This window comes from Quercus lobata, chromosome 7 (genome assembly GCF_001633185.2).
Source record: "Quercus lobata isolate SW786 chromosome 7, ValleyOak3.0 Primary Assembly, whole genome shotgun sequence".
NCBI classification, from domain to species: Eukaryota; Viridiplantae; Streptophyta; class Magnoliopsida; order Fagales; family Fagaceae; genus Quercus; species Quercus lobata.
Window position 1 is genome coordinate 18,816,143 of NC_044910.1, and position 55,985 is coordinate 18,872,127.

Consider the following 55,985-nt stretch of genomic DNA (forward strand, 5'->3'; position numbering starts at 1 on the left):
TGACTCATCTCGCGACAAACTCATGACTCACAAAAATTTTCGCGACTCGCTCAGTTGCGAAACGTTTAGAAACAGCTTTTTAAAGGGCTTTTCGTGGGAAACCTGTTTTAAACCTCTTACATCCTCTTTTAAACCCCTCTTTCAATATTTTTACATCAAAACCCAATCAATTTTAATGATTTTTTCATTCCTTAAAAACTCTAAGGTAATTTTAAACTCTTTTCATTGTTTTAAATTCTTAAATTATGTTTTGGAGAGTTTTGTGCTCTTGGTTAAGATTTTCATCATAGGGGTTGGGAAAATTAAATTTTTGCCAAATTTTTGTATGGTATTGGTTTCTTTTGATGATTTGCATTGGATGTTGGCCCATTGTGGCAAAAAGAACATGTATTAAGGATGAATTTCATGATGTTCATGCATTGTTTTACATTGTTGTTCATAGTGTGCATGCTAGATGTTTGATAAAATGTCTCTTAGGAATTTTCTCACTTGTTTGGACTTCGATGAGTACCAAACTTTGGGATTTCCCATGTTTCCTCACTAGGATCATGTTTGGTTCATTGGTTGTGTATTTAACACACCTTGTCCCACATGTGCATTTTCAATGCTTTGGTTATGCATTGCACATTGCCACCTCTTGTACACACTTTTCCTACCCTTGTCATGCATTGATTTATACCTTGTTCATCCTAGCATGACATATTTACCTTATGCTTTGTAGCATTTTGTTTTGTCTTTTGTTTGAGCTTCATTTCTCATTTATCTTGCACCCCTTATGCATCATTATCATTATTCGTACCTTCATCTCTTGCCTTCTTTTCTCCTTGACCATTTGTCTTTTCGTGCCAAAAAGGGAGAGAGTATACTCTAGAGTAGTATATCGGAGAGTTGTGTCACTTCTATATGACTTTTGTGCACATCCTTAGGGGGAGAAATTCTATTTCTCGTGCACATTTATAGGGGGAGAAATATTCCATAGGGGAGATGCATATACCAAGGGGGAGAAGATATTGTGTTAATAAGAAAACTTTGTTTTGTTTGTGTTTCTTTATGTTTGTGTTTCTTGCTTGCTTTATGGTACTTTGAGTTATGTTTAGTATCTATGCTTTGTTGTTCTCATTGCATCGTGTTTGTATATTGGACATGCATACATCCTTATACTATTATGCTTCATTGAATTCATGTTCAGATGATTATTTGCTTTGCTATATGATCATTGTAGTCATTTCCATATGACTGTCATGTGTTTGATCAAGTTGATCATATGTTTACTTGATCACTTTTTACTTGTTACATTATACTTGTCCTTTTATTACTTACTTTACCTTGAGGGTCTAATGTGTTTTGTGCAAGTGTTTCAGGTTACAAGTATACATGTTCCAAGTGCATCATAGCTTCTCATCATTTTGAAGGGGAGAAACTTTAAGCACTTTTTGTTTATATTGTGCATTTTCTTTAGTATATCACTTTTGTACCGTTGCTTTATAGCGTAGTACTTGTTGATTAATATTTTGCATTTTCCTTAAGTACATCACTCTTGTGCCCTTTGTTGGATTTTTATCCTTGATGCATTTACCTAGTGTCTATGTATCGGTTGAGTGTTAGACATGCAAATGATACTTTGCATTGAGCTTATTAGCTTGCATGTCTGGATGTTCATTCCTTGTGTGAATGAGCATTGTAGTCACTATTTATAGTGATTGTTTGTTTTTGGTCAAGTCATGGTTTATTGCTTAAGTCCATTTTTCTTAATCGCATTATGCTTGCTCCATATGCATTACAAGTTTTATGCCTACAATAATCATACTGTGTTGTTGTGTTTTAGGAGATACTTGTTCTTATGGTTCAAGAGCTTTATAGATTCTAGAGTGAGGTGTGAGTGAGTTTTGTTCAACTGTTCCCAACTCACATGTTAAGTCTAGAGTTTGTTTTAGGGTTTTGTCATGGAATAGCCAAAAGGGGAGATTGTAAGGTTGAATTTAATCAACCATTTTTTTGGCTTTATTCCGTGCCAATTTGCTTGTATTTTAGCACTTAGAAACCCTGTGTTTAGGTGGGAATCATGTAAGGGTAGTGTGTGAGAAAGTGTGAAGAAATGCTTAAAACTGTGCAGTGAAACAGGAACTCGCAGCTGGATCTTGCGGATGGCTCGTGGCTTGCAAGTCGCAAGAAGGTGCACACGAGTGAAGCATGTAAAGAAGCTGAACTGTCATGCCAGTTATAGCACTACAGGATAAAAAGTCCAGATTGGCCATTCAATTAGCTCGCGGCTTGGACTCACGACTCAGTCAAGTCGCGAGGCCAAGTCACCAGTCCACTCTATTATGGAAAAACTGACTCTTCGCATTCCTTTCTCATTCTAGTATAAATACTCCTTATTCCCACAAAATATTGAGAGCTTCTAGAGAGAATTTTGAGAGAGAAACCCTAGAGAAAAACAAAATTGACTCATCCACAATCTTTACATAATGACTCTTCAAATTTCTTAACTCTCACCCTCTCCATTGTTACATCCTTTAGAGGTACATTAGCCAAAACCTTTTCTCACCATACCCATATCTGTAAGAAGGCTATTTGGTGCTTGGGAAGCAGTTAGGAAGGGACCAATTGATATTGGTTGATGCTATGGGTTATAACAGAATCCGGTAAGCTAAAAAAGACAAAAGTTCGGCGTAACCTCGTTAGAGAAAGAAGTTTAGAGGGCTTAGGTACACTAGGTAGATTAGGTTTGGAGGGTCTTCTGTTGTTCATGTATCCCAACTTCATTCTTTAGTGGATTATTTACCACTTGGAGGACGGTGGAGAGGTTTTACGCCGAAAGTTTCGGTTTCCTCTTCGATAACACATCGTTATGTTGTCTTTGTGCTTGCATCTCTCTTCCCTTAATCTTTGCCGTTTAATTTCTTCTGTGGATGTGATTTTATTTAGTTTAGATTGTTTATCAATTCTGTTATAAGTTTATGTTCATTTTCCGCACATATATTGTTTGATATTAAGCTTGAACTTTCACAATTGATGCACGGATCTAAGTACGTGACTAAGACACCAACTTGAGGAAGATGTTGCCTGCAAAGTTCTTCAGTTCATCCAAGGATGAAGATCAAGAAGCTCCTTGGTTACAAAACCCTTGGGGCAAAGACGCAGTAGCTTCTACAATGAATATGATGAACTAGGGCAATTGTCACTGGTCACAATTTTCATGCACAATGACTTTGCATCAAGTTGCATAACCTTGCATCATCTTTGACAGCTCTTAAAATAATCCTTATATATATCTAGGGTTGTGAGAAAAGAAACCCTACATAAATACACTTGGATATGTGTGAAAACAGATATGAAAATTTGAATTTTGTAATTCTCGATAGATATAGCATCTGTCGAGCATTAGGCATTAAACCTCGTAGATGTCATCTGTCGAGTTTTAATAAACAACACTTCTTCACTTGTTACAGATTTGTATGGCTTCAATACTAAACTTGAACTCTTATACCTTGAAGTACTAAGCCATCCTAGATCTACCCAAATACAAGTAAAGTGTGTTTTATCAAAGGATTAGCCAATTTACATAACATATGTCTCTAACAATATCCACATATATCCTAACAATCTCCCCCTTTGGCAATCTGTGACAAAACTACAACAAACAAATGAAGTATAAGAGAAGCCATAAAACACTAAACTCATAATCACTTGTTAAATACAATAAAATCTAATCCTAACACAAACTCTTGAAAAACTTTGCAAGAAGAGAGTTCATGGCATGAAAGATTTTGACAGCTTGTCTTTATGAAACACTTTAAACAAAACTTATCAAGGCATCTTAGTGTGAAACAGAAATAAAAGATTGCATACATAAAGAAACATGTGTATAAAGATAGAAAAGAAACAACACATGGAGAGATAAGTGAATAACAACATACATCATCACATATAAATAAGAAATAAGTACAATGTATGTCATAAAAGACTAATGTAACAAAAGATAAAGAAAAGAAAAGTACAAATAATCCTCACCACATCCCTAAAAAATATAAACACTCCCCTATCAAAAATGTCCTATGCTAACACTTCCCTTAAATACATGACTACTCTCATCATCCCAAAACTACTCCCCCCTTTTTGTCACGAATGACAAAGGATAAGTCACTAAGAGGTCGTCATCTCATCATTATTGGAAGAGCTAGCCTCCTTATCCTCATCCTCATCATCATCATCACCACCATCAGCAGCATCCTCATCCTCAGAAGCCTCCGGAGAAGGTGAAAGAGATGAAGAAGTGGTGAAGCTACCCATACGAGCTTGTCGTCATGCGATACGACTAACATGGGTGTTCACTTAACACAACTCATCACTAAGAGTGTCAAAGCAAGCATCCATGCACTGTAGTTGCGCCATGATGGCCTCGAGAGTCACACCACTCACTGAAGAAGAAGGAGCGGAGGTGGATGGAATGGTAGGGGCTGGAGAATCTATCGTCTCGGTCCGCGGCCACTTCGGTCGAAGCTAGGCCTCACTCTGCCGAATAGAAGTTACACTAATGGTACCCATGACAGTATAGAAGGGAGAATCAGGAATATGGATAGAAAAGTGGCGAAGGATCCACGTGATAGTCGAAGGAAAGATAAGCTTATCACGGGTCGCTGTATCCCTATAGATATCTACGAGAGAAAGAATGAATGAGAGGGAAAGTCTATAGAGAGGTCCTCTAAGAGGGATAGCAAAAACTGAGTATTAGGCTTTGTAATGGAGTTATAATGAGACAATGGAGTAAGAATAAATGTCATCACCATGTTTAGGAACCTCAGACCTTTTGCAAAGCCCGAGCATAGGGTGTTTTGGCGCTCACCCCATATGAAGGGTGTTTCACAGAAATGAGACAGAAGTGCATCTTTGGACACAGTCCTCAGATGTTGACAACCGAGGTATTCAAGATGTGTTATCCACGGGACGTGTAGTATCTCGGATATAAGATCCAGAGTGACTACAATACGTGTACCTTAGAATGTTGTGACAAACTTAGGTACAGAGGTATCAATACCATGCATGTTGGAGTAAAACTCTTGAATGAACACGGTGGGACATCTCAAGGGTATCTCACAAAGAGATTCCCATCCCTGAGTATGAATGACATCGGGTAGAGAAGTGTCGGCGAAGTCCGACAGAATCACATAGCGTTCCGGATGAACGCCACATTTAGAAAAGTTCTCCGAAAAGTCCTAATGGGCCTTCTCATCACAGAACCTAACGTGAAAAGGGGGAACAGGAGAATCAAAAGAAGATGTCTCGAAATGAAGAGGGTTCTGAGATGGAGTAGATTTGCGTTTAGGTGCCATGCGCAGTCTATGAGAGAGAGAGAAAACATAAAACATTCACAACTCAGAATAGATAGAAAGAAAAGAAAGGGTATGTACGCATGAAAAGAATGCATGAACATGTGACTTGCAAAAAAAAATTGCAGCATGGGTTCAACCCAATCCAAACCTATCAGCACACAATTTTCAACAACCAAACACACATCTAAATGTATGAAACATTGTGAAAATGCAAATGGAATGCAATGTATGATCATATAGCATTAAATAAATAACACCCAACCCAAAAATTTCACAAAAAACTCAAAAGTTTTCAAAAACCCCAAAATTTTCACAAAACCCAAAAAACCTAGGTCTAATGTGTGAAATGCATGAAGAATGCAGGATTAGAGAATCATACCAAGTGATTTGAGACTAGATTAGGCCAAAAATCACGTGTGTAGGAGGTTTTGAGTGAGAAAAGGGTGTTTGGAGAGTGAAAAAACCTTTTTTGTCGAGAGAGATTGAGAGAAATGAAATTTGATTTCACGTTGAAGGTACTTAAACAAAATGCAGTTCGATGGATCGAGGATCTATTGAGAACTAAATCTCGACAGATATGAATCTGTCAACAGCGAAATTACCTCGATGGATTAAAAAGCTATCGAGAAGTTATCGGCCAGATAGAAACTTTCTCGATGGATCGAGAATCTATCGAGAGGCTATAGAGACAAATTCCAGATAGCTCGATGGATCGAAATTGTGATAAGATTTGTCGAGAAAAGAAGTCCAAAGGGCTCGATAGATAGGAATTTGTCGAGGATCTGTCAAGAAGTTGTCGAGCTTGGTAAAAAGCAATTTTTCAAAGAGAGGAAAAACACACAGAGATGAATGCAAACAAGCAAGCTACTCAAATATAGATCCAATCAATATGTTAAGCTCTCAAAAACATCTCTCAACAAGAAAAACATAGCATTCATAGATCCAAAACACACACACACACTAAACAAGTCTAACCAATTTTATATTTGAAAAACAAGTTAAGACAGTTTAGTGAGTATACATTAACACATGTATCCCTTGTAATGACCAAATCACATTGTACCTACACATGCATCAAAAGTAGCAAAGAATTTTTGCGTGTTGTGTGTGAAAACATAGCAAGTGTACATAAGTGTCTCATATTATGACGATTTAAGATATGAGAAAATCAATTTAACTCACACATAATCATAACTGCTTGATGGGGACTATCACCTTCGAGGTACATCCTATAACTCCCATATCTCTTAGAAACACGCTTGCAACCATATTTAAAAACATTTTGATTCTTTTTGCTTTTAACTTTCTTTGCATATTTTCTTTTGAAGCATGTCATGCATGGGCATATAAGAGAGAGAAGAAATACCCAATTATGTAAGCTTAAAACATCACAATTTTGCTATGTTGAAGCACATAGATGTTATTCGTGATTGGGCGGCTTTAGTAGTGAGATGGTTATTTATGCATTTTTCTTAGGACTTTTTAGTCCTTCCCGTTAAAAAGAGTGATATGAGTGTTAAGTATAAGAGATTACTTAATCATACTCATCACAAACACAAGCCACAAAACTTACTTGCTTAGTTGCGCATTGAGATGCTCATCTAAGCTACAAAAGATACAAAATTTAGAAGACTTTATTTCAATGGTCATCCAAGGTACACAAGTACCAAAGTACACAAAACACACATTGTTTTTGTATTTTTCTGATTTTTATTTTTTTTTCAATTTTTATTTTTTATTTTTTATGAGAAACAAAATAAATCAAAAACTGAAAACAAATAAAACAAAAACATGTTAAACAAAGCAAAGCATAAAACTAGATGCAAATACATGAGGAAGGAGGAGGAGGAGGAGGAGAGATCACTCCATAGAGATCACACCAATGTTTTGGTGTAGGAATTCAAACCGTTTGCTATCAAGAGGCTTAGTGAACAAATCAGCCTTCTGATCATCAGTGTGGATGAACTTAAGAGTAAGTGTGCCATTTTCAACAAGCTCCCGAATGAAGCGGTGTCGAATCTCTATATGTTTCATTCGAGAATGTTGAATAGAATTTTTAGAGATGTTAATGACACTGGTATTGTCACAATAGATGGTAAGATGTTCTTGACAAATACCATAATCAAGGAGGAGTTTTTGCATCCACAGAAGTTGGGTGCAGTAGCTATCGACAGTGATGTATTTAGACTTAGCAGTGGATAATGAGACGGAATTATGTTTTTTACTCATCCAAGAGACAAGAATATTACCCACATAAAAACAACCCCCTGAAGTACTTTTTGTATCATCAACATTCCCAACCTAGTCTACATCAGAATACTCAGCTAACTAATATCAGGTGGATTTAACACACATCGAAATCGGCAATGGATTTAACATACTTTTTGATTCTTTTCAAAGCAATCATACGAGACACTTTGGGATTAGCTTGATATCTAGCTCACACTCCCACACTATAACTAATATAAGGTCTACTAGCAGTAAGGTAAAGAAGACTTAGCAGTGGATAATGAGACGGAATTATGTTTTTTACTCATCCAAGAGACAAGAATATTACCCACATAAAAACAACCCCCTGAAGTACTTTTTGTATCATCAACATTCCCAACCTAGTCTACATCAGAATACTCAGCTAACTAATATCAGGTGGATTTAACACACATCGAAATCGGCAATGGATTTAACATACTTTTTGATTCTTTTCAAAGCAATCATACGAGACACTTTGGGATTAGCTTGATATCTAGCTCACACTCCCACACTATAACTAATATCAGGTCTACTAGCAGTAAGGTAAAGAAGACTACCTATCATGCTTCTATATATAGAAGAATCAACACTTTTACCTGACAAATCAACAGTGAGTTTATCATTTGGGCTCATGGGGGTTCTAATAGAACTAGCAGATTTCAATCCAAACTTTTTCACAAGATTTTTAGCATATTTAGATTGAGATATGAATATACCTGACTCTTGCTGAGAGATCTACAATCCAAGGAAGTGATTCAACTCTCCAATCATGCTCATCTCGAACTCGACTTGCATGAGGTTGGAAAAATTATGAGCAAGTTCATCATTTGTAGACCCGAAGATGATATCATCAACATAGACTTGAGCAACTATCAACTTGCCATCTTCCCTTTTGATAAAAAGTGTTTGATCAGCTTGTCCTCTTGTGAAGCCATGTGAGACCATATATTGTGTAAGCCGGTCATACCAAGCTCTAAGTGCTTGCTTTAATCCATAGAGTGCCTTCTTGAGGTACAACACATGATCTAGAAAGTATGGATCAATGAATCCTTTAGGCTGAGCCACATAGACATCTTCTTTAAGGAACTTGTTCAAGAATGTAATCTTTACATCCATTTGGTAAAGCTTGAACTTCAAGTGACACGCCAAGGCTAGAAGAACCCTAATGGATTCCATACGAGCTACAGGAGCAAATGTCTCATCGCATTCTACTCCTTCCATTAATAGTATCCTTAAGCCACAAGACGAGTCTTGTTGCAGATTACATTTCCCTCCTCATCAGTTTTATTGCAGAATATCCACTTTGTGCCGATAATGTGCTTTCCTTCTGGTCTGGGGACTAGATTCCAAACATCATTCCTTTGAAACTGAAGTAGTTCATCATGCATGGCCTCAAGCTAGCTTTCATCTTGAAGAGCATCCTCAACCTTGGGGGGTTCAACCTATGACAAATAGCAAGAATAAGACACAAAGTTAGCAACACATTTATCAACTATACTCTTTTTTAGTGTAAGTTCATTCATATTTCCCATAATCACTTCAGGAAGGTGATTCAGCTTGATCCTTGAGGAAGGTCCTTTCTCTTCATGAGATTCAGAATCAGGTGAAGTAGGTATGTCGGCTGAGACTTCTACAACACTTGGAGTACTTGGAGAGACGGGTTCTTGATCAATTATTTCTTGAACAACCTTAGGCTCTAAAGGAAGAATTTCCTTTGGTATTTCCTCACCAATTTTCTCAGAACCAGAATCTAAAGTTTCATCAATAACAACATTGACTGTTTCCATCACTTTCTTAGTTCTTTTGTTGTATACCCGATAAGCTTTGCCAGTGGAGGAGTATCCCAAAAATATTCCTTCATTGCGTCGGGAATCAAATTTTTCCACATTCTCTCTATCCTTAAGGATGAAGCAAGTATTTCCAAAGATTCTGAAATACTTCACATTTGGCTTTCTTCCCTTCCACAACTCATAAGGAGTCTTCTTGGTACCGGGTCTGAAATACACCCTATTAACCGTATGACATGCAGTGTTGACGGCTTCTCCTCATAAATTTCTAGCCACATCCTTTTTGTGCAACATGGCTCTAGCCATTTCCTGAATGACTCTATTCTTTCTTTCTATTACACCATTTTGCTGAGGAGTAATAGGAGTAGAGAATTCTTGAGATATACTTGATCTAGTGCAAAAGGATTCCATGTATGAATTCTCTAATTCTTTACCATGATCACTGCAAATTTGATCAATCTTTAAGTTCTTATCATTTTGTAATCTTGTACTCAAGGCTTCAATGTGCCCAAGATCATCTGACTTGGATCTTAGAAGAATGACCCAAGTATACCTGGTGAAATCATCTACCACAACTATGATGTATATCTTTCCTCCAAGAGACTCAATTCTAGTTGGACCCATAAGATCTAGATGTAGTAGCTCCAAAGGTCTAGATGTAGCTGATGTCTGAGTGCCTAGATTTTTTGCTTTTGCCTGTTTCCCAAGTTGACATGGTCCACACACAACATTGTTCACTCTGCTGAGCTTTGGTATCCCTAAAATTGATTCATGCTTAGACACAATTAACAGATGTTTGTAGCTAGCATGTCCCATCCTTTGGTGCCATAGGTCTTCATTTGGCAAACAGATGCTATTGCACACAATATCGACATCAGGTACCAATCTATAGCAGTTGTTCAGAGTGTGAACACTACTTATAAGTTTCTTCCCAGACTCATTCAACACAAGGCATTTCCTTTTTGAGAATAGCACCATAAAGTCTTGATCACATATCTGACTTAGACTCAACAAGTTCACCCTCAGACCTTTTACATACAACACATTTGAAATGTTAGGTAGTCCAGGTAGAGAGATGGTTCCCTTCCCTTTTATCTGTGATTTACTCCCATCACCAAAGGTGATATTTCCACCTTTCTTGGACTTGAAAACCTTAAAGAGAAAACAATCTCTAGTCATGTGTCGTAAGCATCCACGGTCAAGTTACCATAAACATGTGTCCATTACCTTAAATGCAGACTTCATCATAAAGCACACCTTATGGTTACATGAAAAATCAGCAAGAATGGTGTTCTTTCTTATCTACCATTTATGAACAAAGCATTTAACTTTCACTTTTCTCAAAGGAACTCCTCTGCGCATTTTCATTCTGAGACAGTTTAATTTCTTCTTTGTCATACTAAGACCTTTTTCAATAATCATCATGATAGCTTTCAAATAACTTTTGGACTTGCATTTTCTGAAACACTCAATCAAATAGAGATTAGAAAAACAAGATGTATTTGAAATAAAAGATATTTTCATGCTGTTTGCAGCCATGACAACAGGGGTAAATGGATCACACAGTAAAGATTAACCCTAATCAGAGTGTGCCCGCTCGATACCATAGGCCAAGAATGTATTGACCCCTTTGGTAACTTAATCAATTAATTTAGCCAAGTGAAATTAATTAGATTCAATTCCATACAATAAGCGTGGTAGCACAAAAAATCACCAACTAAGTTAAATGCAGTGGAAAATAAATTTGACACAGATGATTTGTTTACAAATGGGTAAAACCATCAAGGCAAAATCCCATCAAGTGAATTTAAGGTCACCACTCCCGAGAATCCACTATTATCAAAACAAGTGGTTACAAGTAAAAGGAATCTCAATACCTAATACCAACCTACAATTGAACCCTTACCCCAATACCCAAGTAGACTTGTGATGTAGTGACAATCTCTTCTTTCAATGCACGGCTCCCAGTATGTGACTAACCAATTGATGCATGGATCCAGGTACATGACTAACAAACCAACTTGAGGAAGATGTTGGCTGCAAAGTTTTTCAGTTCATCCAACGATAAAGATCAAGAAGCTCCTTGGTTACAAAACCCCTGGCGTAAAGATCCAGTAGCTTCTACAATGAATATGATGAACTAGGGCAATTGTCACTAGTCACAATTTTCATGCACAATGACTTTGCATAAAGTTGCATAACCTTGCATCATCTCTGACGGCCCTTAAAATAATCCTTATATATGTCTAGGGTTGTGAGAAAAGAAACCCTACACAAATACACTTGGATATGTGTGAAAACAGATCTGGAAATCTGAATTTCATAATTCTCGATAGATACAGCATCTGTCGAGCTGCTGTCGAGCATCAAGCATTAAACCTTGATAGATGTCATCTATCAAGCTATCTGTCAAGTTTTAATGAACAACACTTCTTCACTTGTTACTTGAACAGATTTGCATGGCTTCAATACTAAACTTGAACTCTTGTTCCTTGAAGTACTAAACCATCCTAGATCTACCAAAATACAAGTAAAGTGCATTTTTTCAAAGGATTAGCCAATTTACATAACATATGTCTCTAACAATATCCATATACATCCTAACACTCACCGTCTCGCACCCTACTAGTCAGCCACCTTTTCACGGCCTCACTCAGCCACCCCCTTCACAACTCGCTCAGCTACCCTCTCATGGCCTCACGGCCTTGCTCCACCTCGTTTTCCCTTTTTTTATTATTTTTTTTTTGGGTTCAATTTGTCTCAATCATATGAGTTTGTGTTTGTGTTTTGTGACTTTGAAAGGGAAAATCATAGATCTAAAATTTGTGTTTGTGATTTTGGGCCTGAAAATCATAAATCAAAATTTGTGTTTTTGATTTTGGGCTGGGCTGGGCTGGGCATGAAGGGATGGGGCGGGTTTGGGGTGGAAAAAAAAAACCCTTTATTAAATAGGCGGGGTCCGGGTCACAGTAGCAGGCCCTTCAGTCGGGTTCGGGCATAAAAAAAACCCGCCCCGAACTCAACCCGTTGCCATTCCTAACCCTTGTTGGATAATCATGATGGGAGCCAAGGAGCCTCCCTGTTCATTAGTATCTTCAAGGGATGATCAACTCTCACTCACTACTCCAGCTTACCCTTCTTAATTATGCCCCATTCCATTGAACCAACTTGCTTCTTCTCTGCTTCATCTCTTTCACTATGGCTTGAGACTAGAGAACCTTTAGTTTGGACTTCATAACATCTTTTAGAGAATTTGGCTATAGAATGGCCAAAATCGATGCATCTTGTGCAATGTTTTGGAGCCTAATCATATTCCACCTTAATTATGACCTAATCTCCATTTTGACATTGCAAATTAAAATCTAATATCAACTCTTTAGATGCATCTATCTCCACACACTCGAGCAAAACTTATCTTCTTTCTAGTGGTTGTTAGCTTATCACAATGAAATGGCTTGCCAATGGCACTAGCCACGTGACTCATCCCAGCTCAATTCCAATACTCTATGTCTGTTTGGTTAGCTTATTTTTTGCCAACTTATTTTACTATTTAGCTTATTTTTGCTACTATTTATAGGTTTCACTGCACTTTTTGGTACTATTCATGGGTCCCACTGTATTATTTCAACTAATATTTACCTTAATCTACAGTACTTTCAGTAAAAAGTTTACAGTTTCAACAAAATAAGCGGATTCCAAACAGATCCTCCATGTATGCAATTTCGCTCACAGTAGTATCTTCTGAAGTTCCTCCTTAGACAAAGACGGGTTGGGGTGACAATTCTTAAGAATTAAAAGCTTTTTTGCCATGATCCAATATTGATAAGAGAGGTTCTTGGCTTTCAAACTTATCCATTCTTTGTAGAAATAACTTCCAAGTTCCAACTGACCATCCTCTTCCCAAAGTCTCTTAGAAATGAGATTCATAACTATGTAAGGAATTTTTTTTGTCAAGAAAACAATTGTTACTGTGTAATAGGTTTGTAGGCTTTAGACCCACTTCACTTGTCTTGCTTAGCACACGTACTTGTACAACATACTTGCCTACTATATAAAGATAGTCTAGTTTATGTTTTTACTTGAGAAATATAATATATTTATTCAGTACTTCTAATATGATATCAGAACCACTGCTCTAACTTTTTAGTGTGCTCTTTGTAGTCTTGTCTTCCTAGGTGTCTTCAACTACCTCCATCATCATCACTGCCACCATCATCAACCACACCAAAGTCTCTGCCTTTTGTTGCCACCATCAATAATGCTTCAATATTGTCGCCTCCAATCCCATTGGAATTGTCTACCACCAGTCTATGTGTTGGGACAAGAATCAGTGTCATCAGATGTCTCACATGCCGCTAAAGTTTTTGGTTGTTGTCCACATGTTGCCACGCGGTCATCTTTGCTTGTTGATGTCATCAGTGACATCACCTTATCTGATGTTAGCTCTACGTCAACCTTAGCTAACATCATCATTTCCAAATCACCACACCACATCATCCTTGCCATGTCAGCACATTATTGGTTGACTTTTGACCTGTTCACTGTTGACTTTCTACTAGCTTGTTGATCGTTGACTTTTTGGCCTTTGACCGTGGACTTTTGGTGTTGACTTTTTGACCTAAAATCAAAATTTTTGAAAGGGTCTACCTTGCTTAGTTTTTTATGTAGATTCTGTATTTTAAATCGCTCAATTGACCTATTTTTGCAATTTAGATGCCCTTTTCCTAGTTTTTCATGTAGATTTCACTTTTGCAATCTATTTTGACTTATTTTTCTTCTAAATGAAGAACATGGATATTTCTTCTTCTCATTGAAATAATCTCCACAACCAGTCCAATAAAAGCTATTGCAATTATTGCAAACATCTAGGCCACAGTATTGAGACTTATTATCATCGTTGACAATCCAACAAATGATTTTGCAATTTTTACAAATGTCTAGACCACCCTATTGAGACTTGCTATTGTGGCAACAAATCAGCTGCTCCCATTACTACTATTGCTAACACTGAAACTGTCCACCAATGGCTCCCATCTTAGTGAAGTCCAAGTCTTCTAGATTCATTATCACCATCACCATAGTTGACTTGCAAAACATCATTGCTAATACCATTTGTATGGTTGGTAATGCATCTTTTTCTTCTTCTCTCTCAGTTTTACTTGGTATGTCTCCCTCTTTCTAGCTTATGGATTTTGCTTGTTGCAATCTGTTGATGTTCACTTTTGACAAAAGGGCCCAATGGCAGAAGAAACCCAACAATATGAACAAGATGAGGAGAAAATAGTAAAGTAAAGACCAGCATGCCAGAATGGCAGGAATAATGGTCAATAGGCCCACACAAAATTAATAAGTGGCAAAGAATGAGCAAATGGGCCGAGGAAGCCCGAGGATTGAAGGTAGTAAACCCATGGGAATAGTAAGAGGTAGAGAAGAGAAGCAAATGGGCTGGAGAAGCCCAAAAAATGAATTAGTAAATTTGTAGCGTTGGCATAAAGGCCAATAAGCCCGAAAGGTAATAAGAAGTAAGGATGTGGTAATTGGGCCGAGGAAGCCCAAATGATTTAGCAAAAACCCATGGGAGTGAAAGAGGTAAGGAAGAAGAAAATGGGCCGAGGAAGCCTGAGGAATGAAATGGGCCAAGGATGCCCAAGGAATGAAATGGGCCGAGGAAGCCTAAGGGATGGAATGGGTTGGCCCAGCAGGAATGCAAGCCAGTAAAGCCCAAAAGAAGAAAGAATGTAGAAAATGGACTGGTAGGAGCTTCAGCCCGTAAGCCCAGAGATAACAACGAAGTAAAAGAGAAGTATTATCGTAGCAGGAGCAGTGCAATGGCATGGTAGGATCATTAGCTAGCCCACAGACATGAGAAAGAAGGGGATATGGGATAGGTAGGAGGGAGATGGCCCGCACCCAAGCAATTTCCAGTCCAAAGAAGAGGTGAAATGTAGAAAACCAAAGTCCAAAGACCCATGTATCTTTCATGCCGCAAGAGCTAACCAAGTGCCAGAATGTATAGCAGAATTGGACAAATGTGGAGGCAATGGCAAATGTGAGAAGGCCAGAAAAGCAATGGCTTCAGAGTGGAAGTGGAGCATGCACACAGGGCCCAAGCACCACCTACCTGTACCCAGCCAATGCAGGGGAGATAAGCCATGGGTCAAGGGTATGAAAGGATGTGGTCTAGTGGTGGGGAGAAGGGGGAGCCTATTTTGGGGTTCCTGCTCAAACTCTTTTGGGGAGAAATGTCCTGCTGGGATGACATTTCATCCAAGAGAAGTAAGCATGAGCTGGAATCACTAGATGCATGCCATAAAGGTAGGCGAGGGAGAGGTTTAACCCTTATCTAGATAAGAGTATTGAAAATAAAGGGAGGTAAAAGACAAAACAAAAACCATTTTTGTCTAGGAATGAGGCATGGTGCAGCCAACAAATGTAATGGTAGTGTCTAGGCTGCTGGTAGACTAGTGGGCAGTCTTGGAAGGATGCCCACAATGAGCCAAAAGCAGTTAAGTGGTAAAAATGGTAAATCTTGTCATGGCAGGCAGTATAAAAAGTCATAAATATGAACAGTAAAGGAGGGGGGGGGGGGGGGGAGGAACAACGACAAAGAAAAGAGGTAGAAAAAAAAAAAGCAAAGTAAACAAAGAAAAAAGGAAAGGAAAAGTACAGAAATCCCAAAGAAAGGAAGAAACTTGAGTGATAGGAATAGAGGCATGCATCAATAGGCTACTCATTTCTCTCCCTCTCAATAGACCCACTCTCTGATAAGCTAAGAATTCAAGTTTTAGTCATCTAGGTCCTTTTTTCCAAGTGTGTAATCTCTACAACATGAGTTCCCTTTAAGGTTATCCACATTGGAAATCGACTCCCTTTTTGGGCTTGTGTACATTGAATAGCTAAGCCAAGTCCTTTGGCAAAGGCATCCTATTTTGGTTGATAAATGACTAACTCATTATCCTATTGCTAGATTGTTTGTTGTAATTTTGTTATTAGCGATTGTATTTCTCTATTCTCCCTTGCTGTGTTATTTATGTATTATTGTTGATTAGTGGAAATATTCTAGTTATCTTGCCGTACCGTGCTTCCTACTACAATATTTGTAACAGTCGTTCCTGCCATGAGCATGTGGTACATCTAAGGCTCTTGCCAGGGTGTGTCTATATGGGGATGACCCAACTTACGCACAACCAGGTCTAAGGTATGTTTCAATTAGGCTGGTCCCAACTCTCCTACCTCAGAACCATGGGCCGTGATACAGCAGGAAAAATCATGCCCAAAACACAAAAAAGGCCCTCCACACAATCACATGACACCTCATCTATCCTTATCTTCTAAACTCGAACCTACACCACACCCTCTTAATATTCATACAACTGATGGTTCCACAATGCATGGTCATAATATAGGTTTCGTCTCAATCTCCAATCATTCGATTCCTAGGGTCTTTCATGTTCCTAACCTTTCTTACCATTTATTTTCTATGGGATAATTAGCTGAATTAGGTTATCGCCTTACTTTTGATTATTCTAGGTGTACTGTGCAGGATCCGAGGACGAAGTAGGAGCTTGGGGCCGGTCCTAGAGTTGGGCATATGTTTTCCATGGACAATCTTCATCTTCCACCTATTGCTCCCTGTTTTCATTGATTTTGCTACTACTGTGGTTTATTCTATACCTTCTCTCGTATTTTGGCATGCTCGACTTGGTCACGCCATTGTTTTAAAAATCAGATTGCGGCAAAAACCGTTTTCACCTCCTGTTCTTGGTTCAACTTGGTTTTTGACCGGTTTTGAGGGTTTTTACCAAACCAAACTAGTGCCCAGTTCTTGGTTGAACCAGTCAGACGAGCTGGTCCGATTCAATTTTTAAAACCATGGGTCACGCATCTTCCTCTTGGTTACAACACTTAGTTTCTAGAGGTTTGTTAGGTTCAATATCTAAAGAAAATTTTGATTGTGTTTCATGTCAATTAAGAAAGCAACCATCTTTGCCTTTCCATAATAGTAAATCAATGTCTACTGATATCTTTGACCTCATTCATTATAATGTCTAGGATCCCGATATTTTGTTGTCTTTTTTGATGATTATTCTTGATATAGTTGGATTTTTCATACGAGAAATTGTTCTAAACTATTACAAATATATTATAACTTTGCAAAAATGGTTGAAACTCAATTTTCCAAACGCATCAAAAAATTTTCAATTTGAGAATGCTCTTGAATGCACTCAACATGCTTTCCAAGCTATTTTGCATTTATATGGAACTATTCATCACCTAACTCATCTAAGCATCTCTCAGAAAAATGGTAGGGCCAAACGAACTTTCGTCATATTCTTGACACTACTCGTGCTCTCCTTTTCTCTACTAAAATTCCTGCCCCTTTTTAAAGTGAAGCTACTCTTCACGTTGTTCATGCTATTAATTGCATTCTCAGCACTGTCATTCAAAATCAAACTCCATATGAGCGTCTTTTTGGGTCATCTTTTGACTATCACCACCTTCGCTCCTTCGACATTGCCTGTTTCATTCTTCTTCAACCTCATGAATATAACAAACTTGAGCCTCAATCTAGGCTTTGTGCTTCCTTGGCTATGGTGAAAATCAAAAGGGGTATCAATGTTATGATCCTATCTCTCATCATCTTCGTATCTCTCAAAATGTTGACTTTTGGGAACATCACTCCTTTTTTGAGCTCTCTCACTTTCGGTCCTCCACGTCTACCTCCTCTATCTTAGAACTCTTTCTAGACAAGCCGCATATTCCTTCCATAGTCTAGACTTCACTGACCACCCACTAGTTATTTTTTATGCCTCTCCTGGTCATCATCTAATGAACAGGTGGAAGACGAATAAGTCAAAGACGAGTTACCCCACTTTATGCCTGGGTCCCCTACTCCTACTTTGCTTAGAGATCATGCACAAGATATTCTACCTCGTCACTTAACTTGGATAAGATTCATTCCTACACATTTACTTGATTATCATTGTTACACTGCCCTTGCTGCATTATACGAGCCTCCCACTTATCATGAGACCTCCACTGACCCTAGAAGGATCACAAGACTCATAACTAAGTAATGTAGTGCTTTTAATGGTGCAATTGACATTGATGGAGGTAGTGAGATGGGTTTATAGTATAAGTTTGAAGTACAAATGAGTACTACTTCTAACTAAGGTACATAAAGTCATAAAGTTTTGCTCAATTTTGTGGAAGTAGCATTATTTAGTCATTTCTCAAGCTCACCAAGAAACAATGATTCATACTTTAATATATGATTTTTTACTTTTCTAATATCAAAAAATATAATTTTTGATAGTGTAAATATATATATCTGCTCAACCAATTTAGATTTGCATACTTGCAAAAAGAAGCAAAAAAAAAAAAAAAAAAAGGAGTTGAAGGACTCACTAGTGGCAAGCCTTGTGTAGACACTCAATTTTGCACCCATAATTTAATCAAGGAAGATGACTAGAGTGATCATTCATATATCCAAAATTCATGATTGCATTACATGCATTAATTCATTTATTGCATATCATAAAAATGATCTCGAGGTTCTAACGGTTGCGATTGTATGCATTTTGTTTAGGTGAACTAACCACACATGATTAATTTAAATTAATTCTGTTTGGCTAGACAATTAAAATTAGTTAAATAATTTTGTGATTGGTTGTTAGTTAGTATCAAAAATAGGCTTGATTGCATGGGAATAAAGAGGATAATCAGATAACAACAAAATTGTGGATAATCAAGACCTTTGGGAGTGTTTATCTACAAGATAATCATTGCTGTAGAGACCTGAATCGTTAGAAAAGGAGTCTAATTTTTAGAATATGGGTCAAAAACGCGTCTAAGTGCAAATCCCGACTTAAAAAACCTCAAAAAAGGAGTCCAAAGTGGACCAAAACTCAAATGCGGGACCGGCACCCAAAAGGGCCATTTGTCACTTTTGGAGTGCCAATTGGCACAAACACAGGCCACGGCCCGAGGGCACCTGGATTGAGATAAAACTTATCCTTTTTGATTTTTTAGAGATAATGACGCATCCTAGTTCGTAATCTGATCATTCAGCTAATTGTTCGAACATCCCAGCCTCTATAAATAGAGGAGGCCTTTCAAAATTCAGGAGACTTTTTCACGCTTTCTGACCTCCCTCTTTCTGGCTCTTCTCTTCTTTTCTTTTCCCTCTTACATTAAAGAAATTCTAGAGGCTCTTGCCTTAGGGATTTCTTTACTGTAAGCAAAATATTTTTGGCTTCAAAGAGAATTGAATAAATTTCTTTGAATCCTAAAATATCCTTTCACAAAGAAGAGCACACTCATGCAAGAGGTAGTCTATTTCTTTCCCTTTATTTTTCTGTTCCTTTTATTATTATTTTTTATGATGCATGAATAGGTTTTGGATGTTTTTATTATTTCTGATTAAGCAAGACTTAGGTACAGTACTTAGGTGTTGTTCCTTAAGATTCCCTTTTAAGATTCTATCATGTGGATTTTTTCTCATGGGATGAAAGTGTATATTTTAATTAAGTAGCCACATGACTGAATTTTAAGTGGAGAACCTAAGGAACAGCACCTAAGGTACTGTACCTAAGTTTTGTCTTTTCTGATTCTATATATAATTGCCATGTTTTGTTTAAAAGTTTTTTTTATATGTTCTAGTTGATTTGTTGTTATGATTTTTCTTTTGAATCTCAAAATCTGCTATCAAAGATTTTTTTTGAAACACACAAAACAGATCTGAATTTTCAGATCTAATTTTTTTTTTTTTTAACTCTAAAAAACTAATCTGTATTTTCATTAAATATAGATTTGATTTTTTTAGAGAAAGTTTTCTTTGACACAAAATTGCAGATTTTGGAATTTAAAAGAAGAAATTAAAAATTAGGTTGAAGTCTTTTCTTTTTCATAATATGTGATGCATGTAAAATAAAATTATCTAATGAGTGTGAATCCTCTGTCAAAAAGTTTTTCATTTTATGTTCAAAAACAGATCTAATTTTTTTTCATATAAACCAAAAATTATTTTTTTAACCATTCAAAACAGATTTGATTTTTCTAAGTAAAATCACATTTTTTAACTTTACACCAAAAATGGATCTGAGACTTTTTACAAAAATCTTGTTCCTTTCTTTGTATAAAAACAGATCTAATTTTTTTACAAATGTAATTTTTTTTTTTATTTACACAAAAACAGATCTGATTTTTATTTACAAATCTCAATTTTTCTAATTCATAAAACAGATCTGAATTTTTTTTCTAAAAAAAAGAGGTTACATTCATAATATAAATTTATTTGAGTTAGTGTTAGTCAAGTGTTTGTCATGTATATGCAACATATCATTCACATCATGCAAAAAAGGGTATATTGGTCATTAAAGTCTAGAAGACCAGACTCTGTCTAGGCGGAATGGGTGCCTAATACCTTCCCATTCCGTAACCTTTTGGATAGGTAGATCTATGCCCTGTCTTTCTTTTTATTTTTGGGTAGATTGTACCTATGACAAAAAGTCATGTATTCTCTTAGTAGATTGTAACTAGGACTCAAAGCCTTGTAAGATTCAATCTATTAAGATTGTATTTATTTCTATTCAATCAATGACAATGAAGAATTTTGATCATGTAATTTGTATTAATTTTTTCTTATTTTTTTTTTGTATAAAAAATAAGTGGCGACTCTACACCACTTATCCAAAAAGAGAGGTGCCCTTTAAAGCACTCAAATCTCTTTTTTGAGAGCACCCTAAATTTTGCAGTCTCTCACACCTTGCTGGAGAGTTTTCGATGCCTAAAAGTTTGTAGTGGCATGAGAGAGAGAGAGAGAGAGAGAGAGAGAGAGAGAGAGAGAGAGAGTATTTACGTGTACCTTTTGTTTGATGTAAAGCTCTCTTTATGTAGGACTTACACGAGATCTATAATGCTGAGGGCATTGTATTTCAGTTGACACCTCTTGATATTTTGAACAAGGGTTCAAATTTCCTCCTCACCAACAATAGAAAAGAGAAGAAGGTCCCTAATTAAAATCTCATTAGTAGTCTTCCATCAGCTTAATATATCCCCTATCGGGTCAATTTAACTTGGTGGGAATTCCATCAAATTCATTGTTTCCTTGTAAGTCAAAGGTGATTAATCTTATCTATATTAATTTTAATTTTTCAAAAGTGAAAATATATTGGTAACTTACAACTATAGTTTCTAACCTCAAATGTTGAATTTTTTGTTTCTCCAAATGTAGTTGCATCTCATAATAATATCAACCAACCAAATCGATGCATAATTATGTGGAGAAAGCCAAATTTATCAGCTTCCAGTTTGCTTTTCGATGAAAATGGATTATATTTATACTTTCTCAATGTTATTATCCTTGAAATGCCCAACAAATTTTACAATGAGCTTTTTTATTAGTATATAATGACACATAAATCTACTGATGTCATTTATCATAGTTCTACTATATCAACTGCAGGAAATTTGAAAGATTTAAAAATTGCGATTGTCACAAAAGTACCATTTATTTCTGAAAAATATGGATCAATTATGAACTCAATCAACCAACTTATTAAGTTTTCAGAAGTTTAGTAATTTTGCTAAATATTTTAATGATTACCATCGATTCTTTTAAAATATTTAATCCTCAAAAGCTTTTTAATAATTAATTTGTCACAATAAGCTACATGTTAACCAGTGAGCGTCTTTCTTTAGACGTTCAAATCTATGTTCAACCTCTTAACAATGGTATTATGGCAAGTTTATATAGATTGAATTTCTACACTAGCATATTTTAAACTATGTTTTTTGTTAGCACGTGAAAAAAAGGTAAAACTTAAGGTGTATTTAATAATTGGGTTTTTTTTTTTTTTATATTATTTGAAAAAAAAAATCAAATTATCCACAAATATTAAGAAAAACACATATAGTCACAATGAATTATAGGCGCAACCCAATAAATTATTGAGAAAAAAAAAAAAACTTTATAACGTTTATGCATGTTTCAAAAAAATATTTGAATTGCTAAAATAATATTATCAAATTTATTAATTTGTAACAAATACAATATTGACCAACTACATATGTGACCAGTAACATGGCTTGTCCATTCCATGTGATAAAATGGGAAAAAGAATATGACTACAGAAAGAAATATGTATGATAATGAGAATCTTGACAAAAATAATATCATAAAAATTATTTAATAACCCAAGTTTAACATCACTAAAATTGACAATTCACGTGCATATTAGTATTTTTTTTTTTTTTTTTGATGAACGTGCATATTAGTATGTTAGCTGGTCATACGTATTAGTATTTTATAACTGTAAGATGGCAAAATTTGCCAAACAGTATAATATTAGGAAAATTTTAGGCAGATGGCATGCGTTCAAAGTTTATTAATTAGTTGGACTGTTTTTTGGAAATCGAGTACAGCAAAATCGACTTTTAGCCAAAATCCCAACCAAAGTCGAGTTTATTATACTCAACTTCCTTTTTTATCCATCTCAGAGCATTTTCGGTAGGAAGTCGAGTATATTAAACTCGATTTTGGTGATTTTGGTTGGAAGTCGATTTTGCTATACTCGATTTCCAAAAAACTGTCCAATTAACTAATAAACTTTGAACGCATGTCATCCACTTAAATTTTTTTTAGAATCACTCTGTTCGGCAAATTTTGCCCTGTAAGATCCTTATCCTATTTTACATAAGATCCTTATCCTATTTTACATTATCATACATGACAAAAGCTTGTTAGCTGGCAGCCATTCCCTTAGTCTTTGTCTTGTATGAAAGGATTTTGAATTTTAGAATCAAGTAAATAAAATGTCAAAAATGGGCATTATAAGCTTTTGAATCTGGAAGGATATGAAAGAAAAGTCAGCGTGAACGTCAGGACAGTGGGTTCTGGTGCTATTCTACGAATTTAGGCGGTGTTTGGTAGGTAAGTTCAAACACATTTTTGAGCATTTTAAACAACATTACACATTTTTTCACCCATATGTATATCAAAAACACTCAAACAACATTACTCAAACTCCTCTGTCTTTACTTATTAGGATGTTACAATTACTTTTTTTTTTTTTTTAATAACTTTCATGACAGATCAATTAAATCTTATATACTAAAATTTGTAATATATATCCCTAAAATCATTCGTCTTTTACTGTCAAATTTAAGAAATATTAAACGGTCAAACTTGTTTTCTTATTAGCAATAGTTATGGTAAGAAAGTACGGACTCATTTTGATAGTTTATACCTATATATGTATATTTAAAAGCTGAATTGTAACATTTAATATTACTAAATTCTCTTATTGTGTCACATCATTCACCAATTTCCTATCTCTCTCTCTTATTTTAAACTTTTCATCTTCTTATTAATTTACACTTCTTAAACCTTTCCTACTCATTTTATTTGTTGATCCAATAGAACAGCACATTGACATTTGAATCCATGAGAATTAAATTCATGGTACGCGTGTCTAACTTTCTTCAATTTTCTTTTACTACTTTTTCATTGTTTCAGGACTCGTTTAGTAATATTGTTCTAGTAACGTTGTTTAAGTATTGTGGAAATACATGTAGGTGAAAAAATGCTGTAAAAATACGTATTGTGTTATTTAAACAACGAAAACTGTTGTTCATTACCAAACAGTTCTCAATTTTGAAAATATACCTTTTAGTGTTTGTAGTAAGTAGTAACCTCTTTATGTTTCAAACTAACGCACACGTGCCTATGTGTGCGCGTATACAAGTGGTAGTCAGTGGTTGCACATGATCTATACAAGATAAAAGAAGATATCATCTTGTTATTGATTTTGTTTTGAGTTATGAATTTTGATAGTTAGTACTTTTTATTGATGACATTCTCAAAACTTAATCCTGAACTACTGCTTCAATTCTATCATTGTTGAGTGATATATTCCCATAGCTTTAATATTTTCACTGCGTTCAATAATAGTATGTTACTAAAACTGAAAGCACTTATTTGACTCGCATCCTTATTGAGCATTATTTTGTTGTTACAATATGACTGAATATGAAGGCAATTTGTAAACAGGAAATGGCGAGAACCCCGATTGACTTGATGGGCCTTCTTCTCTTGTGTTTCTTGGTAGCCTCCACAGAAGCAGAGTATGTGAAATATAAAGACCCAAAACAGCCATTGAATGTTCGAATAGAGGATTTAATGAGGAGGATGACTTTGGAGGAAAAGATTGGGCAGATGGTGCAGATTGACCGCAGTGTTGCATCGGCAGAAGTCATGAAGAAGTACTTGATTGGTAAGTATAGTAAACTTCACCTATCTTTATTAGTATTTTTCTGCTAGGACTTAAGAGGAAAGAAGGTTAAAAGGTGTAGCATTATTTATCTCTGTTTTGGGCAGGGAGTGTATTAAGTGGGGGAGGGAGTGTTCCAGCTAAGGAGGCTTCTGCGAAAACCTGGATTAACATGGTAAATGAATTCCAAAAGGGTTCTTTATCAACTCGACTTGGAATCCCAATGATTTATGGAATTGATGCTGTTCATGGCCAAAACAATGTCTATAAGGCAACAATTTTCCCCCACAATATTGGAATTGGAGCTACCAGGCATGTAGAATAACTTGGACGTTAATATTTTTTATATTTATATATATATATATATATATATAGATATTTGCTTCTCCTAGTCCAGTGTTGAAAACATATTCTTCCTGCAACAGGTATTGGTAAAAATATTCTATGTAAATCAATGATGCCATTCCGATGCCATAAAGTTTCATCCAGCAATCATTTTATTTTAGTAAATGTTCAAATTGCTCCCAAGATATAGTAATTTTTATTGGAAATTTTTAATTGTCTGAAGTTACCTGTGTTGAGTAATTAAGGGATGGAATAAATTGTTCAATCATGTGCAAAACCAACAATTTAATAAAATTAAAGAAAATCTGTGAGATTTGAAATTTTATGAGTTAAAAGGCTAGCTGCTTTACTAGATGCCAAAGAGGCAAAACTCTATCAAAAATAAAAATAAATAAATAATAAGGAGAAGGAAAATTCATAATAGCTTAAACATGGGGGGAAAGTAAGAATATTGTTCAATCCTGTGGAAAGCAATATAAATTCATTCTCATTTCAAATTTGATTTTTTTTTTTTTTTTTTTTTTTTTTTTTTTTTTTGCCTCTTTATCTACTGGCTATTAGTCTAAAGGTTTGAATATCAAAATCCAACAAAGAACAAGGGTGCAGTGCAGTAGTATATATCTTAATCAAATATGTGATTCTGTTTCTGCCTGCCATTTACGATCAAACTTGTTTCTGATCAACCAGAGACCCTGAACTTGTGAAAAGGATTGGAGCTGCCACTGCACTTGAAGTTAGAGCTACAGGAATTCCATATGTCTTTGCTCCTTGTATAGCGGTAACTAAGTTGGTCAAACTAATGATTGCTATCGGAATAACAGACTATTTTTTAACTGAAGTTGTGAGTTGTTTAACTACTCTACCTGTGCAGGTTTGTAGAGATCCTAGATGGGGTCGTTGCTATGAAAGCTACAGTGAAGACCCCAAGATTGTTCAAGCAATGACTGAGATTGTACCAGGATTACAAGGTGACATTCCCACTAACTCTGCCAAGGGTGTCCCATTTGTTGCTGGAAGGTAAAAATCTTACCAAAAAAATTAAGTTACCTCAAATGTTTTTATCCCAGCCCATATAACATGAACTAGTAATAAACTTGTTTTAGATAATTTAATGCAGTATATAATAAGGAGAATTGGATCTAATTTCTAAAGTTTACATAACTAGAAGTTAACTGATAGATTATAGGTTTCGAACTTGGCTGTAATATTCTCATGTTATTAGACAATGTGTTATTTTTATTTAATAGAATGGCATGTGCTTTCAAAATTTTAGCTTAAAGTGCTAGTCCATAATCATATGCTTTGGTCTACATTACACCATAGACCTATCCAGAATCCTTGTCATGTTTTGTCAGTAGCTAACATCCACTCTTATCCTTGCATTGTTAGTCACCTCTTGTTTGTCTTCAATTAGACCTTTGACTTTTGTCAAGAGCTCTAACTGGTATATTCCTTTATTTGTTTTTAAAATGAACGAAATTTTAATAAAAGCTGTTTTCTAGGTGATGAAGTATATAATGCTTATAACAACTTTGGACCTTTGTGCAGAGAAAAGGTTGCGGCTTGTGCTAAGCATTATGTGGGTGATGGTGGAACAACTAAAGGCATCAATGAAAACAACACAGTGATAGACAGACATGGATTGCTTAGCACACACATGCCTGGCTATTATAACTCCATCATCAAGGGTGTTGCAAGCATTATGATCTCCTACTCCAGCTGGAATGGAATAAAGATGCATGCTAACCGTGATCTTGTGACTGGCTTCCTCAAGAACACACTCCGTTTCAGGGTAAAAAGAGATTCATGAATGTATCTTGATTTTTTCAATTGCTGACAATTGAAAAGAACAACTGGGAGCAACATATGAATATTGTAATTTGTTTCAGGGTTTTGTCATCACAGATTGGCAGGGTATAGACCAAATCACCACTCCACATCATGCTAACTACTCATATTCTATTGAAGCAGGAATTCAGGCTGGCATTGACATGGTTAGTCAATGACCTTAATTTTACTGCTTAAACAGACTCACATCAATGCCTAACTAGTTTAATCTTCTAATATTTGTGATGGACACATACAGGTCATGGTTCCATACAACTATACAGAATTCATTCATGGTCTAACCTCCCAGGTTAAGAATAAGATCATTCCCATGAGTCGAATTGATGATGCAGTGAAGAGAATTTTGAGGGTTAAGTTTGTGATGGGTCTATTTGAGAACCCATTAGCTGATTTCAGCCTGGTCAACCAGCTTGGAAGTCAGGTTAGTAACTCACAACTTTGATTTGTCCTGTACCCCTCACAAAACAACTGAAACATTCTTACATCATTTTATGGATTTTCGCCTCTTTTAAAGGAGCATAGAGAATTGGCTAGGGAAGCTGTTAGGAAATCACTAGTGCTGTTAAAGAATGGCGAATCTGCAGATACGCCATTGCTGCCCCTTCCGAAGAAGGCATCAAAAATACTTGTTGCTGGCAGCCATGCTGACAATTTAGGTTATCAGTGTGGAGGTTGGACAATTGAGTGGCAAGGACTTAGCGGCAACAACCTCACTAAAGGTACAATGAATTCAGCTCACCGCCTTTTTATGATGGTCTGTTATCGGCTGTGATACATTGATTAAGAATTCGCATGAACATTAATCCTCATGAGCAGGTACCACAATCCTCACTGCCATAAAAAATACAGTTGATCCCAAAACAAAAGTAGTCTACAAGAAGAACCCGCATGCTAATTATGTTAAGTCAAACAAATTCGACTATGCCATTGTTGTAGTAGGAGAACACCCGTATGCAGAGGGAGCAGGTGACAGCTTGAATTTGACAATCCCTGACCCAGGTCCAAGCACATTTACCAGTGTCTGTGGAGCTGTGAAATGTGTTGTTGTCATTATCTCTGGCCGTCCTGTTATGATCCAACCATATATAACATTCATGGATGCCCTTGTTGCCGCGTGGCTTCCAGGAACTGAAGGACAAGGAGTTGCCGATGTTTTATTTGGTGACTATGGTTTCAGTGGCAAGCTTTCACGCACGTGGTTCAGGACTGTTGATCAGCTGCCAATGAATGCTGGGGATCCACATTATGATCCCCTCTTCCCACTTGGGTTTGGCCTCACTACAAATCCTACTAAATAAGTTACTGTTTCTATTTCTCTATTCATGGGATTTTAATTAGTACCCACTTTCACCAAAATAATAATAACAAAAGTTACAAAGATTGCGGCTTCAGTTTCATATTCTTTAATCTTGAGGCACCACCCATTACTCCACAAAAGTCTGGGCGTTGGCTAGGTAGACATGGCAAAACGGGCGGGTTGGGTCGGGTCAATCGGGTCACTGGTCAAAACGGGTCACTTTAAGCGGGTTGAAAATGGGTTCGAGTCAATCGGGTTGCGGGTCGGGTCGGATTGGGTCGGGTTGACCCGTATTTTTCACATGATATTTTTTATTTTTTTATTTTTTAATTTTTTTTATAAAGAAAACAATATGTATTTGCCATTTGGATAGTAATGCAACATATTACTTGATGTAAAATGCATTATTTTGAATTCACTACTTATATTAAGAATAAACTCAGTTAAACTTATTAATACTTATTCAATAATTTTAAAATTATACAAATCCTAACATTGCTATCTAAAACAAAACAACACAAAGATACAAGTATACAAGTTTTATTTTTATACAATATCAACATTCCAAAAAAAAAAATTACAAATGACTTATTGGATAACTCATTTGATAAAAAATAAAAACATATAAGAAAGTTACAATTTTAAAAATTAATTTTATAATCTTTTATTAATTGTGGTTGACACTCTATTTCAATTTGAGATATACATTAAAGTTTGATTGCTTACTTATTTATACCTAGTCTCTTTTATGAAGATCATATCATTGTTAAGCAGCACACACTCTAGGAAATATCATAATTTATTTTGAAAAGCCGTTTATTTTGAACATAAATTGTTAAAAAATAGATCTAAGTATTTATAATTTATGCTAATTTGATACTTTGGCTTTATTATTTTCACACTTGTGAATGTGTCTCACACATATCTACAATTTTAAATCTATTTTTAACTTTACTGTAACTAGATTATCTTGACATGTACTTTGCTATTTGATATCTAAAAATCTTTACTCATTACAGAATGCTCAACCATTTATTTTTCAATTAATTTGCATGCAGTTATATAAATGTATCAATTGTTTCCTTAAAACTCACAATAAACAATTAAACCAATATTGTCTTAATTTCACTATTTTTTTTTACCAAAAAAAAAAAAGATTTTAAAAAATGGTTCTGGTTCGAGTCGGGTCACGGGTCGGGTTGACCCGCAAAAAACACGGGTCGGGTCACGGGTCAACTCGTTTTTGCTTCGGGTCAAAAAAATCGGGTTCGGGTCGGGTCGGGTCAGAAAATTCTGACCTGTTTTGCCATGTCTATGGCTAGGTATGAGAATGTTAGTATGAATATTAAATATATAACTGTGCCTGTGGATGAATTAAACAAAGGACCAGAATTGCGTGATTGCCAGTTTGGCACTATAATTCTTGGCACCGTATATTCAATTTATTCTCCTAATTTTCTCAGCACTTTGCACTCAATTTTGTCTCTACCATCAAATAACGAAAAATTAACACACTTATAAAGTGTAGGAACACGATTTTAGTGGACCCGACCCTTGTAGGTCAGATCTTGGCCCAAAAGGTCCCACACAATGAATTTTTGTAGAGTATGGGCTAAAGAACTTGGATTCAGTTAGCTTAAACGGTTTGCTGCATGGGTTCAGGGGATACAGAGACAAGAACAAAAGGAGGTAGCAGTGAAGAAAGATCCTTCTTAAATGATTAGGTCTCCAACTTGATTAATGGACACAGATTCATGCAAATAAAATTTCTCTACCGTGTTTCCTTCTCTCTTTTTTCTCTCTCTTTCGTCCCCCTCTCTTGGGGGACCTTTACATATTATATAGACCCTCTCTTATCATCTGGGCTTTACACTTGTTGATCATCTAAACCCCTACTTGAGCACCTGTCCCATCAGACACCCTTATCAGTTCTTTGTGAGTTACAGTGGCCAATGTAGCACTGTTCAGGGGTCTTCTCTTCATTAATGCGGCCAGGAGAGTAGTTGTGGTGCATTTAATGTGTTGGAGGCAGCTTTAGTTGAGATATTTTGGGTTTCCTTTCTTTTCACGTGCTTGGAGGGAGGACTACAGTAGCCAGGACACACCCTTGACTCGGATTTTGGAATGTTCGAGGAGGAATTACTCCTCGGACGTGTTCTCTTTGCCCTAGTGGGCCTAAATAAGGACTCTGGGCCACGACGTCTCCTCGGACAGGCCCAGGGCCCAGCCAACCTATTATTCTGGGCCGGTCCCCACATAAAGCTTAAGTGACTAAAAAAATATCACATCATCATCATCTGAATAAAACAAATAAAATTTAATAAAATTAAATTCCTCAATTTAAAAAATAATAATAATTAGAAAATAGCCTAAGTTTGCAATTTTTTTCTCATCACTTTTTTGGTGATGACACACAATACAAAAAAAAAAAAAAAAATTTGATAAAAATCAAACACTTGATCTCTCAGTTAATAAAATTTTCAACCACAAATCAAATGCTCAAATACTGTCAATACCATATTTTGGTTGCCTTGGTTTGCATGTCAAAAATCTCAATTTGTGCAAAAAAATTGCAAAAATTACCGTTTTGAGCATGACTTTGACCTCAATTTGACTAAAAATCAGACCATCTAATTAGGATAAATTTAAGCCCATGTTATAGATAATTAAATTCTCTTTACTTTGACAATTGATGGCCCTAGATTAGACTTTTTTTTTTTTTTTTTTTTTGAGAAAGAGCCTAGATTAGATTAGACTTAAAACAAGCAAAATATGGCTGAAATGATGAAAAATTGCTTGACACTTGATCATTAAACTTGATTATAATTTAATCTCGATTGAATTAGAATAAAACGATCATGGATTGGCTCGAATGATGCCTCGTTGGAAAGGTCTTGTTATTAAAATTCCTTTGAATTAAAATGAATTTATCAAAATATCTATATAAAAAATTCCGAATAAACTTTTTGTTTCAAAACATCAAGTTTGCCCAAATTAAATATCGATGCCAAACAACAAAACTCTTTAGAAAGTAAACCTCATAAGCTTTCCAATGGATTCTCAGTTGAGCAAAATGAAGGTTTATGTCAAAAAAAGATTTAGGCTGCGTTTGGTTGAATGTAAAATATTTTCCAAGTGTAAAATATTTGCAAGTGAAAATATTTTCCGGAAAGGAAAATATTTTTTTAGTGTTTGGTTGTATTTTGAAAATTGTATTAGAAAATATTTTCAAGTGTTTGGTAACATTATGAAAAATACAAATTTTCTACTGGTTTCTCACATTTTCTCACATTTTTTCAACCATTTTCTCAGATTCCAAACAAATTATAATAGAAAATTGCAAATGTAAACTTTTTAAAGAAACAAAAATCAAAATAAAATCATTAAACTTTCAAACTCGGTCAAACAGAGAGGGGGAGGAAGAAAGAGTGAGAGATTGAAATCGAGTCAAGGCTCCGATCTGTGTTTAGCATTGACAACAAGCTTCAGTGGCAATGAGAACGAGATGACAAGGCTCTAATCTGTGTTTGGCGGTAACTTTTCAATCCATAAAACTTGATTTGAAGGTATGGGTTGGTTCAAACGAGGGATGGATCGATGGAGGTGGGTCAGTGAGGACGAGGATAAGGGATGGGTCGGTGAGGATGAGGGATGGGTCGGTGGAGGACAAGGACAAGGGATGGGTCGGCGAAGTGTGTCGAGGGGTGGTTCTGGGCATCACCGGCGAGGATGGGTTCTAGGCATCATCGGCCGTGTGTCTATGCTTAAGCTCTATCTCTTCTCTCTCTCTCTCTCTCTCTCTTTGCACGTCTGAGTCCGGAAATGATTTGAAGTGAAAATAGAAATGTAAACCAATTTCCGGGTCAAAGCCATAAAACACACGGTCAAATGAAATGATTTTCCGGAAAATTCTATTTTCCATGCGCAACCAAACAACTGGTGAGGTGTAAAATCATTTCCTGAAATGGTTTTACACCAAAACAAACGCAGCCTTAATTATGAAAATAGAAAAAATCATGGAAACTCAAAAAAGAAAATCACTTTGCATGATAATTCTTAATTTCTCGTGAAAATTGGATCCAAAAAGCACATTGTTTCTTGAGCTAGACGTATTTCTTTGCATCTTCAAACAAATGGTTTGTGATGAGGACACATTGAGAGAAATCAAATTAGGAAAATTGAAAAAAAATGAACAACTATCAACAATGAATTTTGTTCACCCTTGATTTGTGTGCCAAACCCCAAAAATTCAAAAAAAAAAAAAATCATATTTTTACCTAGGAACTATGGGAATGTTTAGGGTGACGTAGTTTTTCCTGTTTGGCGTCATATCACTCGAATTGCTAGTCCAAGTCAAAATGACCAAAATGCTAACCAAAAGATAACTAAAAGCCAAATTTGTACATAAATTCACTAATATGCCAATTTTTCATCTTTTTATATCAAAACCAATATTTTCAAAAGATTTTATCAACTTTAACCAAGTTTGACTACTGTTAACCTAGACTAAAAAATAAAATAAAAAACCTGGACTAAATCGTAATTTAACCAAATCTAACAATTAGATTGGGATAAATTCGAGCACAAATGAAAGCAAATTTAGTTCTCCTTAAAATGACTACTCGTAAGTCGAAATTAAAGCTAAAGTGGTCGAGATTTTTACCAAGTGTTTTGACATGTTCGGATAGCTATTTTCCAGAAGACGTAATATCTCAATGCGTAGTCATTGAGCCAAAAAGCAAGTACTTTCTTGAAGATGGCACTTTCCTCTACATTCTAGAAGAAACGGAATCTTGAAAGCATCTTTGGATTGGTAGAATTCAATCTGGAAAATTGGAGAAAAAAAAAAAAAAATCATCGGGTGCAAAAAATGGTGAACCGGTCTTCTTCCAAGGCTTGTAACTATTTGGTACATGGTCTGATTCTCACGAATCTGGAAGTTTTAGAAAATAGGAATTCAGATCTTTCCAACGCCACTGAAAATCACTCAATTTGGAGCTCGAAAAGCATTCAACCAAGCACGCGAAGTAAGGGGAAGGGCCAGAGAACACCAAACCTAGAAATGCTGACGACATGACCTAGACGGTCCAAGCTTATCCATTTTTCAGCTTTATTTATTTGCCATAAACTTTTTTTATTGTAATCTTTTAGTTCATTATCGGTTGATATTATCCATTGTCAATGTGGATAGATGTGACCATTTTACTTTGTTAAGTTTATATAAAATTTTTAATTTTATGCAATTGTCATTATCTATTTGCTATTGGTTTTATATAAATATATTTTAACTAAATGACAAAAAATCAACCCACTAGCATTGTATTAATTATTGACTATACCACCACATTCATCCATACATAAATAATACATCAAATTTCTACTTAGTCAATCAAATACTTGAATAATCACAAAATTTACCATTTTTTTCCTTAAATTATTAACTTTATAACAAAAAAATTATTATAACATGATAACAATACACATAAATGTAACAATCTCTCTGCATTTTTTAATTACTAAATTATATAAAGTTATATTATATTTATACTACACACATTCACACACATCAAAGAGAGGGACACTACAAAAAACTAGGTCTATAGTGGCGTTTGTGAAACACCATTGGAAGTCCTAAAAATGCCACTATAGGTCCCTTCGGGCTATAGTGGTTTTTATGAACTCCATTATTATACCATGACTATGGACCTATAGTGGCGTTTGTAAAACGCTGCTCTAGGCCAAATGTTTTTTTTTAAGTAAGCTATAGCAGCATTTTAAAATGCCACTATAGGGTATGGACCTATGGTGGCATTTTAAAACTCCTCTATAGCTAATAAAAATAATTGAAAAATAAAAAATAAAAATTGTCCTATAGTGGCATGTTTTTAAAACGCTGCTATATGCCTATTTCATTTTAAATATATATATATATATATATATATATATACCCTATTGTGGCACTTGTGAATGCCACTATAGGCCCTTTTCATTTAAAAAAAAAAAAAAAAAAAAGAACGCCACTATATATATATATTGTCCTAACAAAACTAATTCCTAGGCAAATAAAGCAAAATAAACTGCCAAGAATTAAGCATTAAAGGCAAACAATAAAAAATATATGCTTGTTTAACATGGTAACAATTCAATGAAAAAAACACATAATGGAAACATTTCGTCAATAAAAAAGGAGGCACAACCTCTTTTTTGAAAACAAGGCATTCATTCATTCACTAACATGTAAAGAATCTTGGTACAAAGCCTCCACCGCAGGTGGTGGTGAGTCCTCTAACCAATAGACTACATCACTAATATTTTTTGCATACTTTGCTAAAGAATGCGCAACCATATTCCCCCCTCTCTTAATACAACTTATTGAAACCAGCTGCATCCCATTTAGATAAGCACAAATATCCTCATATACATGCCCAAGCAAGGAATTATGGTAAGACAAACCCGAGATGGCTTTCATTACTGGAGGCACAACCTCTTAAGCATTGAGCATTTCTTTCTCTTCAAACACACCACTTAAGGCATAAATATTACTTCAAATAGAGCATTCCTTTAAATAAATAAATATGGAAACATAGATACCCTATTTTTAAAATTAAAATAAAAGTTTAAAAAGCTACTTAGCCTCAACTATCATTTTGAAGAAAAAACAAAACGATTTTACACTGACAGAATTTGCTTTAACTGTGAAACATGCACCCCTACGACGTTGTGAAGTTTGAGATGACCCTGGATATGATGCCATAGGGAAGGAACTGTGAGAAAATAAGAAAATAAGCTTGAACTTGGGGCTAATAAAAAGCTTATACTACTTGTAGTACTGCAAAGAAGTTGATATAAGCACATCAAACATTTCATAGTTTACAAGATCTGAAAATGTCAATAACATTTTTCTAACATGTAAATAAAATTTTATTTGAAGAGAAGACTACATGTACTTGGAGAACAAATACTAAGTAAATTTTAAAGTGTATATATATAAATATAAATATATATATATATATATATATATATATAAACATTAAGATAAAAATATTAGAGAGCATGTCGATAATCAATTTCCATTACAATAAGCCTGGTATCCGACACTAAACCCAAACAATAAATCTCCACAAAAATTAAAATCACATCAAATTCAAACAAGATTCTTAGAGAGAGAGAGAGTAGAGATCAAAACCAGTTTACAGTTATAAAACACACACCAGGATAATCACACATAGAAAACAAACTGATCCTCTTTCTAACATACAAGCAATTATCACTCAATAACTCAGCTTCTGTTATTATCACTTCATTGTTGTAGTCAAAACACTCCAAATTTATACAAGTCAAATATATGACTTAAAAATTAATTTTATAATAAATAAATAAAAATGAGATACTTTTGGAGTCTACAAAGAGTCTCAATTGTGACTAGACTAGTCCTTTAGGAGTATAGAGATGTGGCTAACAAAATTGGGCTAACAAAATGAGTAAAAATGAGGTTCCATATAAAGATGAGAGATGTGGGGTTCTTATCACTTCCCCAAACATAAACTTTACTTGTGTCTTCTAGTACAAGAAATGATTTTGGATTCTAGTTTAGCTTAGGATCCCTATATATGTTTTTGTTGGAAAACATGGTTTTTGTATCACATAAAAAACAAGCAATGGAAGAATCGCAAGATTTTCTCCATTCATGTAAGATAACATGGAACTTTGAATTCTAGAACAAGGGTAAGAGAATTGTACCTTGATGTAGTGAAATTAAAAACAAAGATCTTGAGAAGACCTTCAATCTTCACCCCAATTCCACTTTATATCCAAGATATGTGATCTCTCAATCAATTTTACATATGTTCGCTTTCTTTCTTGATGAATATATGTTTTTTTTAAAGAACAATTTTTTTTCTTTTGTTTAATCATACATATGTTTAACTACCAAGGCAGTTATTTTATTTAATAACTCTTATTAATCATACATTAGTGTGTGGCTTAAAATGGGAGCAAAGGGACATATAAAACTCTAGCTCCAATGAGTTGTGGACTTATACGTCAACTCTTGACATAGTAACACAGATTTATAATATATAACTATTACTTTGAAAATTATCATCTCTTGATCTTTGAGTTTCTGGTTTAATCTTTTAAGATATTCATACTTTTTTGAAATCTTAATACATAAAATATAATCTTTAGTAATTTTTTACTAAAGTCATTAGGCCCAACACTCTAAATAGCCAATCCCATTAAACTTATCTCAAATGGTTTATTTTATATCTCTAAAAAGAAACTATGGATTCCATCTTGAGAATATGTGTGTTCCCCTCATCACTATTTGTGATTTCCCAACATACTAAGGTTTTGGTTGTTAAAATAGATCTAACTCCTAATATATCAAAGAAAGCAAAATTTCATATTTAGGTTTACAATTCCCTCATATTGAAAGTTGAAAGTCTTCAGTTACAAATTATTAATAGAATAATTATTCTCATAGTAGTCTAGTTTAATATATCTTACACACTTAGACACGTCAACTAGAAATCTCCACCTCCATGACCAAGATAAATCATCTTAGTTGATATATTATAGTCTTCGCAAATGAAAAGCCCAATTTCATCACTAACTATAAACTATAATTTTGAGTTTACAAAAAACTTGTAATTTTGATCTTCTATATGCAAATCATATCCCAACACTTTTTTTTTTTTTTTTGGGTAAACATATCCCAACACTTAAATCACATATTATGTATCTCATAGACTATAAAATAATATCCAAGTATTTACGTTACCATTATTTTAGAATATAAAACAACTTTTATTAGCTAATACACAATGTCATACATAATACCATACAATAGGATTTTAGGGTATTAATCCTAACAATTTTTTATTCTAAATTATGAATAACATTAATTAGACATAAGTGCCCAATATCCATTTGATATCCAATATGTGGTGCCGAATCCATAAAAAATAAAGGGCAAATTACAACTTACCCACTTGTGATTTAACCAAAATTTAAGTTGTCTACTTGTAGTTTGAAATTTGACACTTTACCAACCTGAAGTTAGCTTAGTTAGAGTTTCATAACCCAATTATGTTAAAAATATAGCTAAATATGTAATTTTACTCCACTTTTATGTCTCTATACTTAAAAAATACATAAAAATACAAGATTAAACAAAATAAAAAAGAATTGAGTGGAACACTTGTATCATGAGATTTCAAACCACAGTAAGCAACTTAAATTTTGGTCAAATCTCAAGTAAGTAAAGTGTCAAATTTCAAACCACAAGTAGGCAACTTAAATTTTAGCCAAACCACAGGTGGCAAAAATTCCCATCTTTCTGGAGGTTATAATGCTAAAAAATTATTTTATAACTACCTCAAAGAAAACATTGGTGTTTGTGAAGAAAATCGAGAGTTAAAGTCTAATGATGCAAAAAATCAGCAGTTGAGCTTCTCGTCATAGCGGATGGACGAAGCTGCGGTTGGGGTCATCTCTGTTGGAGGAAAAACTTGCAAAATTTTCTGGGTCGAAGAGCAACACGCCGGTGTGGTGTTAGCCAAACCGCCTCCAATGCTTAAGTTAGTAAGGGAGAAGGATATAACAGAGTATAGACTAGAGAGTGATTACGTAGAGTATTTGTGTGTAATTGGGTGTACCTTGGGTTTTTGGTGCTTTCTCCTTTTATAGTTGTCTGCTGCGTTAATGGGCAATGAATTCCTACATTTATGCTCAACGGCTAATACATTACAGAATTCATGTCTGGTGTGTACAGCTCATTCATTACCGTTTGCTTCGTTCGTTACTCTTTATCATTAATGAGCGTAATAAATGTGTAACGTCTTCTTTGATCAATGACAGTCTTAGTATCATTGAATGCAGAGACGTTTATCATCATCAATAGTCTTCTGCCCGTTGGTCCTTTGATTATGCTTTTGCCTGTCTAGTGTATTAAACGTCACACTTGTCATTAATGGAGGATTTATGTAATGTGTGCCATTGTCATTCGTCCGAATGACAAAGCTAGCTTGAAGGATGATGCTAGCTTGATGGATGAGGCCAACTTGATGGACGATGCTGGCCTATCTTTGTCTATGTGACAAGGCGAGAATAATTTTGAAACTTTACCTTCCTCGTTTTTTGTGTGCTCACGTTTATTGTGGAATGGTGCGTAGATTGACTACTTGAGCTTATGCTTGTCAATAGAATCTATATCATTGATTTGATTGTAGATTGATTACCTGAGCTTATGCTCGTCAGTATAATCTGTATCATAGAGATGATGTAGATTGATTACATGAGCTTATGCTCATTAGTAGAATTTGTATCATTGAGATGATGTAGATTGACTACCTAAGCTTATGCTTATCAGTAAAATCTTTATCATTGGGATGATATAGATTGACTACCTGAGCTTACGCTCATCAATAAAATCTTTATCATTGAGATGATATAGATTGACTACCTGAGTTTATGCTCGTCAGTAGAATCTTCATTGTTGAGATGATGTAGACTGAGAAATACACTTAACACGAAAGAGATATATATATTTTTGCTTTGAGTAAACTTCTTTTCTCACCTTATTTGTGAATGGTAGAAATCCTTACTTCACCTGTGGGAGTCTTTGTATCGTCTGTGTGAATTCGTCTTCGTACAAACTCCCGTAACTTTTTTTATTTATTTATTTTTTATTGAGTCATGCTTGTATGACGATTTTAGTTGTGTTTGAACAACTTATTATTTTTAGCTGTGTTTGAATAGTTTTTTATTGAGTCATATTTAAATGACAATTTTAGTTGTGTTTGAACAACTTATTATTTTTAGCTATGTTTGAACAGTTTTTTATTGAGTCATGTTTGAATAACAATGTTAGTTGTGTTTGAACAGCTTATTTTTAGTTGTGTTTGAACAGTTTTTTATTGAGTTATGTTTGAATGACGATGTTAGTTGTGTTTGAACAACTTATTATCTTTAGCTGTGTTTGAACAGCTTTTTATTGAGTCATGTTTGAATGACGATGTTAGTTGTATTTGAACAACTTATGTTTGAACAGCTTTCTGTTGAGTCATGTTTGAATGACGATGTTAGTTGTGTTTGAACAACTTATTATTTTTAGTTGTGTTCGAACAGCTTTCTGTTGAGTCATGTTTAAATGACGATGTTGCACTGTACTCGTGACTTAAAGTCGAGGTATTGGAGCGTCTTTAGGTTAACCATTTTTTTCATTTATTCATGCTTGAATGATGGTCATATTAGTTGTGTTTAAACAACTCTGATTTAATCGACTTCGGTTGTTGTGTATTAACAACTTTGATGGCTATGACGCCATTGGCTGTGTGTGAACAGCTTTTGATTTGAAATTTCAACGACAAAGATCCTTGGGACGTCTCCCAAGGATAACTCCTAAATGTTGCACATATTTTTATTGATAAATAACTCATGGATAATCATTGATAAATACGCATGGATAATGCTTTCATGTATTATTGCTCTATGAATGACGAAAGCAATAATTGTCATACATACTGATATGAAGACTAGGCAACTTGAAATGTAAAGTATTCCTTATTGGTAGTATTTCTTTAAGTGTGCTATGTTCCATGGTCAAGGTAACTCCTAGCCGTCTAAAGACTTTAGGTAGTAGGAGCCTTCTCTGGAGTGACAGATTACTTCGTACCTGCTTATATCTAGGCCTTCTACTAGAACCAACATAGGTTAAGGCCATTGTGAAGGTGGTCCATCTTTTATTTGCATTAACACTCGTTCAATAGACTTGATCAATAGAGTAAAGTTAGTAAAACTTGACCTTAGGTTTTCATCATGACATTATTAGGCATGACGATGTTGCGTTGCATGAGTTACTCCCACGCTTGTGCGTCTTTACGTTTTCGTCATGACATTATTAGTCATGACGATGTTATGCTGCGTGAGTATAATGTCATGACGATGTTATGCTGCGTGAGTTATACCCACACTTGTGCGTCTTTAGGTTTTCCTCCTTCATTCACGGATTATAGTTAAGGGAGGAAATGAAGAAGGAAATACATCATGAGAGATATATGTATATATACACACACATATATATGTATGTATTTTTTTGAGTAAACTTATTTTCTCGCCTTATTTGTGAATGATATAAATTCTAGCAAGAGTACAAAAATGCAAACATGCTTAATGCAAAAAATGGGATTTCAAAGGAAAAGTTCTTTTTATACTCCATGCCCCGTGGGTGAGTGCAACTTCATAAGTTCCTTTCGTCTCTCTTCCTTCATGACTATTGCACCTTCTACATTCATATATTTTTGTGCTTTTTGGAGTAGTTCCGCGACTCTTTTTGGTGGACTCTTGGTGATTGAGAAGAAGAAATCTCCGGGTAACAACCCTACTTGGAAAGTTGTTAGGATGACTTGATCTTCAACTTTGTCTACATGCAGTAGCTCCTTATTGAATTGGGTCACATATTGTCATAGTGATTCTCCTTCTACTTGTTGAATGTTGAAAAGATGACCGGTTGGCTTCTTGTGTCTCTGCCCCCCTAATGAAATGACAAACAAAACCCTTACTGAGTTGTTCAAAATTTACAATAGTTCCTGGGGATATCTTGCTGAACCATACTCTGTCTGCTTCCTCCAGTGTTGTTAGGAATGCCTTGCACATCACCTCGTCTGAGGTAATCTGCAATAGCATCAATGTCTTGAATGATTAAATGTGATCCAAGGGATCCTTGGAACCATCATATTACTCCAACTGTGGGAGACGGAATTTTGGTGGGAGGGGACGGTTCAATACTTTAGTAGTGAATAGTGAGTCCATCCTTCGAATCATCCCATCCAGATTCTCTCTGCCTTTATCCTTCATAGCACTTTTTAGTTCGTCCATCTCCTTTCTCATGTTGGGAAGCTCATTCTCCATCCTGGTGGAATCTTCTCCTGAGGTCCTGTCTCACCTGTTGGCTTGAGAGTTTGATTCTTCTTCATTTTGCTTTTCACCTATTCACTGAGGTTCTGCGTTTTGGGATTCCATTGTCTTTTGTAATTCTTCATTCTGATGAGTCAGCTCTTCTACATTAGCCAAGAGGGCTTGGATTTGTTATTGTTGCACAGCGTCTAGCTGAGGTGCAATCTCTGCTTCCATCTTATACTTTGAGGAACTCTTTTGCCATTGGGAAAGATGGCTTGAATGATTAGCATCCCTACAGACAGTGCCAAACTGAAGATGCAAAAAATCAACAGTTGAGCTCCTCGTTGTAGTGGATGGACGAAGCTATGGTTGGGGTCGTCTCTATTGGAGGAAAAACCTACAAAATGAACTGGGTAGAAGTGCAACACGCCGATGTGGCGTTAGCCAAATCGCCTCCGATGCTTAAGTTAATAAGGGAGAAGGATTCAACAGAGTATAGACTAGAGAGTGATTTCGTATAGAGTATTTGTGTGTAATTAGGCGTACCTTGGGTTTCTGGTGCTTTCTTCTTTTATAGTTGTTTGTTGCGTTAATGGGCAATGAATTCCTGCATTTATGCTCAATGGCTAATACGTTACAGAATTCATGTTTGGTGTGTACAGCTCATTCCTTACCGTTTGCTTCGTCTGTTACTCTTTATCATTAATGGGCATAATAAATGAGTAAAGTCTTCTTTGATCAATGATGGTCTTAATATCATTGAATGTAAAGACGTTTATCACCATCAATGGCCTTCTGCCCGTTAGTCCTTCAGCTATGCTTTTGCCTATCTCGTGTATTAAACGCCACGCTTGTCATTAAAGGAGGATTCATTTAGTGCATGCCATCGTCATTCGTCCGAATGACGAAGCTGGCTTGAAGGACAAGGCTAGCTTGATGAACGAGGCTAGCTTGATGAACGAGGCCAGCTTGATGGACAGGGCTAGCTTGATGGACAAAGCTAAGCTTTTCTTTCTTCTTCTCTTCTTCTTTTTTTTAAGACGATGGTAATTTTTCTACTCATCAAAGTCCATTGGACTCTTTATAGATTGTGTTACTTCAAGTTTTTCATACTGCAAAATTTTGTTTGCAACAAGTGAAGAGAAAAAATTGTATCACGAGATTCAAAAGGTAATACTTTACTACGGTCACACATACAGATGTCAATCCAATAGCTTGTGCAGGTTGTATTTATGGATGGTACAAAAGGGATTATAGCAAATAGGAGTGGCAATTCATGTTTGCATGTCAGGTTCGTGTTGTATCAACTCATGAATCCGACTATATGGGTCAACACTAACCTGACATGTTTATTAAATGGGTCTAAATTCCTCAACCTTAACACGGCCTATTTATTAAACGAATTAGTCGTGTTGACCTATTTATCAAATTTTATCAAAATGAAAAAAAAAATATATATATATATATATATGAAAAAACAAACAAATAAATATTTTTAATATAAAATTTAAAACTAACAAGTAATTGCATCACCAATAATCATTCAAAATTAAAGCATATCTCAATATCACAAATAACTAATCACATTATGTCAAAGAAAGTAAACTACAACAACTAATAAGTTTATATACCTAGGGTATAAAGGGTATATTAGTAAAATGTCATTTAATTAAACGGGTTAGTTGTGTCAACCTATTTATCAGATTTTATCAAAATGAAAAAAAAAATATATATATATATATATATATATATATGAAAAAATAAATAAATAAATATTTTTAATATAAAATTCAGAACTAATAAGTAACTGCATCACCAATAATCATTCAAAACTAAAACATATTTCAATATCACAAATAACCAATCACATTATGTCAAAGAAAGTAAACCACAATAACTAATAAGTTTATATATCAATAAAAGGCATATTAGTAAAATATCATTTAATTAAACGGGTCAGACGGGTCAAAAGGATTCCATAGGTTGAACACTAACCCAACCCATTTATGAAACGGGTTAGTCATGTCAACTCGAATATGACACGAACCCATTAAGCCTCAACCCATAAACTGCTAATTTCATGTCGTGTCGTGTCAGGTTAGCAAGTTGTGTTTAATTTTGCCACCCCTAATAGCAAGAAAGGTCTGAGATGTCGTTTATACAAAGATTTCCAAGAGGTGGTTTTACCATTATTAGATACGATCAGCTCTCTCTCTCTCTCTCCTCCCCAATATCATTTCATAGCTAGGTTAAAGCTAGCTGCTATTTATTTATTTAGTTTGAACCCATTCAAAGATTACCCTCTTTTTTATTTTTCTTTTTTAGAATACTAAGTATTGTTAATACACACGCACATAAAAAGAAGAGAGAAGGTTTTAAAAAAACTGACAGTGGTGTATATCGAAAATGACATAACTCTTAGATATACAGCACATGTTTTAAATCTCTTTAACTCACACTCATTTTACCCTCAAGTACATATTAAAGTGATTTATGATTTATCAAATAAACGTTTTGTGAATCGTAAAAACCAAATTTAACCTCATAGAAAAATTAAAAGTATAACCTATATATTACTATATATGCTATGCTTATTGTTAGACTATATGTATGAAAGATTCTAGTTGAGAAGTTCCACAAAAAGAGAGAGTTTATAGATTTAGGAGATAAAAAATAATATCCAAGTTGGCATATATACACGACCTTTAATTTGGTCCATCTAAGCAGATTCTTGAAGCATGCATGTGGTTTTAACTTTTACTTACGGACAACACAATTGTACCAAAAACTCACTCATTCTATATCTAAAAATGTTTAAATTGGAAAACTGTTTCGGAATGATATATATTTTTATAATTAGATTTTAAATTGGGGGGGGGGGGGGGGGGACTACTATAGTTATATTTGAATTAAATACCCTATTGGTCCCTCTAGTTTAATATTATTATTTGTTCATAATTTTTTTTTAAAAACCATTACAATGTAGCCTAATAAAAGTTATAAACTCTTATTACTAACCGGGTATCACAGGTTTAATATGTGGCCATAAAATGGCTTTGACTTTTTTTTCTTTTGTTATCGAGTACAATGAAAAAATCCTTAATACACCTGATTAGTGATTACTACTTTATAACTACGATGTTCCAACTTCCAAAAACATAAAAAGATTTATATTTTCTCAATTTCTTTTTATGCAATAAACATCATTTATATATATAAGACTTGTTTTATTAGAGGAATATTCCTCTATGTTCTATATGCAATTTATTTACTGATTTGTGTTCAAGACATTTTTTGTATGAAGTGATTTCAGATTCAATTTCAGAAAGCTCAAGTTGGGTGCTGAAGTTAGACTTGCTAAATGGAAATTTTCATGTCTCTTTATTTTAAATTGTGGGTGTTTTAAGTTGTATAGCTAGTATTATATATTACCTAAGGCTTAATTTTTAGTTGACGTCGGTTTTAAAGTAATAAGATTGTTCATAGTCTTGCCAAGTACGTAGTGCATATCTCAAACTTTTTAGAATGGATGAAAGATATTCCACCCTAGTTTCTTTCTGTTGTCTAAGCTGACTAATCTAGTTTTTCTTCATAAAATTTCATTGTGATGTTGGACATAATCAAGTTGCCATCACAATTATATTTTAAACAAATATTGCTTTATAGTATGCAAATATTTGTCATTACCATAAAAACATGTGTTTATTAAAATTTTGCACGTGATCCCTCAAAACCTGAATTCACCAAACCCATTCATTGTAAACACATTAAGCCTTTTAACCCTCTGAATGTTGGAATTATGAATTTTATGAATGTATATCCAAACCTTAATCTTTTACTTCTGTCAACAAAAAAAAAAAAAAAAAACTAAGTTTTACCAATTTTGACTTAATTTGACCAAGCTTCACTAAAGTTATTACCTTCTAGTCATAATAATCAAGTTACATATATTAAAGAGCATAAATCCCTTTAGTTTGACTATTTCGAAGTAGGAATTGGGCTTGATTTGAATCAAATGACATATCACCAAAATATGAAAACTACCCTAATTATAACTTATTTTATTGAAGGATATATGCTACCTTGCAAATCGTGCCTTATTTGCATATAAATTTCAATTATTTGCATTAGAAATGTCGCTGACATTTATGGTAAATGTGCCAAAACAAAATTCCAAAACTAGGTCATTAAAACTATGTTTGAAAGCGTAACAATTTTTCAGGAAATGTGCACTAATATTTTTATGTTAATTTAGTCACGAGCCAAATCGAAACTAAGATTCAGCATTGGACCAACATGCCAATACCATGCGTATGCCTAAATTAACACGAACCACTTAACATGAATGAAAACTTTCTCTTTTTTTTTTTTTTTAACCTTAAATCTTTAAATTTTACAACAATTTTATCTAATACAATGGAAGGGTCTCAAATCCATAAAGTAATTATTAAATCCAACCCAAACATTGACTCGATCTATAAGTCAAGTCACTAGGTTTTTGATTCAACTAGTGAATCACTGATTGAACCATAGGGACAAATAAATTTTTTTTTTTAAATAAGTATATTTAAAAATAATTTTGAGACTCATAACATAAATATTTAAATTAAAAATAGGTGTATGCCTAAATTAAATTAGCTATCATAATTCAAAATCATGGTTTCATAATAATATAATAGTCTTTTGATAGGATGAAAGCCTTAAAGGTAGGTAGACAAACAAAGAGCACATTTTTTTTTTAATTCTTTAGATTATCTCTTCTTTAAATTACCATATTATAACATATTAAACAGAAAATAAATCAATAAAGTAGACCTATAGATGTAATTTTACAAATTTCGCAAACACAAATAGGTGATAAGAACACATCCAAGTTACATGGGTCACCACCAACCCACCAGGTTTGACTGGATCTTGTGCATAAACAATTCATTTAAACACCCAAACCGATCTAGGTGTCAGGTCATCAAGTAGGTCAGTCTAGGTTTAATAACTGTAACAGAGCATCTAAAACCACCCTATAGTTTAGGAGATGCATAAATATACACCACAAATGTGTTCATAACATCTCAAAAGTAATAAAACCAAAAACCCATGTACAGTGGAAGTGAAAGTCACTGGATCTGAACATAGACATCCTATCTATATACAAAGATGTACTTCAACTGTTCCATTGCTATACATAGTCTTCCCTATAGCTCCGGAATCTGTGGCCACCACCAAATGATACTTGTTGGCTGGAAAATGTTGACGGTGTTTACTTATCAAAAAAAATTGATGCGCCGATGTCTTAAGTGCAAATAAGGGTTTCATGCTAAAATGATTTTATGAATTTCATAAATAGTTCATACTCACATTCATAAGTTACTTTTGCATCATAAACCTAAATTCATATTTGAAAAGCATTGTTTTAGAGACAAAAAAAACATATCATAACTCATCATTGGATAGTATTAACTAGACGGAAAAAAAAAAATATATATATATATATATATATATGTATATATATATATACACACACTAGACCAACTGAAATATATAACTCATCATTGGATGACCTCTTCACTCTTCTTGATGAAATTAAAAATTTGTTAACATATGTGAAGCAAGTGTCATTCAAATTAATGCGAGATGCACTTTTACCCTCAGTGAAGGCACTGATCACTAATAAACTTTTGAGACATGCTGAAATGGATGTGAAGATTTCAATTGTATCTTGCATTGCTGAGATTACAAAGATAACAGCACCAGATACCCCATATAAGGATGAGCAAATGAAGGAAATATTTCAACTGATTGTAGTAGCTTTTGAAACTTTGTCTAATTTGACTACTCACTGTTATACGAAGGTAGTTTCAATTCTTGATACTGTTGCAAAGGTCAAATTACCTTGAGTGTGATGCATTGGTTGTTGAGATGTTTCAAAATTTCTTAAAAATAATTGGGTCCAACCATCCACCTATTGTATTTTTAGCCATGGAAACAATTATGACTCTAGTCATAGATGACAATGAAGAGTTGAAGACATTCCTTGGATCTTCTCATTTCACTTTTTGCTAGTGTAAGAAAGGAAAATCAAAATGTTTCACCTACTTCATGAAAATTGGGAGAGCAAATAATTACTAGGATTAATGCCTAGCTAGAGCAGATAATGGCACCCATTCAAATACGACCCAACAAGCTTAAGGGTGCACATGATGTGAAAGTTGAAGTCGTTGAATGTAATACTAATTAACTCTCCATAATTCCTAAAGATCTACAACTTTGCGAAGTTGAAAAGGTTGATAATGCAGTGTTTCTAATGGTTCAAGATGAGATTGTGATGATTCCACACATTGACTTTGTGATTCCAAAAGAGTTTGATGTAGTGGAATGCAAAGTTTTTGTTTTCTCTATGCTCCCTAAGCTTATTCCAAACTTGAAGCAAGCGTTCTTTGTCAGCATCCTAATCCTTCAATGCTTTAAAACTCGAGGTTGAGTTTTCTCCAACCAAAGGAGAATGATGTGGGAGATGCAAGACGATTTTTATTTAGTATTATTTACGTTTTCCAGTCAATTGTATTTTTATGTTTTAGGTCCTAGTAGTTTAATAGGCTATTAGTATTTTAATATTTGGAAGTAAGGTTATTTTTGTAATAAGGCAATTAGGGACCATTTAGAAGTATGGTTTAGCAATTCTTTATAAGCAAACTACTGTACTCCTTTTGGAGATAGTTGATATTTTGATGAATGAAAAAAATGGCATTTTGGTATCTCTTTGGTCTGGTGCTAACTCCAGGTCCACCTTAGGTACTGACTCCTAGTGATTTCCCTACTTGGTGCTGACTCCAAGCCAAGCCTAGGTGCTAACTTCTAGGTCATATCCTTTTATTTTCCCATTGTTTATTTTTTTTCTAATTGTTCTGCATCACCATGTATCACACACGACCATAGTGTGCCCTTTACTCAATCAGCTTAGGGCGGACATGTGAGTCTTCTTTGCACAACTATAGGAGTCACCAATACACAATTACCTTAACTCACCACTAGTAGAACCCTTACTCAACCATGGGTGGAGGCATGGGATTCTTCCTCCTTCTACTTGGTGGGACCCACTAACAGACACCTGACCTCAAACCATCGGTGTTGATACCACTTGTTGGGGGAGAAAACACTTTGGGGAGACTCTTTGAGTAGTTAATATAACATATAAAAGCACCAATGTTGGACCTTACTACTTAACAAACCAGACTACTCACACATATGAATATTCCAACACATACACATCCTTTTTAAACACCATAGATTAGCTATCTTATTGTTCTATAATGTCAACCCTCCGGCCATTGGGCCAAGCATCATCTAGCACCCTCTTGTGCCAAGATCATTAGCTAAGACATAAACAGATACTTCAGTCATGAGGACCAACCAACTTCTATCCAAGTTGGGCATTTAACCGACAAGGACAAGGTGAACATCAATTCCATGGAAAGCTGGACCGTTACCCCTACCGAACAAGCATGAAACATATAGTATGGCATACTCAAAACCAAAGCATAGTAAATTAAATTCATTTGCTTTTCAAGAAATTTTCATAAATAGCATTGCATATCCACAATTTGTTCATAATATAAGATAAAGCACTTGATAAACTTAGAATAACCTTATTTATTTTTAAAAGTAACATAATAGATTTTTCCCATTTATTTGGTGCAAGAGAATTATTTAAAACTAAAAACGTGAACTACAAAATGCTCACATCACTATCCCTTACCTATAGTCGGAAAGAAAAGAGTCTTCAAGCTGGAAATGAATCGACGACTCTCACTATCGTCACCTAAACCATAATTCACCACTTGTCACTAACATGCTAAGTTCTAACTTGATAAAATCATCAACCCTAACTCACTGCTAGTCTACTATGTGTACTTAATTCCCTCATTACTTTAGCCTTATTAGACTCCCAAAAAATCTTGAGAAAACTATCCCAATGCATACAAGGACACCCAAGTATATATATCCACACAAAAAAAAAAAAAGGATACATTCCTCATGCAGCGCACATCACATGGTAGAAAAGCACGAACTTAGAAACAATAGTAGCATGATTTATAACCATCATTTTGAGTACTAAATAGTAGAACAGAGGCACATAAAAACTCAGCATGTGTGATACATGCCCAACATCCATTTTTAAAACAAATTCATAGCACCCATAACATCAACACTAAACCTTAATTTCACAATCCCTCTCAAGGTTCATCAATAAAAGGCAATTTAAACAAGGACTTAGACAATTTGCTCCCAAGGGAACCACATAACCAACTTAGCCCCTTATTTTTTATTATTCCAATCCTAAAGACTAGAATCTTAACATTAAACACAACCTAGAACCCAATAATGAAATGAACATTAAATCTATTAATTCCCCATCAACAAAATTCATACATTATAAGCCATAAGGTGCCTAATATTAAATCAAACATGGGACCACTTGAACCATCCAATCAAACGTTTTACAAAATGTCTAGTGAGTATTCATGGGATAAAAAGTTGCTAATATCATATGTCATTCTTGGCATTCAAAGACCTAATACCATAACTTGTTAAATAAAGAATATTTGATTTGATGATGCACAGAAAATTAGTAGGCTGAATGCTCTAGGCTTCAATAGGCTTGTGGTTGCTTAGAAGGCTTGAAAAGAAAGAAACACAAGATCAAAGGTGACCAGGGTGAACCAGCTAAGAACCCTCCAATACATAAGTTAATTTTCTCTCTAGAACTCAAGAATTCCAACTTTAGGAGTGGTGGAAACTTACTTTTATTTGATATGGATGAGTCCTTTTATAGTGAGCTTTGGAGTGGTTACTTGTTTAGTAACTTCCTCAATGTGGATGGAAGTTAGAAGGTTCAAATTTAACTTCCACAACTGCTGTGGAAGTTAGAAAGGACGGACTCATCTTCCACAACTGCTATGGAAGTTAAGAACTTAGTGGGAAGTTATAGTGATGAACAAGGATTTTGCTCATACTTTAAATTTATTATGATAATTTCTAAGTGTTGGAGGTTGTCTAGGTGCTTCCATGCTGGACAACCTTCTTACACTTGGACGACCTTCTTATTCTTGAACAATCTTTCTAGACTTGGTCGACACTATAGACGAACTAGAGATAGTTCAATTTTTGGTTCACCATCAGTTGCCCCCTTTGCCCAAGGGTCGTCCTGAACCCTATGGTAGAATTGTTTGCTTTTGACATGTGTCAATATTTTAATGGTCAATTGATATGCCACGTGTCGTCCTTGCTTTAATTGGATTTCGTCGTTTCAAATTATGCCACATGTCACAATCTTATTGGTTAACTTGTCGCGGCGATTTATTTTTCAAGGAATATGCCACGTGTCAGCTTCTGATTGGTCTGCATCGCTTCTTTGACCCACCCCTAGGGCCTATAAATATATACATTCTCTCTCTTACCCTTTCACTTTTCTAATATTTTCCTTTTTGCCATCTCATCCAAGAGCTCCGTCTAGTCATCCTCGTCTCTAGTCTCTCATCAGGTACTTCTTTTCCTTCATCCTTAGGTTTTCGTCTTTTAGGAAATTCTATTCATTCTTATAAATATGTCTGCGTCTAGTGGTAGTACAGAGAGAGAAATAGACGAGTACTAGGAAGGGTCCCCTGGTAGTAGTGGTAGCTATGAGAGTAGTGGTAGTAGTGATAGTAGTTCCCAAGACGAGCATTATTCGTCTGGGATTCTTGGAATTGCTTTAAAGGAATTCCAGGAGATGCAACATAGGACAACTTCTGGGGCTGAGGCTAGCTCATCCAAAAGGAGTAAGTCAACCAGTCCCCCTCAAGACGAAGAGAAGGATGAAAATGTTATTTATAGTTGTACCCCAGAGGTGGCGTCCACCCTAGACGCGAGTAAGTTGACAACTCTTGTAGGTAGATACCAGATTCCCAATGAGTTTAGACCTCATCTATCTGAAATGGGTGAATGGTTTTGTTCCCCTCTTTCAGGTTTTAGTGTATATACTTCTTACTTGTTAGCAAGCCTTAGCTTTCCTCTCAATTCTTTCTATAGAGGTCTCTTCCATAGGTTGAGTATTAGACCAAACCAGCTCAACCCTAATGGATGAAGGACAATAGTTGCCATGCAAGTGTTATGGCGTGAGGTGTTTTAGGAGAACTGTCCAATCACAGTGGATGAGTTCATTTATTGTTATAAACCCTCAAAGATTAAACAATCTGCTGGTTTTTACCAGTTTTCATCTAGGGGGCCCCAATTTAGTTTGATTAGGGGTCGTAGTTCTTCTAATAGGTTATGGAAGAAAGAATTTTTCTTTATTTCTGGAAATTGGGCTAAGGACCCAATTGATGTAAATAATGCCCCCTTCCCTCCTTTTACCAGTGCCCTAGGTTGTCTTCGTCTTGAGGGTATGTCTTTCTTCCTTTCCCTTTGTTTATTTCATTCAATTCTTTCCTCATCTAATCCTCTCTTATATTGGTGTAGCTATTACTCGTCCACATTTGGACAAGTTTCATTTGGAGCGTATTGATAAAGCCCATGCTTATGCTGAAAGGTCCTTCCATAGCTTAGTAACCCTTTGTTGTCTTGCTGTCTAGGGACTTGGTCCTAAGCCCACTAAAGAAAATCTTGCACATGAGAAGACCACTTGTCGAAGTAAGTGTTGTCCATTGCATTTCATCATTTCATTTTTTTTTATACATTATTAACTCTGTATCTTCTCCATCATAGGGTTAGCCACTATAAAAGAAAATAAAGGGAAAAACATGGCCAGTGGTACTAAAGGTGAAGAGGATGTCCAGGTTCAAGACGAGACAGCTTCATTGGCCGTCTAGAAACCTGTTGTCCAGGCTGGAAAGAGGAAAAGCATTTCAAGTAATATTAACCTTGGTGATCTTCCAAGACGCCGAGGTCTTAAGAAGCAAAAGCCTGATAAGACTCCTCCTCCCAAGGTTCCAAAGCTTCCAACCATGACCATAGACCTGGACGTCCCGGCAGTGAACCTGGTGCCCGACCAAAATACTCCTTCATCCTTCCAGCCTGAAAACCCTCCTCCCCCTACAACCAAAACTTCTCATAGGATTCATCCTTCAGTTTCAACCAAGCGTCCTCCCAACTTGGTTTTGGACGAGGATTATGCTTGGAAGACGTTCAAAAGGATCATCATAGATAAAGAAGTGAGTGCATGTTATGACATGTCAATGAAAAACTTTGAACACTTTGCCATCCACGATCTTTTCAAGGTATGTAATTTTATGATCATTCTCATTTTATTTTTTGAGAAATTTACAAAAAATTTCTAACTCTACTTCGTCCATTTGTTTTTCATGCCATGGCAAAGTTTTATATCGCGTCCAACCAAGCCAAGGAACTCTGTGATGAGGCTAAGGCTGCTAAGGCAAAGAGCAAGGAACTGAAGGATGAGTTCCTTTTGAAAAAGGGGGAAGTGATTAGGCTGACCAAAGAGCTTACTCGTCTTTAGGGGATAGAAAAGAAACTAAGGAACGAGGTGGAAGAGCTCAAGGCAAACTCCATTGAAAAGGAAACCCGTATCAATCACCTTGAGGTGAAAGTTCAAGGGTTTACGTCTTTGGAGAATGCTCAAAAGGAAGCCATTGCAACCTTTATGAAGTTAGACGACTTTACTAATCGTCTAGACCGTCATTACATTGTTGGCTATGAAGACTTTCGCTCTAACGCCCAAGAGGCCTATCCTGAGATAGATTTTGATTCTTTCAAGATCCCCACTGCAACAGAGAGTTCCTTGCTTCAGACGAGCTCTGAGGACATTAATGTTATGGACGACGCTTCAACAAAACCTACCAAGGACGCTGTTAAGACAAGAAAAGACGACCCCAAGTCTGGGGGCAATGCCCCCAGTGGTTTATCCCAGTAATGTTTATTTCTTTTTTAGAAGAATTTGTTTATTTTAGTTTGTTGGGAATGCCTGTTGTTTTGGGCTTTATTTTAAATTTGTTTTAAATACAATCTCTTCGTCCAAGTTTATGGATGTGCAACAGATACAATGGCCTTCATTGGCTTTGAATAACATAAGGGTTAACTTCCTCGTGTTCAACATTTTACCATTCTTTATATTTTACAAGTGTAAATCGTCTATGAATGGAATTTCTTTTGCTAGCTTTCTTCATCCATAGATTTAACTTATAGCTTGCATTATTCTTCATCCATAGGCTGGACGGTTCTTTACTCATCTTTAGGCAAGACATTTCCAGCATTCACTCATCCAAAGATTGGATTGTTTAGCTAGTCATATTTATCCATGGATTTTGAATATTCTCGTGTGCACATTTTACCTCGTCCATTAGTTAGACGAATATACCTTAGGTATATTTTCCTTTGCTTTTACCTTATTTAAGGAAAGCTTATAGATGTTACATCCCCACATCCAGAGATTTTGCTCACTTGGGCCTTTTTCCTTCTTGTGGATTAGTTTAAATGAGAACTTCAACAATATGAAAATTAGAAATTCACACAACATTATATACATTGGAAATCCATAACATAGATATCATCCACAAGCATGGCACATGCTTAGAAGCTAGTGCCTTAAGGGAATTGAACATACTTATGTACAAACGGATTAAGTTCATGACTTCGTCCATCACAAATATGTCCATAGACAGTGCACAAGTTGGAAACTAATGCACTTTTAGGGAATTAAAATACTAAAAAACATGTAGTACTAGTAACTAACACAAATAAATATGAGGAAAGTAACGCATAACTTCAACTTCGTCCATGATGATACTCATCCAGGATGATGCTCGTCCAGGAAGATTCTTTATTGATAATATCTTCTTAGATGTTCAACATTCCAAGGGTGCTCTAATTTTCATCCATCTAGGGCTTCCAAGTAGCAGGATCCCTGCCTTTTGCAATTAATAACCCTATAGGGTCCTTCCCAATTAGGTCTCAGTTTTCCATGAACTGGGTTTCTGGTTACTAAGAAGACCCTTTACGAGGTCCCTTATGTTGAATCGCTTGGGTTTGACCATTGCATCATATTATCTAGCCATGAGGTTTTTATACCTCGCTATTCTTTGTTCTGCATCCCTCCTTACCTCGTCTATCAGATAAAGGTTAAGACAAAGTTGTTCTTTATTTTCCCCGTCCTTGTAGTTCATCACCCTATGGTTAGCCATGTGTACTTCTGCAGGTATGACTACTTCGCTTCCATAGGCTAATTTGAATGGAGTTTCTCTTGTAAGCGTCCTCACAGTCGTCCTGTAGGCCCATAGAACACTTGGAAGCTCGTCTGGTCATACTCCCTTTGCCCCCTCAAGGTGAGTCTTGATGATCTTCAACAAGGATCGGTTTGCTACTTCAGCTTATCCATTTGCTTGTGGGTGAGAGGGTGAGGAATAATGATTCTTTATCCCAAGTTGTTCAAAGAAATCTCTGAAGGGTGTGTTATTAAACTACCTTCCATTATCTGACACCAGTGCCCTAAGAACCCCAAATCGGCATACGATGCTCTTCCAGAAAAAGTTCTTGACATTCTGCTATGTGATCTTTGCTAAGGGTTCAACTTCCACCCATTTAGTGAAGCAATCAATCTCCACTACTAAAAACTTCATCTGCCTAGTTCTATTAGAAAGGGACCCAAAATATCCAATCCCTATTGTACAAAGGGCCATGGGGCCATCATCGAGGTGAGGTACTCCGATGGTTGTCTAGAGACATTACTGAAGCGTTGACACTGATCACACACCTTAACATAAGCCTTAGCATCTTCCTAAATGGTCAGCCAGTAGTAGCCTGCACGGATGACCTTATGGACAAATGCTCTTGCTCCTGAATGGTTTCCACATGCTCCTTCATGAACTTCCCTCAATACGTAGTTTGATTCGTCTGGAGCTAAACACCTTAGGTAAGGCTGAGAGAAGCTTATTTTATATAGCACCTCGTCTATAAGGACATACTTAACTGATTTGATCCTTAGTTTTCTAGCTTCATCTCTTTCCTCTAAAAGCCTTCCATCCCTTAGGTAAGCTACTATTAGGGTCATCCAATTTTCCTCACCTTCTATCTATTGCACCTCTAGAAGATCTATGCTAGGCATGTATTGGACTTCATCAAGCTCATCCACTAATCCATCTGCTGATGCTACCTTTGCTAAGGCATCTGCTTCCATATTTTCCTCCCTTGGAACTTGAAGGAAACTAGCTTCCTTGAATTTCTTAATAAGACGCTTTACCTTGCTGAGATACTTCTTCATCCGTTCTTCTTTAACTTCACATGTTCCATTTACTTGACCTATGATCAACTGAGAGTCTCCTTGGACAACTATTAACTTTGCCCTCAAGGACTTAGCCAATTCTAGCCCTTTAAAGAGGGCTTCATATTCAACTTCATTGTTGGTTGTTTGGTACTATAGACGAGCTGCATATTTCAACTTGTCCCCTTCTGGGGATTTCAGTATAATTTCTATTCCTCAATCCTATGTATAGTGTGGATGAACCATCTATATAGACAACCCATGTCTTAGCTTCCTCCACCTCGTCTAAATCACCATGATTTGGAGTAAATTTTGCAATGAAATCTATTAAAGCTTGAGCCTTTATTGCACTTCTAGTTCGATACCTGATATCAAACTTACTAAGCTCTATAGCCCATTGGATCAGTTGTCCTGCGGCTTTCAACTTGTTCATTGCTTTCCCAAGCGGATGATTTGTTAAGACGTTGATGACATGAGCCTGGAAGTAATGTCTTAGCTTCCTGTAAGCTGTTATCAATGCAAAGGCCAACTTCTCCATCATAGGATATCATACATCTGCCCCCCTTAATGCTCGGCTTGTATAATAAACAGGATTTTGCACTTTCCCTTCTTCCCTAATTAATGTTGAACCTACTACATGTGGGGACACTGCTAAGTATAAATACAATTCCTCATATGGTATAGATGGACTTAGTAGGGGAGCCG

At 35.4% G+C, this 55,985-nt stretch overlaps 1 protein-coding gene across 4 annotated transcripts; it reads left to right on the forward strand.

Moving 5' to 3' along the window:
- Positions 1 to 24,113: 24,113 nt before the first annotated feature.
- LOC115953649 (beta-glucosidase BoGH3B-like) lies at positions 24,114 to 28,232 on the forward strand. Of its 4 annotated transcripts, none has more exons than XM_031071391.1 (10): positions 24,114 to 24,322; positions 24,408 to 24,645; positions 24,750 to 24,954; positions 25,675 to 25,765; positions 25,859 to 26,004; positions 26,536 to 26,779; positions 26,877 to 26,981; positions 27,074 to 27,256; positions 27,350 to 27,554; positions 27,652 to 28,232. In XM_031071391.1, the coding sequence occupies exons 2-10, from the start codon at positions 24,426 to 24,428 to the stop codon at positions 28,131 to 28,133; spliced, it is 1,881 nt and encodes a 626-aa protein (XP_030927251.1). In that variant the 5' UTR covers positions 24,114 to 24,322; positions 24,408 to 24,425; the 3' UTR covers positions 28,134 to 28,232. The 4 variants fall into 4 exon arrangements, with proteins under 4 accessions (XP_030927251.1, XP_030927250.1, XP_030927252.1 ...); XM_031071390.1 differs by having other exon boundaries at positions 24,423 to 24,645; XM_031071392.1 differs by having other exon boundaries at positions 24,114 to 24,271; positions 24,423 to 24,645.
- Positions 28,233 to 55,985: the final 27,753 nt, after the last annotated feature.

Bases quoted from the DNA above. Each gene is read 5' to 3' on its own strand.
- LOC115953649 (XM_031071389.1), top strand. From the start codon at position 24,402: ATGAAGGCAATTTGTAAACAGGAAATGGCGAGAACCCCGATTGACTTG. The intron at 24,955-25,674 runs GCATGTAGAATA...CTGATCAACCAG, and splicing joins ATTGGAATTGGAGCTACCAG to AGACCCTGAACTTGTGAAAA. The intron at 27,555-27,651 runs GTACAATGAATT...CCTCATGAGCAG, and splicing joins CGGCAACAACCTCACTAAAG to GTACCACAATCCTCACTGCC.